The 72,089-nt window shown below is 34.2% G+C and overlaps 2 protein-coding genes and 1 pseudogene across 2 annotated transcripts in view; 2 read left to right on the plus strand and 1 right to left on the minus strand.

Moving 5' to 3' along the window:
* Positions 1-22,416: 22,416 nt before the first annotated feature.
* LOC130052784 (uncharacterized) lies at positions 22,417-24,850 on the plus strand. Its single transcript, XM_056158752.1, has 3 exons — positions 22,417-23,780; positions 24,159-24,374; positions 24,582-24,850. Exons 1-3 carry the CDS (start codon positions 23,777-23,779, stop codon positions 24,833-24,835), a joined length of 474 nt encoding a protein of 157 aa, XP_056014727.1. The 5' UTR covers positions 22,417-23,776; the 3' UTR covers positions 24,836-24,850.
* A 27,435-nt stretch (positions 24,851-52,285) lies between these two features.
* Positions 52,286-55,843, plus strand: LOC130053633 (THAP domain-containing protein 10-like; annotated as a pseudogene).
* A 13,800-nt stretch (positions 55,844-69,643) lies between these two features.
* LOC130052779 (interferon-induced protein 44-like) overlaps positions 69,644-72,089 on the minus strand; it is a 4,996-nt gene continuing 2,550 nt past the window's right edge. Inside the window, exons 4-5 of the mRNA XM_056158736.1 lie at positions 71,611-71,788; positions 69,644-70,529 (exon numbers count right to left, since the gene is read on the minus strand). Coding sequence (XP_056014711.1) covers positions 70,234-70,529; positions 71,611-71,788 — 474 coding nt within the window. The 3' untranslated portion in view covers positions 69,644-70,233. The remainder of the gene's footprint in view (positions 70,530-71,610; positions 71,789-72,089) is intronic.

Here is a 72,089-nt window from a genome sequence, read left to right on the forward strand (position 1 = left end):
AAGCATCAACTCTTGACCGCTCATAACCGTCCTGATCCTTTTATCTTGGTCGGGTAAATAGACTTTTCAGTTAGAATCATTGTGTAAGAACGCTATAACAATGGGAATGAAATACATCATATGGCATTCGACCCAGTGATAGGTTGTATTTGCAAAATATACCATTATAACGACCATATAATTTGCAAAAAGCTGACTTTTCAAGACATTTTAAAGTAGTAGTCTGCCTCGATTGAAAACATTTATCATACACACAGCTGTTGATGTTGGTGATATAGAAACTTAATCATCCCGTTTCTCTAAACTTTCTGTTGTTAGGTTGCTGTGATGTCTTTTATTTTGTGTTAACTAGGATATATTGAATCGACATATGAATGAAAATTGAGCATTGTTAATAAATAAAATGTCATCGATATATCTTTATGTTGCTTGGAAAACCATAGAAATAATTTTTTTATGCAGTATGCTTGTTTCGTGAAATCAATGATTATCCACTAGGTTGATCAACAACCTTAATCGTTATTGCTACATGCGAAGTTGATGTTACCCTTCTTCCTATTCAGTCCGCGGTTAGTGAAAGCTTCTTTCCAGATATTTTTCGTCTTCGATACAGTGACACCATTATAACAATTTATGATTGTCCTGAAAATGGAAGTACGGAGAAGAAGCTTAAAACAAATGAGTGACTGTAGTATATATTGTTAACTATGACGAAAATGTGAAGTAAATATTGATACATTTTGTATTTTAAAAGCTCGAATATCTGTTTAATTAGTAAAATGTGATAGGTAATCTTAGTGAATTATTTCAAGTTAACGAGGCTAAATTCATTGTGATTGGATAGGGATTATACTACATGAAGACATACTATAATATTACGTTTCTGTGTTAAATGTATTCTTTGGAAAGTTGTAACCTAAAAAATGTATAGATAACGAACAACGATTAATCTCACAAATCCTATAAAAAAATACAAAATTGCGAATAGCACAAACATGGATCCCTGGACCAACATGAGATGAAGTGCTTCTTCATTCGCAACGTTTCTAGTTAAGAGTAGGAATATTCAACATTTAGATATATCAGCATATGAATGTTCGTTGACAAATGCATATGGTTCATTAAAACAATATTCCTGTACAAGTTGGATATCTAGTGTGTTTCGGAAAACGTGTGAATATTTCTTTTGCAAATTTCTGGTTTTAATATTTCTAACCCAACACAAAAAACTATACTTTGATTCAATATAAAAAGAACTGTGATTCAATAACCTGTTGCAATACTTCAGTGGCTTCGTCGCTCGTTTCATAACCAGGTTCAAACCCGGTATCCTATCAAACCATATGCGTTTAACATATGTAGTCACTTTTCCTTTGCGAAGCGTTAGAAGCAAAGCTTTCCTTGTTCTTTCTGATATTACCTATCAAAGATGTACCGAATTCCAGCTTCCAGAATGAAAACATAGTTTCAAAAATGTCCGGATGACATAAATTTCAATAGTTCAAGCATAAAACTAAGTTTCTGTTTTGTTAGAATTTGTCAACCGTAAGAAACTTTTCATGCATCCGCTTTTAGGTATTACACCATACAACAAATTTCATGTTCCAAACTTAAAGCATAATGATAAAAGTCTTTAAAAAAACTATATTCGGAACAAAGTCCCATAAATCTCGTAAAATTAATCAATGTTGAGGAAATAAAAACGTGATCTATAAACATATAGTAGTAAATCAAATATTTAATTTGAGTGTCCTTAATCAAGGTACATGTATGGTAAAAAAGTCTGGAAAATAAATGGGGCAGACTGACGGACAGACAGAGGAAGAAACAAACGGACAGACAGAGGAAGAAACAGACGGACAACAACATAACTTCCTTAGCATTCACCGGAAGGAATTGATGAAATGGAACTTGGAAATATTCAAATGTAGTGATCAGTCATAAATACACACTGTTAAAATATGCACACAGGTACTTCTAAACGATTGTTCTTCAATGACGATATCTTGGTAGTCTGTGAAAATCAGGTCTTCAAACAATCTTTTGGAATTCCCAAGGGCAGAAATTGTGATATTTTACTAGCTAACCTGCATTCTCCTGCTATGACCTTAAAGACGATATTTATGTACAACGACGACGTTTCGTCTTTTAACAACGACCTTTTTATTCATACGTCGATTCGATCAATTCCACTTAACTCGAAATTAAAAGCAAAAACACCACATAGTCTTACATATCTGTTGCAAATGTACATAGAGATTAATAGCAAACAAGCAATTTGACTTTATGCCAAATAGGATTATCTCAGCTTCTCCATTTCCATGTAACAATATCCCATTACATGTATCACCTGTATGTGGCGTTTATGCCTCCCAACGGATTTGAAAAGCGAGGGTACATTGTGTGTATGATCAATGTCTAACCCGAGGCAAGATACTCACAAATAAAATGATGAAACATAACCTCCAACAGTCTTGTCTTAAGTCAGCATCTTGTAGGTTCTATGGTTAATAAAATGATTTTGTTTTGCAAATACCGCCACTCTTTTCGTTGAATGTAGTCTGACATGTTTGATAACATTTGCTAGGCACTCCCTTTGATGAATTTCTGACAGCATACTATCGTCCAACTAAAGGGCCTACGGTTATTGTGACTGTTTGACGGGATAATTTCAGCTTCTCCATCGTCAACTTTTCATATTTCTGTACCAATATTCCATTACCACCTGTATATGGTGTGTATATATGTCTCAACTGATTCGATACGCAAGTGCCTGTTCTGCGTATGATCAGCAATCGAAACAGGCTACTGACAAAAAGTTGATGGTGCAGGGTTTTTAACAATTTCGTTTAAAGTCAGCATTTCGCAAATTATATTATCGTTATAACGATCTAGTTTGCTGATAAAACTTATCCTTGTGTCAAATGCTGTCTGGCGTGTTTCATATCGATTGTTATGCCGTTCTTGGCACATTGGCTTTGACTACGTATCAAGATTTATTGCTAACGCTGGGTGTTACCGGTTGACAGGGGATGCTTACTGCTCCTAGGTACCTATGTACTCTGGTATATCCAGGTGTCGGTGTTTGTCAAACTTTATATTTCGTATCCTTGATAAGTGTTATGAGACTTATCACTGTTCGTTACCTTCACCTTTCATTGATCAATGATTCCTTACTTTCATCTTTTTCAATTTTTGTTACATTATAGCTAAATATTTTGCAAAATTGTACTTTCACAGTTGGAAATATAAAAAATCTTCTCAATTTTCTACGACGGAATCATCATCTACAAAAATGGTGTGTGTGTGTGTGTGTGTGTGTGTGTGTGTGTGTGTGTGTGTGTGTGTGTGTGTGTGTGTGTGTGTGTGTGTTGATTTTACCCATCTCCCGAGGACCATGATGTGAAAAAACACCAATAGTCCGAGGACGTAGATTTCTTGCGAGGACTTTTTTCGCGTCCTCGGAAGAAAATTGTCGGGATTATCATAAAATGTCCATACCAATCATTTGGTGAAATTTGGTAAAAGTCCTCTGATGGTAGGTTAAATGTCATTGTGTGTTAGACAGTCACACAGTTTTATCTGTCTGCCATTAACACACATGCATATTCCCGACTCGCCCGTATGCGCGCGCATTCATATGGCGGAAATGATGGAAAACCTTCGAGCCGATATGTAAGTATTCACAGCTTCATTTAACGTTGTTATTATTAATGAAAAGATAATGTAAAATGTTTGAAGTAAAATTTATACATTTAAACAAGCAGTTTAATGATAATTTTATCAATCAGCTCGTTAAACTAACAGGACAGCGAAAAGGAAAAGGCGTGGTACTTATGTACACTGTGGATGGAAATGATAAATACACATAATACATATTGATATCTACATATCTATAACCCTCCTTTGAACGATGATATGAACGACTGTAACGTTACTCCCACGTTTTTATTTACATTGACTTCATGATGTGATCAAACTTGTCTTACAGTGTAGAGTGTAATGTTGTTCTAAACACACAAAATAACCATGTAGGCTAATAAATGACATTTGGTGATAATATTTAATTTTTTACCATTCTAGAAAAAAAAAATAACGGTAGATTTATGGTAATGTCCGACTTTAAATAAATGAATATTATTTGATTTGAGAGGAAATTCGAACCAAAAATATTGTCACAAACACTTAATCTTTTTTTTTCATTTTAAATCATTGGATGTAATGGGGAAAATAAACCACACTTTTCCAAACGTATTTTTAAAATTCTAATCATTGACCTTATTAATTAATTTCAAGTGTAATAGTACATGCAGAATAAATAATGACAGAGACAAAAAAAAAATCCTATCATTCTTTTCATAATAGTAATTAAAATATGGATAGAACTTGGAACATTTACAGAGGAAATTTGTGTAATAAATTTTGGTGATCATATTAAATTTATATCAAGCAATACTATCCCCAATTCGAGTTTTTAATAATTGATCACTGTTCCTTATCTTCACCTTTCTAGTTCTGTTTATTAAATATACCTTGGCCATTAATTCATGAAAATTCAAAGGCCACTCACATGAAAAGTAATTCATTGACGTGAAAATCCTATTGGACTGAGTTTTGAATCAAAAACGAGAGAGAGAGAGAGAGAGAGAGAGAGAGAGAGAGAGAGAGAGGGGGGGGGGGTGATTCATACTAAATACAAAATAAACAATTCAAGGTGTTTTTTGTTTTTTGTTTTTTTTTTAAGTGATAAATTTCAGTAAAGGGTGTTTATGATAATGATACCATTAATTAGGCATATTATAGGCTTTATCAGTAAAAAATTTAATTCGACTGTTCTTAGATGTTTACATCAGCTTTCATCCGTGATGTCTAAAACCAGGTCCGATATATCATATCATATATTTCTTTCATTCTGTCTTCACATATGTTTATGAATTAGGTAATCGGATTGGTTTATAATTACCATTTCATATCATGTCTATATTTATGCTGTCGATTTGGACAACCGCGTTAGGAACGTATTATTCAAATCGTCTGTGACTGCACGTAGCGTTGATTAGCTTACTCTCGAATTGTAAACTGGTCTTCAGTTAGGAGAACCAGATGACGGAAGACCATGATGTCCACTAGCTTTGATCAGTTTGGAACTTGTAATAAAACGGTGGTAGGTGTACTTTATTGACCACTAGTATATTTATGTGTGTCATATTTAGTTTTAGCAGCATTAACTTGAAACTTTCATTAGATGTGCATTATTGATAACGGGGCTGCATATGATATACCTTCGACGACGACTGGGGAAAGCTAGCCGGGCCGTGAGTAGTAGTCTAGTATAGTGCAGTGCATGCAGGCCTAACAGGGTATTATAAACGTAATTGTTATTTTATGGCTATTGTAAGTTTGTCATTTTAAGCCCTAACAGTCTTAGTCACTAAGTAGGTTCAATATTGGCATGATATGATTTTTTTTTTTATGTTATTCATGAAATCATGTCATGTTTGACAGGTTGGGAACACATCCCCTATAGCGAGATATTCTTGCTAAAACGCGATTATCAGGGTTGTCACTAGAAATTCTTGAAGACGAGCTTGAGCAGCTTGCGTCCCACAAAAAGCTGATGAGTCCCATGAATATTTAATGAGTCTTTTTTGGTATATTAAGACAACTAAATGGAAGCAGTACAAAACATCAATTTTAAAGAATTATTTTTAAACATTTGTGACTTGGCCTCAGACATCTAATTGTCCACGCTAGCAGAATTATTTCCCCGAATCTCCTATCATCACAACAACCCTATTCTACAGGTTGGGAACACTTCCCCTACAGCGAGATATTCTCGCTAAAACGCGATTATCCCTCTCTAGCGAGATTAAATAAATCCCATAAAACCGAGAAAAATACCTGTGGAGTACATCTCTTCGTGTTTCACTTGAAAAGAAGAAAAAGTGGTAAAATGTGCGATACGTCTGCAAATATATTAATCAAAACAAAAACATGATGTGTATTGGATTTCAGACTGCTTCCCTCTTACGCAGCAACTTTGATATGCAATTTCTTGACTATAAGGGCTGTGTGGTGCACCAAAAATTTCGGTGCACCGCAATTCATACCATTCGATTTGATGCACCGATTACAAATTCTGGGTTTCGGTTCGGATCAGTTTAGATTTTACATACACCAAAACAACAAGAATGGCGTCCAAGTGATGTGCAAAACGTGGATTTTTATGCAACAGAGATTTAAATCACTACCGTGTTGATATTTAGCATTATCACTACTCGTATACCAAAAGAATATGGTCCGTAAGATCATTAAAGTTTATCTTTACATGACATATAGCATTTCTGTCAGTATAGGGGTAAAATCAACACCTTAGATAATGACACAGATGAAATGTTTTGACAGTTTATATGAGAGAGAAGTAAATCAATAAAGGAGATATTTTCAGACTCGATTGATAGAATTGATGAATTTTTACATATCAATGAAAACAATATCTTATACATTTTAGATTGGCTGTAGATTTGTTTAACAATCCAAAAATTATGCAGCACATTAATATAACAAATTCTAATTAATAGACTCATGACTGTCAATGTTTTCTTTTTTCTCTCAAAGTTATAAAATGCCGTTATAAATAGATATGATGTTTACAAATGATCACAATATAGTTATTAAATACAACTTAAATAAAATTAAATCAAGTATGCTACTCATTAAAATTAATTTTTGTGCTCTCATTAGATATATTTGACCTAATATGAACCGAATCGTAATGCTCTGCATCGAAACCGAACCAAATCGAACTAACACTGAATCATCCCAGCCCTATTGACTATATTGTCAATTTCATAAAAACAATTCGCATCATGTTGAGTTTGTGTCGCACTTATTCAGCATTGCACAGGATTTGCCATTGTTTTCAATAAAGACGCGAAAACACCTGTTTATTGTAATGTTTACTTTCTCGCTAGAGAGGGATAATCTCGTTTTAGTGAGAATATCTCGCTACAGGGGAAGTGTTCCCAACCTGTTCAATATTGAACAGCATTTTAATCAAATTATTATTGTGATCAGAAATAGATGCATACTAGTTTTGCTTCGCCCCTTGGGCCCCCACCAGGGCTTTGCCCTTGACCCACCGGGGGCCTCAAGGCAACCCCCAGCCGGACTGATGGGGTATATTTTCAACCAGTCCGCAGAAAAATTTACCAGTCCAACAGAGTGTTCCAGAAATAATTAAACATATTTCGTTAATGTTATTATAATGAAATTTAACTCAATATGCCTCTGAGTCAGACAATATTGTAACACTTAAATGTGGGATTTATATTTACAAATCAGATTCGTCTGATATCTACATATCAAAGCATGCCAATTGTGTGTATAAAATTTCATAAGTATAATTTCCAAAATGATGCTTTAAAAAATTAACCAGTCCCATCGGACTGACTAAAACAAATGTCAGTCAGTCCGCCAGACTTTTAACCAGTCACAGACTGACGGGCATATGTTAATTTTGAGCCCTGGATTGGACCTTTCGTGTCATGTTTTGTATATACACACAGCACATGCCATCCCCTTTTCGCCGTCATCGAGCCATAGTCTCCCCTTCTTTCCACTTCGGTAAAAACAGACACTTTCTTTTCGTTTGTAGTAACCCTTGCGTAGTTCAACTTCTTCTGGTTTGTTTAATTACATTTTGGAATTTGATACCTCAGGAATGTTTTGCAAAGTGGCAAAATCTCAACCAGAAATTAAACTTTGTTTATATTAAGACTCGGATCGGTCGGAAAGAAAAAATGTTGATCAGACAATTACGGTCACCACGGAAATTTGGGGTGCCCACAAACAAAGTATAGTCGCCAGTGCGAGTGGGTGAGCAGTAATTTGAAACCCTGTTCCATGATTTTTTCTTTTTCCAAGGAAAATTCACAAATGATAAAAACTTGTGAGAACAAAGGAAAAAAGTCCAACAGGCAACGGACACGAATGAGTGATGAACATGTTAGAGATTGTTTCAAGATCTAAATTATAAATAGAAAACATTCTTTTCAATTTTTCTATTGCAACAGGGGTGTTGATCATGATCAAAACATTCTCCTGGGGAATCCTAAGTTTATCAGAATGTAGGTTAAAAACATTTAAATAATGAAAATTAAAATCATAATAGAAATAAGGGAATAAAAAGATTTTTTGTTAATGATAACGTATGGTTTGCGTTTTTAAAATTAACAATACCATGAATTATTATGATTATAAACTGATGATGTGTGTTTGATTTGTTAAACTTGTTGGTAATGGATATTTTGATTTAATTGTTTGAGTTCAAACACAACTTAATTGTCAAGTGTGAAAATCAAGTTTAAAAAAGACTTGATCTCTCATATTTTCTAGTTAGTTTTTTATCCTGGTACTTAAAAATTGATTTGAATGTGATAAATGTTTCAACACTGTTAGAAAATAGTACATTTAGATCCAAGAAACATTTTTATGAACATTCCAGCATCATTACTATTTTCACAGTTTAGTCATGAAATAGACAGCATATCCAGGGAAAATATATGAAAATTATGATGATTATAATGACCAGAACAGTCTTGATTCAATTCTACTTTCATATATTAGATACATAATAATAATAATAATGATTGGTTTTATATAGCGCCTTTTCCAGCATGTATTAAGAAATTCATATTTCTATAGACCATTCAATAGATACAGGGATTTATTGATTGAAGTTCTTTTACTACCAGTAAAGGGTACCTTTCCCCCTTTGACAACAAATGAAAATTTCCCCTTCCGGGATCTAAGCAAAAATCCTTCGATTGTAAAAACTACACAAAATTGTATTAGAATTTTAACAAAAATCAGTAAAATTATATTCTACATCAATTTCTTTAATTATCAAAGTTTTACAATATAGATAATAATCAGTAATCAATCAATTCATATGACTTTTTTTAAAATAGATATTATAATCTGAGGTTGCCCCCATCCTACCCCTCCCCTGAAAGTTGATAATTGCATTGACCATCCATAATAACGTTGATATATAGACCAGGATATCAAATCGACACACTTCAGGGTTTGACACTTAGGCACGTCCGACCGAGTGAGTCTACTAAATCGATTTACTAGTCCGACTGGTCGTGTTGAAAAAATAAACAAGAAACTTTACTTTAAACCATAAGATATTTTATTCTTAACTAAAAAAGAACAACTGTAGACTTTGCGAGCAATTTTGAACTGCATGATGACACAATTTCTATTTTTAGTTCTAATAAATCAGTCGCAGTTAGAAGTGATGTTTTATGACATCTACTCAATGTTAATGTGTGCAAAGTTATGTTTTAGATGAATTTATTTTCATTTTGTTTAAAAAACCCAGTTTATTTGAATCAAATATAAGAAAGTATTTATCAAATTAATAAATTGCGTCGTAAACAGCCATTTTTCGGTGTTGACATGTGCGGGAATGTCTATATTCTAATACAACTTCTTGTTCTCAAGGAAAGATGTCCCAAGAGAAAAAAAGTAAAAGGTTGGGAAAAAACAAAGCAGGGCTTATGAAATAGAGATTTAAAAAACGGTTGAGGTCATTTTATCTTATATGGACTAGAGAATTTCCATACCGGGTAGAATTTAAAGAAACAGAAAATGTGTTTGAAAATGAAAACACTAAATTGAATGACGAGACTAAAGCTCTTTTTTGAGACAATTAAATACGTTTTAGTTCATGCAAACTTTAAATGAGTGTCATTTGAATTAAGTACATTTAAATATGGAAAAACTATCAGTTTCTGGAAAGTTGGTCGGGGCTGGTGGATGTAAGGTCATGTCTAGCAAAAATCATTTGAAGTAGCCCGACTGGTCTAGTGCTAAAAAAAGTAAATGTCAAACCCTGCACTGAGCGAGAAAGACTGTAAATAAGTGTACCAAGGATGTTTATTCATAATCTGATGTCAGAGTGATCGCCAAAATCTTAAAAGACCATATTGCCAAAATTCCTAGATCTATACTCTTTTTTTAGCTCACCTGAGCTGAAGGCTTGATCCAGTGAGCTTTTCTAATAAAAATTTGTTCGTTGTCTGTCGTCGGTGGCGTCGTAAACTTTTCACATTTTCATCTTCTTCTTAAGAACCACTGGGCCAATTTCAACCAAACTTGCCACAAAGCATCCTTGGGTGAAGGGCTTTCACGTTTGTGCAAATGAAGGGCCGTGCATGTCCATTTCAAAAGGGAGATATTCACAAAAATAGGGTGGGGTCATTTAAAAATCTTCTCAAGAGCCAAGGGGCCAGAAGAGCTGAAATTTTCATGAAAGCTTCCTGACATAGTGCAGATTTAAGTTTGTTCAAATCATGGCCCCCAGGGGTTGGATGGGACCACAATAGGGGACCAAAGTTTTACATACAAATATATAGGATAAATCTTTAAAGATCTTCTTCTCCAGAACCACTGAGCCAGAAAAGCTGAAATTTTCATGAAAGCTTCCTGACATAATGTAAATTCAAGTTTGTTCCAATCCCCTGGGGTTGGATGGGGCCACAATAGGGGATCAAAGTTTGACAGGCAAATATAAAGGAAAAATCTTTAAATATGAGCCAAGTGACTCAGGTGAGCAATGTGGCCCTTGGGCCTCTTTTTAATTCAGTTAAGGTGGGCAGATGTATGAAACGTATTCATGTTAGAAATGGACATGCATTGTCTACATCCTTCTCTTTGCTAGCCTGTTTTGATTTTTGAAAATGTGAAAATATGCTAGAACTGGTGACAGTTTGCACTTTAACGATTCAACTGTTAATTCATTTTCACACTTTTCAAGTCTCTGGTTGAATTATCATGATTATGAATTAATATTTATTAGCGGGAAGGGGATGAAAATCCAACTAATTTAGAAATATTAGTACACATGCATTTGGTTTCTCAGATAGCTAGCTTCTTGACATAGTTGAAATAATTATCTTTGTTGATATCATCAGAAACATATGCTTTTAAAATCAAAAGTGAAATATTAGAAAGCTTCCTGAGAGATAAAATGCAAAGTTTTTTGACTCAGTTTTGATTTTTTACTAATTTAACACCAATCTCTAGATAAACTGAAGTTGCACTCTGCTCTTTAAAAAAGGACTGCAATACATGGACCAATTTAAGGCATGTGTTTCTAACAGAGACTCAATATTTTTAGGTGAAATAAAACTTTTAAAAGATTTTTTTTAATCAATCTTGAAACATGCAAATTTTTCATTTTAAATCTTATTTCCTAGAGCTGTAATGATATGCTGAATGGATATACATGTACAATATTTATAGCTTTAACCTACCCCAGAATGAAGTGTCATCCTTGTTATAATTTGAACCTTAAAGTGACTGGTTCACAATTTTTGAAACAATTTTTATTTTAAGGTCACTTGAGTAAATTAAGGTGACCTATTGCAATACGCAATTTCCGAGTTGCCCAATAGTTCTTTCTCTTTGTGGACCTTTTACACACAGTGAAACGCAAAACATACTATGCTTATCGCTGCCTTCTTATATTGCCTTAAGGCCGATTATTAGACATCATGCAACCACCCAATCTGCAGGGAAACACAATATTATTAAGTTTATTGGTATTTAATAATAAATTAGCTCAAACAAAAATCGATAATCACCATTTTTCTTTGATTAAAATAACACTCGTACAGAGGATGAAATAAAAAATAATTTCATATTTAATCTAATGGCCTAGCTAATTCAAACAAATATTATTCTTGATATGGTCAGTTTAATGTATACCAACGGCTGATATAAACAAAATTTACACATTCATTACTTTTATTTGTATTGACATAGCTAGTCTATAATATATGTATACATCTTGTACCCATGCACCCAAGTGGATATCTTGGGAAGTTGCGTATTGGTTGTCTTCCATCTTATGCATCGTCCAATTGTTCTTGAATTTGGTATGGAGCATCTTTGGGACAAGGGGGACATAAATTATAAATTTCAGGACTCCTGCACCCCTGGGGCCTTAGGGGTGGGGCAAAATTGACCAATTTTCTAAAAATCTTCTATGGCACCGCACATGTGTAAAGAAAACTAAATGCATAGTGATGTAGAGCAGGAAGGCCTCAATCTACCAAAATTGTCAATTTCATGATCTGCGGGTTAGGAGCTCTGACACCAGGGCCCTTATTCACAAAATATCTTATGACTAAGATGGAAAAAAGAATTCTGTTTGATAATCAAATACCGATCACAAGGTCATAAGTATGTATTAAACTTTTATAAACCATGGATGTACTTTACATATTAATTAAGAAAGTCTACAAGAAATGAAAAATAAGGAAATTACAGTGTTTGTAAATTTTGATCTTAGTCGTAAGATGGATGTACTTTACATATTAATTAAGAAAGTCTACAAGAAATGAAAAATAAGGAAATTACAGTGTTTGTAAATTTTGATCTTAGTCGTAAGATATTTTGTGAATAGGTGCCCTGGGTTGGGCCAAACTTAGTATATATAGTGTTTATGTGTAAAACACTTAAATGACATCTTCTTTAGTGCTATTGATACTAAATTGAAACTAAATGGATATTTAGAAAGAGCAGGTATAGTCCTCTAGGGCTGAAACGATTCACCAAAGTATCGATACTGTTCAATATGAACGCTCAATTCAATGTTCAATTCATTGCCTCGATTTTTGGTTCGATATGTTTAATACAAACTGGTTCAGTGTCTGTGAAATACATAAGACTCGGCCTGTACTTGTTATTTTTTCTGTGCATGAGAGAAAAATAGTGCCAACTAAAGTTCAGAACGTTGTTTGCCTTGGGATTGCATGGTGAAAATAAATTAATGAACTTTATCAGTTTAAACTACAGGTATCTTACCATTTGGCATTTTGAAAACATTTTCCTTTTAAAATCAAGATTTTGATTCTTGATAATTAATTTATACTTCGATGTTATTTTTGGTTTCTTCTGTAAGTTGTATCATATTGAAAATAAAGAATTGTGGCATAAGTATAATTGCAATATGTATCGTATTGTGAAGGGGACGTATCATTTCAGCCCTATATAGTCCTCTGCCAAAATTGTAAATTCGATGATCCCAGGAGTCAGGGGTTCTGACCCCAGGGTTGGGCCAAACTTAGTATATATAGTATTTATGTGTTAATTTGCTGACACTGTATAAAATCTAAATGCATACTTAGGAATAGCAGAAAAGGATGTACAAATAATGCACAAGTACACAGCGGGGTTATTAGGTGTCCCGGGTAAAATAACAAGTAATAACAGCATATTCATATAAAAGTAAAATTCTTTCAAGCGTCGCATATTTTTAGTAAAAATCGTTTGTCAATACATAAACAAACAACCCGTATCGCATGGGGAAATCCTTTGCTTAACTATTACGTCGTCATACAAGTGACGTAGAGCTATTTTTATCTGCTAGACTTTTAGTTGTTTATCACCTCGGTACAGGTGAAAGATGCACTCAAATCATTTGCAGTTATTGGGCTTGATATGTTGACATTGATATGGTAAATTTAAAGAGTGATACGGATCAGTATACAATATCGTCTCAAATATAGCAATTTCCATAATTTCAACTCAAATGTCGGGCATTTTCCACATTCACATCCAAATTGTATCTAAACGAGGCAAAATATTGTACCTTCCATATCAAAATCCTTAATCTGCAACTATAGTTACCTTGATCGAAATAAAATACCATCATCTTTCACCTGTACCAAGTCGATATGTACATGCGTTGGTTTTCTTTTTTCCAAATGACTTCGATACACATCGGGGGCGATATCAAGGTCACAAAGTGATGTATAGATTACTTTACAGTCTTTCGTACACATACTATATATAAAAATATGAGACATATATTATCGAAGAAAAGGGGGGGGGGGATCATCAGACAAAGAGATTTAAACACATACAGCTTGAACACTAGATAACGGCAATAAATAGCGAGAAAATATGACATTTTCCCCGCGATACAATTATAGACCTGTACGTTGTGACGTACTTTTATATGGTGACGTCATATGTAGTATGCAGTGCACCGAGGTACATTTTGTGATGTTTGTTTTAACTTTACTTGGGACACCTTAACCCTGCTGCGTATACCAAATTGGGTGTGTTTTATCACATATGTATTGTTGTTTGTGTGAACCAAATAAGTTATGCATATTTTCAAAAGTATTGAAATTCCTTATGTTAGCACATACAACTTGATTGTGTGGAATAGACTTCGTGGGAGAGAGATTACTGTAACTTGTTTACGAATTGACTGGGAACCTGCTGAATAGCTGTCTTTTTCTATAAGGTGCAATGTGATTGGTGGATAGTTTTCATGAATACATGTATTTCAAACAAAAGGTCATGCGGACGTGACCCTCTATTCGGTTCTTCAAATTCTAAGGTAACAATCTACGTGAACGGATCAATATTAGGATATAATTTTAATCAGATTCAATGTGGCACAGTACTTGAAAGGGGGGGGGGGGGGCTCCGTGGCTGAGTGGTTAGAGCATTGCGCTCAAAATCACACAGCCTCTCACCTCTGTCGGCGCGGGTTCGAATCCCGCTCGCGCCGGTAAGTGAGAAAGTTTCCCAGTTTACTTTCGGAAGGTCGGTGGTCTCTTCCCAGGTACATTGCATCTGGGTTCTCTCTTCCACCAATAAAAACTGGGCGCCCCCATATAACTGAAAAATTATTGAGTGTGGCAGAAAACATCAAAACAAACAGTACTTGAAGGCATGCTAATTAAGTGTCTTGTTCTTTTCATTAAAGACATTTAATTGATAAAATTCCAGTCTGTAGTGCTTTTGATGTTGATGTCATCGATGCAGACAAATGTTCCCTCTGTCAGATTTTTATGCACATTTATAACCATTTCTGCTGCAGTTCTTGCTGAGGACATCGTGAAAAAACAGTAAACAAATTAAAATTTTGTTATAATTTGATAATTTTAGCTAGAACAGAGTTGGATCCCATTAGGATGAGTGCATGGGGTCTGCTCTGACTGCATATCGTGTACGTCTGCCTATCCTAGCACCATTTAGATTTTGTATCAACAGTTAAAATATGTTAGTGTTCATATCTCTGCGATGATTTGTTGGGGGGGGGGTTGTTTTTTTTTTCAAAACCATGATATTATTTTCCTATCAAACATATCCAATAGTATTATTCGTATGGCAACCCATTATGAATTTAGAAACAAAATACCTGGTACATGTATATAGATAATGTCATAAATGAGTCAACTTTTATGTTTTTTGCTCTATATATTTTATTGAAAAATACTGTATAGGGGGGAAATAAATCCCGGTGGAAATTTTCGCTATATTAGCAGTCTAGACAAATCCACGAATTTAAGAAACTGAATATTTCTATTTTCAGAATTATTTAATACACAATGTGTTTGAAAAGGAGGAGGGGGAGTATAGGGATTCGAATCCGCGAATTTATGAACCTGTGAATGTGTCTTAAATGAAAAAAATTGCGAAAACTACAACCCATGAAACTATTTCCCTATACAATACTGATTGTTTCTCAAAAAACATCTGGATATAATCGTCAACCAGCAATATCTTACTCTAGTTGTACATGCATGTATTCAATGGGCCCATGTGTATCAACCTTGATACCTGTTAGGCCAAGTAAAATTAATTACTAGATTATCATTCAAACTTCACAAAAAAATGGGGCGGGTGGGAGGATTTTATTTTTTATTTTTCGCCATGGTATTCTTGACCTCGAAAATGCCTTCTCTCATTGAGAAAAGGCTTTATAAATCATAATTACATGTTTATTTGGGTTTCTAAAAGGCAAAGTGAAACAAAGTACATTTACGATACCGGACCGGACATAAAAATATCCGGAAATCGTAATTTTGAAAAATAAAAAAAATCGGGGTGGGGCGATTTTCGAGGGGCGGGCGGGAATGATAATCTACTAATTAATTTTACTTGGCCTTATGTTATTTTAGCATATTGTAGCTAACTGTACTTCAGTGTATAATTGAAGGTTTCTTCATTGTCATGCTACATGTATGTCATCAGAAATGTTAGCATTATGTTATTCATTAAAACGTCATAGACGATCAGCATCGTAAATTATTGCATCATTATCGGAATAATTTGAATTAAAAAGGCCAATTATAATAGCGATATCTTTACAGATTTAATTCATAAATGTGATAAATGTCAACAAAACCAATAGTGAAAAGAACATTTTTTATTGTTATGGTGCCATAACACAGACGGCTGCATGTGCTAGCAAATTTTCAAAATGCGCTGTTACACAACCACCCATGATATGGCACCATGCATCGCTGTAAAAACGTTTTATCAGTATTCAAAACCTAATTGAGCTTTTAAAAATTATTAATGAATAATATTTTACAAACTATATCAGTTCATTTCATAAACAGTTTTGAATTCTACGACAAATATTGAAAAATGATCGTTATCCGTGAGAGAAGCCATATTTGTAACGTTTTCTCCTGGCAACATGGCTATTGCTTCTGAATCATAATTTTAGATAATACATGCCTTGAATTACAAATGTACCAACTTTGATGGTGTTTCCATTACTTGAAAAGTGATGGACATGCATACATGGGTATAGCTGTGAATCTTTTCATTGCACGTGTAAAAGAAATACAAAGGCACAGTAGAGACACTTTAAATGCCAAATTATTTATTTTGATAAGTTCAAATGATTTATTTTTTGTGATATTCATACTCTAAAGGAGTAATAATGTTTTAATGCTGTAAACATGGTAATCTAAGTTGTAATTTAATTATACCCCAAAAATTGGAATATTTTTGTGGCATTTAATTTTGGTGCATTTCTTTGCTAGAGTAGTTTGTATAGAGTACTTTGGTTACCAGTCACAGAATTGATAAAATGCTTACAACATATTGAAATTTTACTTTATTTTGATTCTCAAGACTTTGGTCATCTCTTTGTGTTTCAGATCAAAATTACAAGGATTTATCCATAAAAGCATCAATGATGGAAACCCTTAAATCCATTCTCTTATAGTGTAGATACTAAAGGACAAGGTATTCAGGTGTAAGTTCAGGTTAATTAAGATTATATAAATGTTTATACAGAATTTAGAGCAAATATATTATGTAACTGAATTACTTTTGACTGCATGCTCAGTGAATTGTCAGTAATGTTGAATGTTTAGGTCACTTGAGTAAACTTTGGTGACCTATATTGCAGTTGGTTGTCGTGCGTCGTCTGCCATGCATTAACAATTGAACATTTTTAACTTCTTGATAACTACCAATCCAATTCTTTTCAAACTTGACATGTACCAATAAATGTGGATACCATGGATAGTGATCTTTGATCTTGAATTTTGAATCTTACATGTACATTTGTTTTACCATAAAGTAACTAATCAAAGCTCATAAGATGGTGCTGTGTAAACCCTCCTTTGTTGGAAATCGTGGACGAGTCAACTCTGAGGTACTTGAGACCTTTGATTTTATGAAATGCTATGAAACTCGGTATATCAACAAATAGTAGTTAAGACAAGATATGGTTGTTTTCATTTGGGGACCGTACAAAAATCTTAATAACTTCCTCGTTTTTTTAACAAAATTATTTGAAATATTAAGTTTTAGGTATATATTATGAGGTTGTGCAATATGGCATATATACAAACATTCTGAAAAACATACATGCACATGTGTTGCAATTTGATTTCCTGAATTTTAGAGGGTTTTGGTGTGTTTTTTTTTTGGTTTTGTTTTTTCAACCAAATAAGACAAAATTTAGATTATGTCTTTAGTTATTGTAGTATTTACTTTCACATTATAGTTACCTTTGTAATGATATCTTAAATTGACATGATTGTTTATTTTACCCTAAAAAACTTTTCCAAAGCCAGTAAGTTAAAGGAGAGTCCCATAGACAGATGCTGAAAAGAGGACAGTTAAGTCAGAGTTGTGTCAATTCATCATATTCGGTGTAATGCTGGTTTCAACATTTTAATATTTACAACTGACCAGGTGTAAAGGTGCACATTTTCCATTTTTTTGAATGGGAAAAGGAGTGGGTTCGATTCCCTCAGTCAGTATATACAATAAATTTTGAAATCATAGCATATATACCGAAAATCTATTTTTGTATTACATGTAACTAAATTTTGGGTTCTTGAATGAAAGGGGAGGGAGTAAATTCTTAATTGTTTGTGAACAGTCAGGTCTTTCCACTTTTTGTTAGTTTTTGGTGACCTTTTACCTTAATCAATTATTGAATGTAAACAAACCTTATAAATAAAAGAAAAGAGAAAAATTTAGAGTTAATTTGGGTATGATTAGTCAATAAAGCTGTTGTATAGTTTCATTTGGCAATATGAATTAGGGTAAAATTACAAGTAAAGTATTAAAGGACGGATAATGCAAGCATTAGATATCATGGAATTCAAATAGTTTCTATGTTATTTATTTCTGTATTGATAATTAAGGTAGTTATAATCTGCGTTGATGAAGTGTCTTGTGTAGAATTCAAACTGGTGAATATGAAATGTGGTAGAGTTTGGATTTCTTTGCATGCAGTTCTATTTTCATTTTCAAAAATGGTAACTTTATACAGAATGCTGCAGATTTATTTGTTGACTTTGTTGAGTGTGTTTATGTATTGGGTGTCATTCATTGAGATGACTAGGATTTTAAAAGAGGATGTGCAAAATTTGACAGGCAGTGTGTTCAGGATGACAATTGTGTACAGTTTGCATAGATTGAACATCAGTAATTGGTTTGTCTGTCTTTCATGTACTCTGCTTAGGCAGCTGTTTGAAATCCTGGGTAAGCTTGACTGTGATAGATGCATAGAGAAAAAGAAAGAACTCTATAGGAGAACATGGAAGGATATCAAGAACTTGTTTCTCAATTCTATACAAAAATATCAATTAAAGGACTAAACGTTTAGGTTAGTGATGTTGGTAACCTAGACAATATGAAGGGAGATGTATGCATTTATGTTAATTTATATATATACATAACTTTTGATGTACACCAATAATTTCTCCAATACACAAAACTTCTTATGTGTACATTATGAATAAAATCTACCCTCATATTTTTGGCCCACATAGTTTCCTGCAAGAAGATGAAGAAATATCGGACATTTGTCATTATAATGTGCATTGTGTAAAAGATCAAGATACATAACAAATGTTTGTGATGGTATTGTTACTAAAAATAAAACCATATGTATATATGAATTGCAGATACATTAATATATGTCTAACTTAAAGAAATCTCAGAATGAACTTTTATGAAAATTCAACAAAATATCATCATTTTGTTTATACCATAATGAAAGGTGAAAATAACAAACAATACAAATTTTATGAATATTCAACTACATTTTTAAATGATTATATTCAAACAGAGATTGAAATTTGTCAAAATGAGGAAAATATATAAGACATATTGGTTTCAAATATTTTGGAGTACATGTACATGTACTAAGAAATAACATTGGACTGACATCATTGTTTATTAGCTCACCAAAGGCTTTTAATCTAAAATATTACTAACATTTAATAACATTTAATATTTGTCTTAGTTGTCAATTTCCTCCCAGATTTTATCTTTTTCTTAAGAATTAGATCTGTAAATGGTGAGGGAAAAGATATTGTCGAAATATTTTAGAAAAAATGTACACCATGATGATATATCAGGATTTAACTTTCGCTGGTTTCTTCATAATTGATATTTTTTTTATTTTAAGGAAAGAAAATGTAGATTTCAAATTTTTTAAAACGTAATATTAAAGCAAAATTAAAGATTTTGGCTTTTTCTTTTTAATTGCTAAAAAAAGAAATTTGACTTTCCCTTTGAATGTTTGATGAATCCTGTCATATATTTTTTATGCCCCCGAGATCGAAGTTTGGTGTTTGTCTTGCTGTATGGCTTAGTGCCTTATCCTGGTGAAAAATGCCAATTTCCTTGTTTTCTACTAACTCGACACATTGTACTCTTTCTCCTTGAAACATGTATTACATTCCAACGCCCAACTTTGAAATGATATACTGTGTTGTGGGAACAACATACGTAAGGATTATGTCATTTCAGTACATAAACATAATAAGCATGCGTTTTCCGACAGAATTTAATACATTCGCCATAGCGGCGTTCCTGGTATTTTCCATACTCAAGATTGATGCTATCCTTAGTGTTCATCCGTTTTGATGATTCTGTTAAAATCCATCTTGACTTCATCGAAGTCCTCTGAGAATATCCTTTGAACAATATATCCTTCTCTTCATCTATTAAAATCTTAAATACCCAACGTGCACATATCCTATGAAAAGGTGAAAATAGCAGACAATAATCAATCTCATCGCTCCTATAAAGACATACCAGAGGTAGGATACGGTGCCAAGGGGGAGGAAGCATTCTCTGTCGACCGTTTAAACCTGTCATCAGCCCCATATCTTCATCGGGTAAACGGAGTAATCCATGTTGTAAAAAGAACAATCTCAATCGGTATGAAACATGTCAGACACCATTTGACCCAATGACAGGTAGTGTTGGCAACGACCATAACATAATTGAAATGCTGATTTTTTTCTCTGTCTCTTTCAGAAAAAAAATGAACACCAGTGAGAGAGGTCATTTTGTAAGATTCTGCCAATTTCAGCTTCTAGTGAATCTCTGTTGGGATTAATCAGATTTCTGTACAAAAGTTTATGATATCCTTGTGCGCCGCCTGTTGAGGCTTACGTGGCGTATTGACATTTTGTCAAACATTCTCACTTCCTAACTGCCCCCAAATATCTCATAATTCATTCAAGTCTTACGTAATAATGACATGATTTCCTGAGTACATAAAAGAATATCCAGAGAAATTTAATAAAAAAGAATTGAGTGTCATAGTTTACACGAAAAATGTTTACCCGTTTAAATTATTTTAATTCTATCTTCTTCTTTTTTTACATTGCGCCGCTTCAAGCTTTTCTATACATAAATACCTGAAATATTCTTACTTAATGCCCATCGATGTTTAAAACTGTTTATTTTACATATTTGCGTTTGAAATCATTCGTCATGTGGTACCTACTGGGAAACACCTCTTGTTAACGAAATTTCGGTACAACCCTCGTACTACATACTACACACTCCATTGTCATTTATTTTGTTTCTTTCAGAGCTATTGTTGGTTTACGTTTCATTCGAGAATGTTTCACTCTTGTAGAAACATCGCTAGGTTTAAGTGAAATGCCAAACATTTTGACCCATGCATGACGCTCAAAGGCTTAGAAGTGATGGTCCGTTCTCGTCCTACTGTTTACTTTGACACGGGGTCTCCGTTTTTAAGGTCACGTTTGAAAAACCTCTATATTTTACGATTAGTTTTGGGTAATTGATGATATATCAGTTAAATATATTTACATTTCTGTCTATGATTTTCTGTTCGAATTTTGAGTCACCTTAAATACCTATGAACTTGGGCTGTGCTTGTTGCATTGTATATAACTACGAATCATTTTTTGCAAAGACTCTTATGGCGAGGTCGGGACAAATGATGCCAGTGAGGATATTTTTATAATGAAAGGTGAAGATAACGAACAGTGGTCAATGAAATGTGAAGATAAAAAATAGCAATCAATATCATAACTCCTATGAGCAATACAAAATATAGAGTTGTGCAAACATGGACCCCTGGATATACCAGCAGTGGGATCAGGTGCCTAGGAGGAGTAAGCATTCCCTGTCGACCGGTCACACCCGCTGTGATCCCTCTATCTTGATCAGGTAAACGGAGTTATCCGTAGTCAAGATCGGTGTACCAAGAGCAGTCTAACAATCGGTATGAAAAACGCAGACATAATTCGCCCCAATGGTAGGTTATAATTGGCAAACTAGATCGGTATAACGACCATAGAATTGGCGAAATGCTGACTTTATACGAGACAGTTGGAACACCTGCACCATCAATTTATTTGTTAGTAGGCTGCTTCAATTCAAAAACTGACCATACGCAGAACAAGCTCTTGCGTATCGAATCAGTTGAGAAATATAAACACCATATGTAGGTGATAATAGAATAGTGCTACGTCAATATGGAAAGTCGATGTTAGAGTAGTTGAAATCATCCCATTTGTCATAAAGTTGAGTTGTTTATTTTCAATTAATTTCTAAGTATGAAGCAGAAGTGGACGACCCTGTATTGTCTTTTATTTCGAGTTCACAGGGATATATTGAATCGACATATGAATGAAAATTATTATTGTTAATAGATAATACATCGTCGATATATCTAGATATCGAATTAATATCATGCAATTGTAAAACATTTGTCGTGAAATCTCCACAAGTCTCCCATGGAAATCATACGGAGGCCGCACAGCTTCCGTGCTCCTCCCAACGATTTTCTCAGTGTCCTCAAAAATCGTCTTTTGTGAAATATCTGAACGGGGATCACTGACAATATGTCTACAGGCTTATTAGTGTTTGAAACTTTGTATAAAATTAAACTAAATGCAATCGTAGAGTTTGTGATTATGTATGAAAATCTTAAAGCCGCTTAATGTCATCACACCGATGCCGCATGGAACGGTAGATACAGCCTTGTTAACGACTCCGTAGAAGTATTACAAACCAAAAGTAAAATCGGCTTTACTACTTATCTCAATACGTTCGACGTGACGCTGGAAGTGATTGGTTGTATTTTGTTTAATGTCCCCTCTCGAGAACTTTTCACTGATATGGAGACGTCCCCAATACCACTGAAGGGCTTCAAAGTTAAGCCTATGCTCGGCGCTTACAGCCATAAAACGATGAGAGTTCTTTAGCATGCTACACTTACTGTGACACGGGGCATCCATTTTTACGATAATCCCCGAGGTCCCGTGACATTCACACCTGATGCCGAGCGTTTGGTGATGGAACTGTTACCACCTGTTCTAACGACGGGATTTGAACCGTGAACTTCCACATGTGGGGCGAATGTTCAACCTCTAAAAACGAAACTCGGACAGGGACAATCAGGTTGCAAACGAGCATTATGTTCATAGAGCAATCAACATGATGTAATTTACAAATTAAATATTCATTTATAAGAAAATATGTTAGTGACTAAATTGTTTTAAAGATAAATACGTCCGATTTCTCTTTTTTAAAACCAAAGTGTCGCTTTTTTCTGGTAACATTACAGGCTAATACTACTAATCGATGATGTAAAACAATAAATCACATCTCATGCCAAGAATTTTGATGTGAATGCTAGAATGATATTTTTGTGTAAGGTATCTTACATTATATTTGATTTTTTTTTCAACCATGTAAAAATGCCACCAGCTTTATTGGGGAGTGTAGGGTTGTAAGGACCAGATAAGCCAGTCTGAATATGATATCAAACTTATACTTTCATGATGCCGGGCTTCTGCACTCTATCGCAAAGACCACTTAAGATCTATGGTTTTTCCCATAAAGCATGTCACCAATATAATTTTCGGTCTTTTAACAAGAAAAAGCAAAGGTGATTGGCATGCATTATCACAACTAGAAAGGCACCTGTATAAACTATATTTTTATCTAACTGCGATTAAGAGCCTTTGTGTGGTTTAACAATAGTTTTAATACCTGTGTGTAATAGTATATCTTTCCGCATTCCAAAAAATAAAACTTTGGAAATTGAATTATGAATTTTCACTCGCTTCGGTACTGTATTTACATGTTACACCAGCAACAGAAGTTCAGGTCTTTGAAATAGAAGTTCCAGAAATCGAAAAATATGGGTATGTATTTTAATGTTTTATCTTTCTTTAAATGTTACACTTCCGCAACTCAGACCATAGAGCATAAATATGGAAATATTAACTTTACTTTTTTCTATCATTTTCATACATATGCATGTTCTTGTAAAGCTGAAATGAAACTGTTTATGCATAAAGATGATCACAAATTCAGCATTTTATGAAATATTTAACTAATTTGTTTTCCCAAACAATCAGCACACCTCTACTACTGCTTTAGTCAATATGTACTATGCAAGGTGAAGATAACGAACATTGATCAATCTCATAACTATAAATTGCTTTGTTTAATATCTTCATGAATATAAACTACATATTCACCACTCAATGTTTTTGCTTTACATACGTGATTAATTTCAGATGATGTCAACATCATTTGCGCAACCAACGACTCTTTGTGCAAAGAAATTTTGAAAAACTTTTTGACATCAATCCAAAAAGATTACTTACTTAAAAATGTACAGAAAAAGAATGATAAAGAAACAGTTTTATCAAAATCTTCAATATTCGTATTCTTAAACTGTCCAGAAATCAATGAAGATATCAATGCTGCATTAAATGGCGTCAATCCAAAAGGTAAGGATTTACTTGCATACACATAAAACGATTTTCGTTTTCAATTTTCGTCATGCTAACAATTCAATCCGTTTACGAGGATTCAAGCTAAGGTCAACGTTTATTTGACTTCAAAATAGTGTACATTTAAGATTACATATATTAAAATATAACCAACATTTTAGAATTATATTAGAATGATTTTCCATTATATATTCAATTTTCTAGAATATTTCATTATGATGATTATTGTTTCGCATGGACGGCGATGTGAAAAGAGTTGTAACCCAAGTTTCACTGTCAGCAGTAAAGTTAGAATGTGGTGTTCTATTTGGGGCGCAGAAGACAACACGTGTCCCAATACAGAAGAGAATATGAATGCAAATATCATGTTGGATTGTTTCTTAAAAATAATTAACAGCCAATGTGCCAAAATGATGGATATTAATGGAAAAGAAGGCATTCCATGTACACGTAAGTAAACAAATTTATAGCAATTAACAAGTTGCTGCTCTTTAAAGGGACTGGTTCACGAGTTTTGAAAAAAACAATTTTTTTTTTTGATGTTAGATATCAAAAGTATAACTCATTTAATGTTGACAATCAAAATTTGACATTCTGAATGCAAGAATAAAAGCAATATTTCAGTCTTAAATATGTGTTATGTAAACAAGGACTTGATTCATTTCATATATACAATCAAACAAGTGAAATACTAATTTTGTAATATGAAGCATCGTGATTTTGCAGAATCGCAGATTTTAACGTTTACATGACACATTTTACCCAAAGAATGCTTGAAATGTGAAAATTATAATAAACTTAGATCAATATTCATATTTTTTGAAAATTTCGTAAACAATAACATACCGCCATCTTTGTTTACAAAAGAAATAATAAACTCTCTAAAATGAGTTTGTGTGATAATGTATAACCTTAATTTTTATGTGAAATCTTTTGAACATATTAGACAGTAGATTTTCATCATTAAAAGTGAAAAATGAAATTTTGGGGGGAAATCGTGAATCAGTCCCTTTAAGGGGACTGCAATATGTGGACCATAGACATGTGTTTGTAATAGAAGCTTACTGTACAAATTTGAAATTAAATTGTGCTTTTAAAGAAGGTTTATATTTGAATCTTGAAACAAGAATATATTTAGTTAAAAGTTTTGTTCCTAGATCTGTAATAGATATGAAATATTTGTAGCTTTGACTTTTACCCTCAAAATTACGGGTCTTTTTTAATTTGATTTAGAACGTCAACTTCAAGGGTGAGGGTTAGGGTTACAATTTACAGACACAAACTGGTCTAAATTATTGGGGGGGTTACGATGGTCGCATCTCCTTTGGGTGAATTTATTTTAAGTATTTTGCTTCATATTGGGTCTTCAATACCCCACTCTACTTGGACAGAAAAGGCAGAAAACTGGGTCACAACCCCTGTCTCTTTAAACAATTTCTGGATCCACCACTGAATGATATAAATCTAGCAGCAAAATATTGATGCTCACAAGCTTGAATGCATGTTCTTTTTCATTTCAAAAGCTCAGTGTAACGTCCCTAAATGATGTTCATTTTAAGATACGAGCAATAGCATATTAATTCCTTTTTTGCGAGTTGCTGAGGTACATATGTTGCCAGGTATTTATGTATAAACCAATAAGATATATTTCATAACAGCTATCGCGTTTTATATCATGCAAAATATTTTGTTTGATTATCTTGTTTATGAAACATTTCTGATTTCGATAAACATGTATTATGCATGAGCAAGGTGAATTCCATACCCATGTGTACGGTCATGTGTTACTCTGTTGGGTCGTTTTTCTCAATAAAGATCGTGGGATCAATTTCCTGTGCAATCGGAACATTTGTCGGCCTTTCCCTCAAGTCGAGAAGTTTTTCTCGACATGACTGAAAAGGTCGAGCAATGCTCCGATTGGCTTCTGTATGCTCAACCTGACTTTTCTCCATAGCATCCATTTTAACCTATTTGAACCTTAAATTCTTCTTATTATTTGATTTTAAAGATTATACAATCCATGTATACTGAAACTGATTCGACGAATGAAAATTTCGATAAAGTAGACAGTATGTAAAATAATCTCGGAAAGCAAGATATTTATCTTCGCATTAATTTACTTCCTTACACTATTTTATTCTTCATGTTTTAATCGCAGATTGTGTGCATGTGATTTGCTCTGAAATCGCAGAGAAAGTCTTTCAAACATTTTCCAAGTTCATGGAAACTAAAATTGGCGTATCCATAACTCGATCGAGCAGAAATTCGAAGGAAATACCACTCGTGGCCCTGTGTGTACAACACGATGACACTGAAAAGGAAATTCAGAAACTGCATAGTTTAACTGGTAAGAAAAATCTATTTTTAATGATAGAGGAAACTGAGTAAATAACATTTCAAAGTTTTACCAATGAACAAGTGAAAATAAAGAACAATGATCAATCTCATCAATGTGATACAGAAAACAGAAAAGGGGCAAATACGCATGCCTGGATATACCAGATATGTGATAAGACACATAGAATGAGTAATCATCAGTTATCCACCGGTCGCAACCGCCCTATATCGTGATCACGTAAATAGAATTATTCATAGTCAAAGGTAGAACGCAAATAACGGTTTAACAGTTGGTATGAAACACCTCAACCAGAATTCAACTCAGGGAAAGGTTGTTTATATAAATCATATCACTATAACGACAACAGAGTTTGTAATACGCTGACATTGCTAGAAAGTTTAAATCCCATTAACATGAACTTGCTTGTCAGTAGCCAATCTCGATTTAAACATTCATGATACACACAACATGTTTTCGCGTATCGAATTATTTGACAGACATACACACCACATGCACGAGATAATGGAATTTCGCTACACAAATCTGAAATAATTTAGTTTGTCATAGAGTTGCGTTGTGTTGTTAGTATGCCGTTGACATCTATCTTCAACAAAATATCCAAAAAATGACAGATTGTGTGATTTCCTTTATTTTGAGATCACTGGAGTATATAGATTCAACATGTAAATGAAAAGGAGTATTGTTAATAGATTTGAAGGCCGTAGCAATATTATGTTTGTTTGTTGTAATATGCTTGTTTCATTAAATCGATAAATTTTACTTAGGTAGTCCAGCAACCCTGATTATGATTACTGCATGCGAAGTTGATGTTCCTCTCACTCCCATTCAGCCTTTGCTTGATAAAACAATATTTCCAAATCTTGTCCATCTTCGATACAGCGACACAAGTGAAACAATTTATGATTGTCCTGAAAATAGAAGAACAGAAGCTATGCTAAAAAAAGAATGTGAGTGACCATAGCATATGTAATTTCATATGATTAATTATAGTACAAATTTAAAGAAAAGACTGATATATTTTTCTTGTTTCAAGTATGAATTTCTTTTTGTAAGTAAAATTTAGAAGGTTTCCTTAGTGGATTATTGCATTTTTATCAGATTTGAGAGGCAACAGCCATTATGATTAGTTAACAAGATTATGATACTTGCATCCATGAACACACACTATGATATTTACCTTTTGTGTTGAATGTCCTTTTGGAATTTGTAGCATTGTAACGCAAAATATGAAAAGTGTACATAATGAAACAGTGATCAATCTCCTAAATTCTATAAGAATACTAAATTGAGATTAAGAGAAACACGGATTTCTGTAATAACAGGTAAAACCAAGTGCTCATCTCGTTTGCAAATATTCTAGTTAAAAGTAGGAATATTCAATATTTAAGTATGTCAGCATATTAATGCCCGTTGAAAATGCATATGATTCTTCAAGACAATATTCATATACAAAATAGATATATCGGGTGGTTTTATTTTTAATCTAATTGATTTTAAAAATTGATTTGTCGTTCTGAATATCAGGAATTGTAGTGTATCTATGTACGTTTAGTATGAGCTAGAGTTTGTTGTATTTAGCACATTTAGTAGATTCTTCTCATGGGAATACATATATATCTAACTTTGATGAATTTTATGGACAACGGCACGTATATTTCTACGACGTTGAAAGTGTAGCAGTTGACCCGTTGCATTCAGAAAGTAGAATTCACAAAAGCTATGGAAATTATACTATTCATGTTCACCTAGAATGACAGTTTTAGGCTAAATAGGGTTCTTGGGTATCATGTAAATGCATCGATTATGTTAAACGTATCCACCACGACCACTTGTCATTCAGACAACATAATCGAGTGTGTACATTCCAAAATTGTGCGATCCGTTGCAAGTTCGTGACAAGCGTTCGCTGCATTATCCAAGTGCAGCTTTCCTGCGTTCTGGATTTCAACCGTGTGCTACTTGTCTAATCTGCACCAATAACATGTCTGTCAGTAGCGTGCGTCGATTATATCAACGACATGTCGTCTTTTAACAACAACTTTCTTCATTTATACGTCAAATCCCACTAACTCTAGATAAAAAGCTACCGAGCTTTCTTACATATTTGTTACTACTGCGCATAGACGTAAATGACAATCTATAGACTACATTATGTCAAATGAAACGCCTTCGGCTTCTCTATCGTGAACTTCCATTTTCATGTGTCAATATTCCAATATCACTTGCATATTCACGCAATTGATTCGATGCACAAGAACATGATGTACGTATGATCAGTTCTAAATCAAGGTAAGTTTGTAACAAATGAATTGATGCAACAGAGATTCCTTTAAAGTGGGTATTTTGAAGATTATATGATCGTTAGAATGATTTCGGTGCAAAGAACTAGATACGTTTGTTATCATAATTAGGCCCTGTAAAATACTTCAAATATGAAGAACAATTATCAATATAAATCATTGATATATATGAAGTTGATAATCCCTAGTATTTATGTATACAAACATATCGGCGGATCTAGGTCTCTTGTAATGTTGAATACTATTCAAAACTATGTGGAATCCGGAAAATGGACAATTTTCTTCACTTTTTCTACCTTTTAGGAGAAAATTCCATGTGGCCACTTGCATCGGCCACAAAAAGCAGTAAACTAGAGATAGGTTATATTCAAAAGAAGTAATTGTGCATGTTTCGTTCTGGCCCGTGGCTGTGGTAAATTTCTTTTTTTATTTTTATATCTAGTCAGGCGTCTGATTTTGACGATTATGCACAGGCGGATCGCCATGTACTAGCGCATAGCAACGAATTGCACATACAATGATATAAGAAAATTAATCACAACTTAAAGTACTTGTTATTGTTTTAGTGACCACAACGATATAATGTATTAATTACAATCTAAAAAAAATATCAGTTTATGAACAAATCCAGTTCGGGTCATTGAAATGCAAACAGCAACAGGACCGAATAAAATGCAGTATTAGGCCAGCTATGATGCACAGTTGTACACCAAATATTGTCTTAATTTCTAAAAATGTGTATAAAATCATACATATGCAATAACAATGCCAATATAAAGGTAAATTGGTTAATCCAACAGTTTAATACACATCATCTAAAAATAGTATTGAACCTTGTTTACATTGACAACGTACAGTACGGACCAAAAAGCTTTGTATAAATAGATTCCAAGCAAAACAGTTTTAAAACGTCATAGTGAAAAATGTGACGTCATTTTTGCATACTTTTAAAGAAAGACGTCATGATTACCAATCACAAGTAACTGTCATATTTGATAGAATGTTCAAGTCTTCTCTTGGGTTCATGAATTACTATTTTAGCAACGTTTAGGTCTTACAACTATTAAAAATATAATGTTTTAAATTCATTGATCATACTCCCAATATGGTTGGTAAAATGTGCTAATATCATAAATAAGCGGTGAGCTGAGAATCAATAATCCAAGTATTTCATTTTCAAAATATGAAATATGGCAGAGAGAAAGATTTTCATGAGCATGGGAAAGAAAGACAGATTCAGAGAGAAACCATCGAAATCGAAAGTGATAATTTCATTTTAGGATGCCAGGTTTTGGTCTTATATATATGGGACAAGATCAAACAAGCTCAATGTCTGATAAAAATCTTAATGCAGATATTTTGGGGGAAGGGGCGGGGGGTGTTGTTGTTAAAAACTCCTGCAAGTTTCAGTCTTCGAACATCGATTTTATCATAGGCTAATCCATGAATAATATTCCAGCACAGCGAACAATACTGAAGTGACCCATATGTTTAGAAATCACATTTATTACATTTTAATGAACATTTAAAGTGACATTTAAAAACTATATTTGTTAAAATAAACTTTAGAAAATGTATATGTATATTGTTATTCAGCTCTATTGTTTTATTGCATGATAATCGATTTGGGTGAACATTCATCATATTAAGTTTTAAGGGGGAGGGGGTCTTGATGAAAACTATGTGAATTAAATGGTTTTTTGGTTTTGTTTTTATCAAACATTAAACGTTTGATCTTGCCCTTAATGGATTTCTTTTCCAATTGTTGATGTGCCGATACCCATTATTGTTGAGAACCTAAATATTTCATCATTACCGATACTTATAAAACGTCCAACATTTCATAGATAGTGTGTGATTTTTTTTCCCAAATGAAAATTATTGTCGTAATGCTATCCATGATATTTACTAAATAATATGGAAATATGACTACCATAAATCATAGAAGTAGGTCTATAAGAAGGGTAGGTATGCGCAAATGCTTTCTTACAATCAAATGAAAATTTTCTATCATCGTAAAATGAAGTTAGATGAATGTAACAGTTTACTTCAAAGCTATGACATGAAAAACTTTAGCTTGCTTTGTGATTTGATGATCATCTTCAGTGAAACAATATCATTTTCATATTCTTATTCATTCATCTAATTCTGGGTCATGTCGGGCATCCTAAGCTAAAGAAATAGACAAATCTAAAGAGAAAAAGAAAAACGTCTCAGAGCGGTGAAGGAAGAAAAAGAAAAGAACATGCCGAGTTAAATACGTTATACATCTTATAATTACAATGTTTATAATTTTATATTTTAAAAATTGAACCCTGATGTTTATTAAAAATTGACCCGTTGTTGGGAAATAAACAAAAATCAAGAAAAAATCATTGTATATTAATTCGGCCTCCTATAATCAAAAATCAGTTTGCTAAATTGATGCCAAATACGACAGTCAAAAATGTTCTATGTTACCAGTCCCAACATCCTGCACGGAATTTTCTAATTTCTTTTCTATCCGCAAACGTAACCAAATCCGCGAGTCTTTCATATGTGTGTAAACAGCTTGAGTGCACTCCAAGAAGTAGCATCAGTTACCAACATCAAATAGTTCCTTAGTAAACTACAATTACCCAAAATTTCCTAATCGGGATGCAAAAATTGAGAGAAAAGAATAAAAGGAAATCAATCTAATTAAAATTAGATCTCCCATCCGCTCCCCGGTTTTCGATACGTCGCGTGCATCTAAAACCGGGGAGCGGATGGAAGATCTAATTCTAATCAGATTGAAAAGCAAATGAGAAAATCGCGCATGTAAGAAAAATTCTTGTAAATATGTGAAACTAAAATACACTAAGTTCATCTTGATTTTGATTGGACAATTACATGTACCAGTGTGATTCCTTAATATCCGCGGTATGACAAAGGGGAATTACACATTCTTTCAATTTTCTATTAAAAGAATTAAACTTGTTAAATATACAAACGACATTTAAGGGAAACAGACATTATTTTAATTGCAGTCACTTTCCTTATAACGTATTTTTGACATGGGTAAAAGAGTGTGACAAAATTTGTAAATAACGATCAAATATGGAAGACCCGTGCAACGTACACCAAGGGCAAAATATATTTTTAAAAGAATTCATGATATGAAAAATAAAAACAAAACTGTTGACTACCGGTACATGCATAGGTAATAGCTCACATTGATTCTCTTTGTGCCAAAATTCGTATATTTTCGGCAATAATTGGTAATGATAGGTTACAAAAACATGGTCTAGTCTAGTTCTTACTTCCACGGTTAAAACTAAACACACTTATCTTTTATTTTGTAGATTTCTTTCTATTCCGTTTAGGGTCGGATAGTTTGGAGTAGTTCTTTTTTGCCTTCCAAAACGTTGTTCATAAACATCGACGTCATGACGTTATGTGCGGTTTTTTGTTAGAAACAACGCTATATTTAACTAACGCTTACAAGAAAACGACAAGAGATATAGCGAAAAATTAATGTGCTCTCACAATGGCATATTGTGGACATTTTATGTGTTTAATTTGATCAAATTTGTAGACAGGGCCGATTTTGCTTCCTAACGTACCTAGCGCTTTCGTTGGCTTGATTGTTGTCTGACAAATTCCATATCATTTGCTCAGAAATGTCTTTGATGTACTTTCTTGTCTGCGGAATACACTTTTCAATGATAGGGCCCACGGTGATTATGACAAAAGATGCTTACTTCTGCTAGGCATGATTCTATCTCTAGGGATGTGTTTGTACTATTATAAAATTTTGTATTTTTTATGGGATTTGATAAATTGATCACTCTTTTTACAATTTCAATTTTCTTTTCATTTTTTTTTTTACATCATACCTAATTATATTACACACTTTTACATTCACAGTTCAGAAATATCGAAAGTATTCTGAGAGTTCTTCGAAGGGATCAATTTTAAGCAATCTTCAAGGTATGCTATCAATATTGTTGTTAGTTAGATTCGTTAAATAGTAGAAAAGCATGTATTTTTGTTTTAGAAAATTGAAGAATCGACTAAAGTTAACTTCAAAAATAATTATCTTATAGTATAAACTATTATTCGGTCAATACCTTCAATGACGACTGCGGGATCATTTGAAATACAATTGAGAAACTATTTACTACAAGGCCTCTTTCGTCTGAAAGAAGATTTCACTAATTATGCCCTCATGATGGAATCTCGGAAAATGGATAAATCATCTTCATTCTGTAGAAATTCTGGTTTTCCACTTCACCATTAAGTATTTCTAAACTTGTGAAAAGCGTTGTACGTAAACAGTACTATTATCCTACCATTATCACATGATACCCCAAGTCCGCTTTCGGATGCTGATATATGAGTGTTAGGATACAGCTGCGCGATAGTTTTGATCGTAACACGCTAGTACTACACTAATATGAGAATCACTTCTTTGTCATGTGACTACCCCAATACTGCACGGACTGCAATATCAGCAGTCATTATAACGACGTTAAATGAATATAGACACCTCGTTATAAGAGCTGCTTTGGGCCTCTTGATCGTAGCGGAAATTCGTGAAGCCCATCACATTGACGTAGTAATAACGAAGTTTGAGTGTAATCGTCGTAGTGTAAACTTGAAATGATCTAGGTTGATTCAATATTGTTCAACGTACCACTTGAAAATATTCTATTCATATTGATACGTAGCCATTGCTGGTGAAGGGCTGCAAATTTAAGCCTCTTTTGTCACTTGCGACTTTTGAGTAGAGCGACACGGCTCCTCGGTTTCAGAAGTCTCGTCCTTGATATGATCATACATTGAATGAAAGTCCATTGCTACATGCCGATACAAATGGGTATCCTTGAAATATCAAAGAAAACGTAGATTCAAATCTCTTTTCGATGCAGAGTGTGTTAGATATAACTACTTAAAATACATTAGTTGCTTAGTTCAGGTTTACTTTCCACTTTTATCGATACGAACTGTTTTTGATACATGTTAGTCAGCATATGATAAGCCAATCAACAAACTATAATTTTTCTTAAAATAAGGATATTTACACTTGATATATACCAGCCTATCCGCCACACATTGATTTACATGTAAACATGAAAGTAAAGATAAGTGATCGATCTTATAAATCTTATAATTAATACAAAGGTGAGAGAAGGAGCGATTCCTTGAAGCATCAGAAGTGTAGTCAGATGCTAAGGAGAAGTAAACATTCTCTGTTTACTTTATCACACTAAACATGCAAGGCGAAGATAACGAGCAGCGAACAATCTCATAGTTCCTATAAGCAATACAAAATAGATAGTTGGGCAAACACGGAATCCAGGACACACCAGAGGTGGAGTCAGGTACCTAGGAGGAGTAAGCATCCCCTGTTGACCGGTCACCCCCGCCGTGAGCCCTATATCCTGATAAGATAAACCGAGTTATCCGTAGTTAAAATCAGTGTGTCAAGAACGGCCTAACAATCCGTATGAAACACGTCAGACAGCATTTGAATCAATGATAGGTTGTATTGACGAACTCGATCGTTATAACGACCATAGATTTTGCAAAATGCTGACATCAATCGAGACTGTTGAAACCCCCTGAACTTGTTTGACGGTAGCTTGGCTCGATTTAAAACTGACCATGTATCTCATATAGATTAACAACGTAATTCCTAAACAAAATCATTATATAAAGAACGGTCTAACAATTGGTATGAAACACGTCAGATAGGAATTGACCCATTTACAGATTGGATTTGCAAATCGTATCATTATCACGACCATATAATTTAGAAACTGATGACTTTAATCGAGGAAAATCCTGTATTGGTAACGTATTTGCCATTAGTAGTCTTAATTTTGAAAATGATCACATGATTGAAATGATATTGCATACCGAATTAGTTGAGAGGTACACACCATATGCAGGTAATAATAGGATATTGCTGAATAAATACGGAAAGTATATAATGGAGATACTGAAGGCATCCCATGCATCATAAAGGTGAGTTAGTTTGCCGTTAACGTTAATATCAAAATAAAACGGACAATTCAGTGGTGTTTTATTTCAAAAATGAAAAAAAAAAACGTTCAATGTGTAGTTACATGCTTTACTATACATGTATATGAGAACCTAAAACGGTCATAGAAAATGTGAAAATATTTATCTTGCAGACCTTTTTTTCATTGCATTACGCATAGGTTGCAAATACATTCGCTTAATTTGTAAAAAATAATTCAATACCACGTACGGTCTTCACGTAACGGTGAACGGTTTGCACGGAACGTTTCGCACCAAATGTTGACCACTGTGTAGGCGTGGCTTGCACGCTTTGTGAACGGTCTGCATGAAACGGTAGGCATGACCTGCATGCTTTGATATTTTCCGGCATTATCTACTTCTTTTGGGGGCTAGTTTAAAAAGAAATATTTTCAATAAAATGGTAACATTCTAGATATGTAAAAAAAAAGTTTGAGTTGAAATGACATTGATCCATTTTAAAACTATTGCTCATATACAATACGGGAAATTCCAAAAGAAAACGATGCGAAATATATATCCTCATGTACGAAAGCCCAGAAGGCTCATTCGAGATTCGAAATTCAAAATACGAGATTCGAAATTCAAAGTACGAGATTCAAATTTCGAAATTCAAAATCCAAATTAACCAATCAAAATGTAGGTCACAATAGATTAAAGGTTAGAGGGTACAAGCATATACATGTAAACCTAAAACATGACAGAAAGCCTATTCTTCTAATATGTTTACCAAACAACGAAACATTTCTTCTAAAACTATAAATGCTTTGATGTATGCTTAGCATGCAGACAGGCCTGTAGAAAGCGGGAAAGGAGGCAGACAGAAAACTTGTTCCAGTTCCCACATATTAATTATGCATTGTATGTGATAACCAGGTCAAAAATGACGAATACACATCATGATATTCTAGTACTTTAAAGTGAAATCTTATATGACGCCTATTAACCGCTGATACCCCTCCAACAACTGATTCTATTTTGATTTTTCTCACCTATCTATATATAAACAATGGAGGAAATTCGAATCATGAATATATATTTATATATTTATCGCGGATCTATGTTGTATTTTTTTTAATTTTTTTTTTTACATTTTTAGGCTCCAGGAAGCTTAACTACGTGTGTAATAACAGCAGAATACTAATCTATCAACGTTTTAAAAATTATCTTATGTACAGATTCATATTATATCAGCCTACGTACCACAGGAACTGCTAATTTTGTCGGTAATATAATAATAGTAGGGTTCTTTACTATATCCTATATATAGGGAGTGATATAGTATAGAACCCTACTATTACGGACAAAATTACCGGTTCCTGAGATTATACATACTTGAACATAGAACATACATGTACAAATATGAATCAATGGGACAAGGTATTGTTTTTAAAACGTGGATAAATTAGAGTTCTGTGGTAATGACTAATGACGCACGTAGTTAAGCTTCCTGTTCAAACATAAAAAATATAAAAAGAGACAACATAGATGGGAGAGAAATAATTATCAATGGATCGAATTTCCTCTATTATTTACACCCAGGCGCATATAAAAAATGAACGGGTGAGGAAGATATTTGTACAGACATCTGAAGTGTATGGACACTACAACCACCCCCCCCCCCCCATTCTGATTTTTTCTGCAGAGATAAATTATCCGAAATGTGTGGATTCCTTGTCGATCCCATCCCTATTTCGATTTATATACAATCGTGTCACGCTTTTTGTAAGCTTTAAAGATTTGCCTTCTACCGGTATAATAGAATACAATTTGTTATACCAATAGAAGGCTAGGCCAATCTCTAAAGCTTACAAAAAGCGTGAAACGATTAAATAAATCAAAATTTATATTAAGCTTAACTACGTGCTTATCATTGTTATATCACTTTATATTTATATTATATAAATTGGGATCTGATGGACAAGGAATCCACACATTTCAGAGAAATTATTGCCGCAAAACAAAATCAGAAAAACGGGGATGGGTGTTGGTAGTAGTGTCGATACTTCAGGTGCCTGTGGATATTTGGTCAAACACTAAAATGGGTGGTGTGTTCCCAGTTAGTCACCCCCCACCCCTGTTTGAAATTGAAGGCCGGCTACGGGTCTGGTTAAACACTCGATAATCAATACCCGTAATTAAATGATAGTTTTTCCTTCATACATGTAGTTCACAGGTGCTTCAGTTCAGCCCCCCCCCCCCCCCGAATAAGCTACCCCAAAAGTCCAAAATAAATCAAAATCAGCTCTTTTTATAAATTCATACCCTCACTGGGTATTAAGGGTATTCAATAAAAAGCCTTATTTTGAGTTATTTCGGCCTTTTGGGGTAGACAAGATATTGTGACATGCATCAGATAAATTTTGAACAAAAATATTTAAATCAACTCAAGTAGACTATTCGGGTGATGGGGGGGGGGGGGGGCTGAACCCATGCACCTGTGTCATTGTTAACTCAAACATGTACAGTTATCTTCATGTGGAAAAAAAATGGTACACAGGTAAACCTATAGATTAATCTAAAATCAGAATCCATTGCTACTGGATGTCATCAGTTAATTTTATTCATATAACCTTCGATTCCATTGCAATTAAAGTGTAATATTTGAGGTGTACTCGACCTGGTTCCAACTCCCAACCTCCCACCCCACCCCCACCCCTACCCCCCTCCCCGCTTTCTATGAACCTGACTTTCTACAGGCCTGTTTGCATATAATGACATGCTTTATAATGTCCAAATATTGCCCATAATATGAATCAGTGGTATAAAATAATCTTTAAAACGTGGATAGATTATTTTTCTGTCGTAATGGCACATGTAGTTAAGCTTCATGGACCCTAAAAAATGTAAAAGTAGATCGGAGAGAAATATTTATTCATGGTTCGAATTTCCTCTATTGTTTATATATAATAAATACGTTCTTGACCCAAACACCCACAGCCTACTGGCCTGTCTGCATTCTAAGTATGCATCATAACATTTGTAGTTTTAAAAGAAATGTTTTGTTGTTTGATAAACATATTAGAAGAATAAGCTTTCTGTCACATGTTAAGTTTATATGCATGTACTCTCTACCCTTTAATTTAATGTGACCTACATTTTGATTGGTTAATTTGGATTTTGAATTTCGAAATTTGAATCTCGTATTCTGAATTTCGAATCTCGTATTTTGAATTTCGAATGAGCCTTCTGGGTATTCGTACTCATGGGATGTTGATTATTTAACTTATTGATTCAATGCTTTATAAAATTTATTGAAATGATAGCGTGTTTTTCGCTATTTTTCTACATTCAATCCAAGTGTCGGTAAAACACATTAGCAATTTGTATATTTCAGGCCTAGCTTTTCTCAAAGACAGATGTTGAATAAACTTGTACATTTTATGGTCGTGTATGACAACAGAGAATGATTAAAACGACTTCTCGTCAGTCAAGACTGAAACATATTCTCGTGTGTGGGGGGGTTACAGCTACATGTAGACATCGTATTAGCCAGTCAATAAGATCATGTGATATTGGATAAGAAGGAAAAATACAATGCAAAAAGAAAAACTCAAAATATGATTAAAATAGATTGAGAAAGAAACCAAATATATCAATGATTAAAAAAAAGTAATTACTAACTACAGTAATGATCAACATATTCTTCAACTATGTATGCGTGTATGCAAGCGAATTTAACATCTAATTTTAATTAGATTGTCGTATTTCCCTCAGTTTTAAACCTAACGAAACCTGCATTCATTTTTGAGAGACAAAAAATTATAATCACTGCATGAAAAATATGGTTTCCATGGTGCGGGAACTGTGCGGAAACTACAAGTTTACAAGGGTTTGCGGAGTGCGAAACCTAGGCCATCCCCAATTCCAGGTGGTTAACGCAGCGGAAACTTGCGGAAACCTAAATTTCTGCACTGTTTCCGCACTACTGAAACTGGTCGCCACCCTAGGTTTACGCAAGGTTTCGCACAGATAACACACTGCTGAAACTACTTCACAATACAGGTTTACGCAGTGCGGAAAACTCCACAAATTTATGAACATGAATAGCCCACTCTTCTCTAAAATATGACATAATTGAATCAAGACTATGTACACACAGTCACACTTTAATATGAGTGATATATATTGTGCTCCTGAAATTTACAAATCATTCAGCAAGGGTTTATGCAAACCAATTCTCTATTCATTGAATGAAATGTTTAAAATCTGAGATATTGCGCATCTGGTGCATCAAAATTGGTACCGTATACGTTTTACATATTACCAACCACAAATAAAAACAAAACACAAAAATTTTATATACAATGCAATGCTTTTGTTAAAGATTAAAATACTTATATAAAGATTATTGAATAATAACATTAACAATCTTAAGCTTGGTTGAACAATATAGGACATGCACAAAAATACTACTGTAAACAAGAAATGATTCAGAGATATGTATGCCTCCATCGTGCAAAATTGAAAAGGGTTACAAACATGTATCATTTTATTGATAAAAGTGATGCACATGTAGTGCCAAAAAAATTCAAACATATTGACCATCCAATATCTTTCCATATCCAGAGTGGATTAACCCTTGACCATGTGGCCTCAAAATCAACAGGGATCATTTACTCCTTTGGATGTACCAGTATAGTAAATTTGATGTCTGCCATGCAAATAAGTCTCAAAATACAAAGGATATAATATATTACTATGTCCCGTTTAACCATTGACAATGTCTACCAAAATCAATAGGCATTCACTCCTTACGATGTACCAGTGTACTAAGTTTAATGACTGTCAAGCAAAGGGTTCTTGAGATATTCAGTTATGTCCAGAGTCCAGGGTTCGAAATTAACATATGCCCGTCAGTCTGTGACTGGTTAAAAGTATGCCGGACTGACTGGGACTGGTTAATCATCTAAAGCATCATTTTGGAAAATATACTTATGAAATTTTATACACACATTCAGCTGGACTGGAGACGTAAAAAGTTAGCTTCAAGCCCTGAAAGTGTATTGACCTTTGAGCATGTGACTTGAAAATCACTAAGGGTCATCTACTTCTTAAGATGTAACAATGTGCCAAGTTTGATGTCTATCAAGCAAAGGGTTCTCAAGATATTGAGCGGAGAGTATCTTCCTATGTCGAGTTTGACCTTTGACCATGTGACCTCAAAATCCCTTGAAGTCATCTACTTCTTAGGATGTACCAAGTTTGAAGTTTGTCAAGCAAAGGGTTCTCGAAATATTGAGTGGACAGTACCTTCTTATATCCAGTTTGACATTTGACCATGTGACCTTGAAATCACTACAGGTCATCTACGTCTTGAAATGTACCAGTGTACCAAGTTTGATATCTGTCAAGCAAAGGGTTATCGAGATATTAAGTGGACAGTATCTTTCAATGTCCAGTTTGACCTTTGACCATGTGACATCAAAATCACTAACGGTCATCAACTTCTGAAGATGTACAAGTGTACCAAGTCTGATGTCTGTCAAACAAAGGATCCTGAAGATAGTGAGTGGTCAGTACCTTCCTATGTCCAGTTTGACATTTGACCATGTGACCTGAAAATCACTGGGGGTCATCTACATCTTAGGATGTACCGGTGTACTAAGTTTTATGTCTCTCAAGCAAAGGATTCTCAAGGTAATGAGAAGATAGTATATTCCTATGTCCAGTTTGACACTTGATCTCTGACCATGCTACATCAAAATCAATAGGGGTCATTTACTCCTTAAAATGTACTAGAGCACCAAGTTTGATGCACAACGGACCGAGATGAAATTCAAACTTGATTTGTAACTTGTTATGGCAAAGCTATGTAAAAGTGCTTAAAACTGATTTGACAGACAGACGGACGGAGTATAAACCTAAAGTCCCCTTCCATTTTGTCGTTAGGGGACTAAACACAATATCTAAGAGATCGTGCCATAGTGCTTTGTAAAGGAGAGGTGACTTTGACTTAAGAATGCTCAATTTCTTTGAAAAATGCAAACATTAGAAAATATATGTATGGCCTTGACCTTTGACCCTAAATTCAAGGTCGAAAGAGTAAGAACCAGAATTAAGAAACCTAAACTGAGTACATGTCATAGTATAAAATATATTCAAATCAAAACATAAAATTAATTAAAAGGGTTGGTAACTGGAGTTGACAAGAATTCAAAGTTATATATCAGGTCAAAACACATCTACTGTATTTGATAAGAGCTCAAACAAAACAATTGCAGACATTCAAGTGCAATAACCAGGTTTAGGGGTCTTCAGATATCTTCGATTGATCTCTCACTTATTCTTTTTTTCAATGTGAATTCATGAATAAAGGTTTTGTGTCTCTGTATCTTTCGATTTTAGCAAGAATAGCAATAACATTTTTTTAAAGCAAGTCAAGCGAGTGTTTAGCAAAGGTTTGATGTTCCTAGAATTTATAGTTAGAGAAAAGTAATAAAAGCAGGGATTAGAGTCACAGTTCAAGTATGTAGGTTGATATATGATTACTTCTCAAAAAGCATTGTGTTATGAAGTAAAACGTGTTTCGAAAATGCCTAAGGAGTGATAACATTTTGATGGTAAGACAAAAATAATAAACAGAACAATATCAATATGACTTTCAACAGAAAAGTGGAAATCTCTAAATACATGGACGTCAATGTTCATTACAATTGTTCCAAATTCTTGTCATAGTGACTATTCTTCAACTGTTCAGTAATGAATCCTCAGATAAGACTGGTATCCTAGCTTCTTTCTTCTGTGATACGTTTAACATGTTTAATCAAAGTGGTCTTCTGACACCAAAACTTGAGTCACTATGGTCCTTGTCCAGATGCGTCTTGTTGCTTCCTAGACTACCACTTTACTGAATCAAGACTGACTTGTGACAGGAGGAGTGTTCTTCCACTGTTACACTGTAAGTTGTTTTCGTTCTCAGGGGCTCTTTTCCATATCATATGGGGAGTCAGTTATTGAATGCATATTCTGCTCATCTAGTTCTGAAAACAGTAAACAAAAATAAATCCTATGTAACATATGGTATATCAAGACTGAGTAGACACACCGTTACTTTGCTCAATTCTGTCTTCACCTTGCCAGTAACTGATTTAAACACACACACACACATCCTGAGACCAAAATTAAACAAAAGGCCCATGGGCCACATCGCTCACCTGAGTCTCCTTGGCTCGTATTTAAAGATTTGTCCTATTCGCATGTAAAACTTTGATCCCTATCGTGGCCTCAACCTACTCCCAGGGGCCATTATTTTTACAAAATTGAATCTGCACTATGTCAGGAAGCTTTTGTACAAATGTAAACTTCTTTAGCCTAATGGTTCTTAAGGAGAAACTTTTAAAATATTGTTTGTATTTATTAGTTATGTAAAACTTTGATCCCCTATTGTGGCCCCATCCTAACCCAGGGGTCATGAGTTTCACAAACTTGAATCTGCACTATGCCAGGAAGCTTTCATGTAAATCTCAGCTTTTCAGGCCCAGTGGTTCTTGAAAAGAATTTTTTTCGAGATTTTCCCTATATATTTGTATGTAAAACTTTGTTCCCGTATAGTCGCCTTATATTACTCCTGAGGGTCATGATTTTAACAAACCTGAATCTACACTATGTCAGACGGTTTCGTGTAAATTTCCACTTTCCTATCCCAGTAATTGTTAGAAGATTTCTAAAGATTTTCCCTATATATTTGTATCTAAAATTCAATCCCCTACTGTCACTTCATTTTACTCCGGCAGCTATGATTTTAACAAACTTAAATCTGCACTAAGTCAGGAAGCTTTCGTATAAATTTCAGCTTTTCTGGTCCAATGGTTCTTGAGAAGAAGATTTTTAAATGACCCCACCCTATTTTTTCATTTTTCTGATTATCTCCCCTTTGAAGGAGACATGGTCCTTCATTTGAACAAACTTGAAAGCCCTTCGCCCAAGGATGCATTTGGCTAAGTTTGGTTCCAATTGGTCCAGTGGTTCTGGAGAAGAAGTTGAAAATGTAAAAAGTTTACAGATGGACAGATGATGGACAACAGGCGATCAGAAAAGCTCTCCTGAGCTTTCAGCTCAGGGGAGCTAAAAAAAAAAGAAATACTAGTATAGGATTTGACATAATATATGTATATATACACACAAGCACATGAAGATATGCAAATTCGTTACTTATAATTATATTATAATTCTATTATGTTGTACATGTATAACTAAAATAACCTATCCCCTTTAACAAATCCTGGATCCGCCACTGCGTGCATTTACATGTACAAGATCATTTCGGGAAACTTGCGGAAACTATATAATCGTTTACGCACTGCGGAAACCATATCTGGAAACCTCAACGTCAGTTTTCCGCAAGGGTTCCATATGGTTTCAGTTTTGCGGAAACTAGCGTTTTCATCCAGTGAAAGTCCTCACTTGTCATATTTCAATTGGCAGCCCCGCCAATTTTCACACCTTCTGTATTCTGAATATTACTTTCAAAGATCCAGTTTAGTTGATATATATTGTGGTAAAAAAGCGTCTTGGAATTCGCGTAGAATATACACGTTATATATAGGTCGGTCTTTGCATATTCTAACAGTTTCGATAAACAATTTTCCTAAAACTATTTTTACTTAAAAAGAGAAACTTGATCATACAAAAGTAACAAGTATTCCTATTTCCAAAAAAACTACCAATCAATCATATCTCTGCACTTGCTGGAAGCTATAAAGAGTGTTAAAATTGTGGTTTTATGATAACTGTTTTTCGAATATTTGCAGATTCTCAGTGTTGAAAGTCCGTGTCTTAGAGACATTTTAGAATAATTGCTCGAATTCCAAACAGTGTTCACCTGTCCTACATCGCATATCGAAATGATTTCAACCCTTCGTACGTTCTGTAAGTTTTCCAGGGCGTGATTTGAAAGATTTCCACATTTCTATGGCGTGGCTTGGTAGAATCTGGAACGATTCTTGCACAAAACGGCTTGCAGGAAATGCCGAACGGTCTGTACGGAGCGGTGAACGGTTTGCACGGAACGCTTAACGGTTTGCACGGAACGAAACGAAACGCTTTGGTCTAGCCTTATCCAAAAAAACATGCATGCATGTATCTTAAAAGTAAAGGAAGCATGACTTGTTTGCTTTCAGTTTTCATATCTTTACATGAAATACATTGTACATGTAGGTAATCAAAATAAATTCTACATATAAGTATGTATATGTTACCAATGCTTACAATATTTCTTATAGGTGCAATTACAAAACCCTTCACATCTTCTAAGAAGGAATCTAAACGCTCAAAAAGTATTCACTTTCCAGGTATGATGTTTATGATACAAAAGTAATGATTTCATATATCAAAATTTGTTGATGATTGAATTCACTGTATGCTTTTGAATGAAATACTGGTTGGTTATGTTTCAAAATAAGATGTATGTTAGAAATATATTTGAAAAGAATCGCCATTTTCTACAAAACTACATTGATGGAATAAGGAAGTACCTGTCATATGTTGAAAATGATATTGTATGCGTAATTGTATAGGGTACTTACTCTGATTCTCAAAACAGTGTTTCTAATCAGTGTAAAAAAATCCATAATGAAGGAAATTCTGGGCACAACCTTAATGCAACAAACTGAATAGTAATGTTTAAAAATACGTTTTGATAGCAATTCAAACTCATTTACACTTACAGTAATTCCACTCTCCTTTGATGTCACCAGATTTTGCAAAATCAATGATTTATTTAGATTTATACATGATAGGAACATCAATTTTGTTGGGGTCTTTTTCGATAGTTATTGTAGAAAATCTTGTTAAAAATGAACTGCTTGAAATGTTTAAGTCTTTCAAAATATTGAATCCAAAGGCAATAACTCTGTTTTTATTGATTTCTTTATCAGGTCTATTACGCGATATATTTCCTCTATTGTTACAGACATTTTGTATATTTTGTAAAGAAACAGTTTCATAAAATTGTTATGAATGTTATTATATCGTCATAACCAGTTTGTTTTGTTTTGGGGGTTTTTGTTGTTGAAATTTGGCTAGCACTGTTTAAAGAAAATTGCAATTTTCTGACGTTGATATATGATTCTGTATGTGCGTGTCTGACATCTTAAAAAGTGTTACGACTTGTATATTTATTTAATAATTTGTTAGTTTTAACTCTAATGAACAAAAATAAATTGAATTGTTGAATTGAAGGCCATAGCAATAATTTTTGTCTTTCATGTAGAAGTTTTTGAATTAATTCTGCTTCATATGAAAAACAAAATGGATCAGGTAACAAAGGAGCACAAGTCGTACCCGTGGGAATTCCAACAAATATAGCGTTTGTTAATGATATAATATTTATTTTTATAGTAGATTCAAATTAGTAATTCAAATAAAAGTTCTATGTTTTGTCCATAACTGAATGTAGGTATGCATTATTGATACTGTAATGGAATCTAAAAAGTAACAATGATGACTTTTTAAATGTTAAAACAGGTCCACAGATGAAAACGTCAGAACATTCATTTCCACTCACATCCAAAGATTTTGTGATACTTTGTAATCGTAGAGTTGATGTATGCAAGAATATTTTCATGAATTTCGAAACATTATATTCTTTTCCAAATGAGTTTCAATGGGTGACCAATGCCCAGGATGCCAAGAATGCTAAAAAAACGTGTTTTGGTTTGTTTGGAAATCTCCCGTTTGACAGATGATGTAGCAGATGCTATAAGAATGGTCGATATTTCAGGTATGTCTTAGTTTTTGTGTTGTGCATTACTGGGTTTGTCTTTAATTGCATTTTATCAATGTGTCCATATTATTTCTCGTATGAAAGATTATAGTTAAGTTTAAAATTTGTCTTTATTTAAGATGCTGAAACATTTTTCCTTGTTATTATACATACGGTTGAACAAGGCATAGAAGTGGATACTTTTTTCTCGTCGCAGGATTCTAGGATAGTAGATGTTGCCCACATTCCATATAGCGAGAGATGTGGATGCTATGACTGCCCAGAAAGCAAGCTCGCAATTTCTAAATTTCATTCATGGTTCAAGTCTTAAAAGTGAATGTTATGTACTAATAACAATACACTATCGTACACTGTTACACTTTGAAACAATATTGACAATTATGAGATTAATGTAATGTAAGCATTTCTGTAAAACTAAAATATGATCATTATAGAATATATGCAGCCATTGGAATTTTTAATATTTCGCTAATGAAACATTCCAAAATGTGTTTGATGTTGTTGGGGTGTTTTACAGACATGAAATGCACTGTACAGGGGGATAATACAAATAGTATTAGCAAGTTAATGCCTGAAAGATAACACTTAATAATTTGCCTCTTTCTATCTATAGTTTTCACCGTATCATAAAAGATGTGCATCTAAAACGTTTTAAGTATTTGCATTTTTAGATTGAAATATTTTTACATTTAACAGTGCCCCTATGTAAAACAATAAAATCATGCTGTGTGTCTTTCTGCTCGGCTGCTTGAAATTGTATTTATTGACAGTAAAATATCAACTTTCCTAAATGCATGTATCGCTGCATTCCTAATATATTATGTACTTCTGTCTTCTGATGAGAATATTGATTTGTTGTATGTACTTTTCATTATCAGAATGTATTTATTTTTGATTATTTGGAATTACTTTTTGATGAAATTGATAGAAGAATAAATAGTTGGTATTGATATTCTGTACTCAAAAGTTATAGTTTAATTAACGTAATGAACAGGGAAAAGGGCTATCACTTTAAATCCATGCCCATAATTGATTGATGCAGATATTTTAAATGCGATCCCGATAAGACAGTTGTTGTTTTTCTCTATTTAAACATAGCCATCAAAATTGGATTCTAACTCATCAAATTATCTTGACAATAGTGTTATTGGTTAATGATAACCTTTAATTTATGTATATACAATTTATACCCAGCTCTTGTAGAACTGCGGTGGCATAAGGGATAACGTGCTCAGTTAGCGTGCACACAGTCCTGAATTCAAACTCGCGAATGAGCATTTATAGATAAACGCATCTAGGACTAAATGTCAGAGAATTCCGAAGTTACCTGGACGTATACGGACAACTGTAAAACGTAACTCAACATTTGATCCGCTTGTTCATGGAAGGCGGGAATATAAAGCAGTTGATATAAACAGTACCTTGTGACATCGTGTGTTTTTTTTCAATCACCATAGTCATCTGAAGTTCTAACAAATAGGCAAATGTCACAGTCTGCAAATACTTTATTACAGGGATCAAGATGGCGGTTCCCAGGATGGGACGAAGAAAATTTCCATGATAGCACAATAAATGTCCTTGCTTGATTTGACTTATCCTGTCTTATACACGTGTCACCGTTAGAGCTCGCTCTTTGAGAGGCCCTTTAGGCCGCTCGCTAAGGTTGCTGTAATTAGGAAGTTTGAATTTATGCTTGCAAGATAAAAATCCAAACAATTTCGATATTGAGAAAATATGAAAGGTTTTACGTTTATATTTATACAAATTCATCTGATTCAAAATATAATTATGTAATCAGACATTTTATTAAGGGCAGTATCTCTCATACGCAAGGACTATGTCATAAACCACCGTTAAATACTCGAGTATATGTATGTAAACAAAGCATTGCATTGCTTATTTGACTTTTTTCTTATACACTTGCTTCCAGTAGAGCTCGCTGTGTTCGATGATCGGTAACGGTAACTTAGTAGTTATGGCGCTTATTTCGCAAACTAGAGAACGATTCTTTATCACGTCTTCAACTATTCCTTTCCTGAAGCGTCCTGCACTAGAAGTCAAAGATACCGATCTTTAACTTTATAAGACTTTAAATACTGAGCCCCACTGAGTCAAACTGGACATTAGCATAACCCTGATTGTTATGATCTTGACCACCATGCATACATAGAAAGATGTTAATATACCTAAAGCTTATGACGTGTCTAGAAGATTCAAAATTATACAATGGGACTTAAACAACATAAAAAACAAAACGTATCATGCACTCCATACAGCATTTGCGTAACACTTGATTATTTGATCTAGTGCACGAATTAGAAAGATTAGGGGTAATTTTATTCGCACTTGATGCGTGAATGAAAACGTGAAGATAACAGAGATCGATCTTATAAATCCTTCAGAGAATACGAAATTAAGCGTAGGTCAAATACGGACCACTGGACATTCCAAAGGTAGCGTCAGGGTTGGATTGCTCTTCCGCAAACTTCTTAAAACAGCATTTAAAAATATGATTATCTTTGTGCAGACGTGTATTCCTAGAAATAATCTCCTGAAAAATAATTCCCCTTACCAGGTCTTTCAGCAATAACTCCGTTTATCTGATCAAGATAAAGGGCTCACGGCGGGTGTGACCGGTCGACAGGGTATACTTACTCTTACTAGGCACCTGATCTCACCTCTGGTATACCCAGGTGTCCATGTTTGCCCAAACCTCTAATTTGTATTGCTTCTAGGAGTTATGAGATTGATCACTATTTGTTATCGTCGCCTTTCATTAATTCGGATGATTTTGGTATGGAAAGTTTCATATGTAGTGCTTTGGTTGAATTTCACCACCAACAAACAGATAGACGAAAAATATTTCAGATTTATGGTAAATCATGCGAGAAAATAAAATACTATATCATATACTACCGTGGTCTTAATTGTACATTTTAAAATTCTTCGGTGAACATTTATTTAGCAAAGGGTTAGGTAAAACACGTAACGTCCTTTTATTGATAAGAGAAAGACGGTTCAATGTTGTTTTTACAAGTACAACAATATTACGGATCAATGTTATAATGCAATAAAGTAGATGGTTTGAAAATTTAGCAGATGTTAATGTATATGTATGCAATTATTTTCCACTGATGTGAATGCATGTGAATATTCATGATCTTATTTCACTGAAGAACCAATGTGATGTCCGGTAGCATCATATATTTCCTGCGTATTCTTTCAACGATCTGCAGAATGGCGTGTGATTGCTGTCGGAAGTGTTGGCAAGCAATCTACTTTTTTGTATGTGCCTGTTGTCGATGTAGATGTCATTTCGAAGGTATATCACCTTATATATCGATTAATTATTTTAATGAATGAGGCCTAATGATATTCATAATTCTTTATTAAATTACATTGCGTCAAATATTAAATGTAGTCCATGTAAAAGATTATCATCATTATCAGGACAGCATAATTCTTGAATAATGACATATACCTTTCATCTTAAAACACCTATATGCATTGCTAATCATTTCAAATACTATTCCGTCAACAAGGGATACTTTCCTCACCTATGCATCTGCCCCACCTCTGGTATATCCATTTGTCTGTGTGTTCCCGCCTCTCTATTTTGTATTGCTTGTAGGAGTTCGGTCACTGTTCGTTATATTCGTCTTTCTTTATGTAGTTTTATTCAATTTGTGGAATAAAAGCATGCATATTCGTGTATCTGTAGGCAATACAGAAAATGACCATCTTTTCGCGAATTCGACCAGTGGTAAGTCAGATTCTTTTTTTTCAAATGAAGAATAAGTAAATTGTAAATGCAACATTCTTGAAATTGTTTAAGGTACGTGGGTTTTTTTCATAATCTACGAAGACGATAATACATCATTTTCGAATTTTTTAATTTGACGAAAATCAGTTATGTCATTTTTGTTAAAAGTATGAAAAAATATCATAGTTTTACGGACTAGATAATTCTCTTCCATGATTATAGGAAATTGCTAAAACGTATACTTAAATCTTATTTTCCAAAATTACATACATAAATGTAATTCATGCGAGAAAACTTGACATGAATAAGAAATTATAAAATCTTGACATGAATAAGAAATTATGGCACGCAATTTGTTTACATACAATATTTCATTTTGGCATCTCGGAGTTTATAATGCATTATATAAATAAATATTGTTGGAATGTGCAGCTATACCTGTTTTCTATTTTCGTACATTCTATTGTAATATGATTTCAGCAATAGCTGCCTATCAACTAGAACTGTGTCGAAGGATTTTGGACTCATTCTCGTATATGTACCTGGGTTCTGCCAGACAGAACCTACATTCGGACGCATCGAATATTGTTAGTGGCAAAACAGTTGTCATTTGTGCAAAACTTTCTAGACTTCAAGATGATATACACGCTACTCTTAAACGTCTGGATATCATAGGTAATTGATAGGAGTTTTCTTTTTGTTTATATCATAGAGAGAGAGGGAGAGAGAGAGAGAGAGAGAGAGAGAGAGAGAGAGAGAGAGAGAAAGAGATCGTATACTGTCAGGATTCTGCATCTACGCATTATAAAATAACGTTTTATATGTTGCTGTAAACATCATGAAACCCCTATTCATATATGCTATTAATTTCTACTCATAGGGAAACCGAAGATTATGTTAGTAGTGATTCATTTATGTGAGCCAGATGTCATTCCAGAAAATTTGCTTACTGACCTCCGAGATGATAGAGTGACGTCATTTACCAACGTCATCTACAGTGAATCGACGAATGCGTGTTATGAATGTCCTACCAACAGACAGGCAGCCGCAGACATTAAAAGATTTATCAACTGATTTCTGATATGATATATTGTTATTGAACAATGCAAGATTTAATGAACACTCTCATAAAACATTAAAGTAATCCAAACAGATTAAGTTTAGTTTAAACATTATATTTAGAATTCAGCTAGAATGTGGTATTCTAGTCGATATGGAAATACTTCTATCTGCATGATACCGGTCCTAAACCAGCCACCGTAGAAGTCACACCCCATTGCCTGATACAGATGTGATTTGTAATACATGTATACAACATCAAAATATTATTTGACAAAGGGCGACCTCGGTTCTTATCCGAGTACGAACTCGGATTATTCAAACGATGGATGTGATTAGTTGGAGTATTATACATGGGAGTAAGACAGAACATTGGAACATTTACTTTACTAACTATAGTATGAAGTGAAATCGCCCATATACATGCATATTTCGAAATGACGGTTAGTTTTCGACATCTACATTCACAATAAATTGAATCTTGAAACACTAGTTTTTTTTAAGCCAAGCATTGGGCCATCCTTGTGTTTTGGGTCGATTGCTTTGTAACCCTGAGACTCAGACTTTGTACCGCGTCAAAAGTAAAGATATATAAGCTTAGGTAGTGACTTTTTTCACCTAGAGCCAGGTATTGAAAGTGAAGTGTTTTTTTAGGATATCCTTAACAATTGATAGCATATCCTATGATTGGGATTGGTACAATAAAGAACCTTCATTGGTACAGGTGACCATTCACAGGTCAAAGCTTGTAATGGCTTTGAAAGTTTCTCGAAATGGACGTAAAACAACATGCAAACAAAAACACGCCTCCGAGGCAGGTTAGCAGTCAATCGACAATAATTCACCTTGATAAACAATAACTATATATAATCTCTACAGGTTAGAACATGTGTATCTATCCCAAATCATAACATATAAATATGCATACCATACGAAACATGCAGCATTGATTGAGGAACACTAAGAAGGGGTTTATCTTTGTGAAAGGTGAAGATAACGAGCAGTGATCAATTTCATAACTCCTATAAGGAATACAAATTAGAGAGTTGGGCAAACACGGGTCCCTGGATATACCAAAGGAGTAAGACTCCCCTGTTGACCGGTCACATCCGCCGTGAGGCGTAGTCAAAATCAATATGCCAAGATCGGTCTAATATCGGTATTAAACAAATCGGACAGCAGTTTACCGAATGATAGGCTGTAATGGCAAACTAGATCATTATAAAGACCACAGAATTTGTGAAACGATATTGTGGAAATATCTGTAACATCAGCTTATTTGCCACTAGCCAGTAAAACATCAATGAGGCCGTTAAGAAGTTATGCCGTATGCACTAATATGAAAGGTAAAGATAACAAACAGTGATCACTCGCATAATTCCAATAAAGAATACAAAATAGAGAGTTAAAGTGTCCCGGAAGTCAAATATACATTTTGGTTTATCTTATGTATTTTTAAAAAATAAATACCGATCGTAAAATTCTTTCAGTAATTTTTTTAATCAATATACGATATAATTGGCAAAAACAACCTTTTTCGTAAATGCACACCTTTACGAAACCGAAAACCAGACTGAAAATGTGATACCGGATCTGACACCACAATCCATCATTGGCGTGGGGGTTTTTTTCACAGCAAGACGAGAGTGCAAGAGAAGAAAATATTCGTAGAAAATGGCAAGTAAGAGTAAGGGACGCATGTGTGTAGTTGCAGGATGCAACAACAGGTCCTCGGACACCGTTTCCATCCATGTTTTCCCGAAGGACAAACGACAGAGAGCAGCATGGACTCGATTTGTGAGGCTGATCCGTGCAGACTGGACAAGACCGTCCCAATATACTGTTGTGTGCATTTCACTGACGGATGTTTCGAGGGTCAGTTTGCACTAATGAGGGAATTTGGAATTCCTGCGAAAAAACTCCTCTGTCTTGGTGCGATTCCATCGCTTTATCCTAAGAGGAAAGTGGACGACTTCAACCTTGCCTTCCTCTCTTTGCCCGAGCCTAAACCCAAGCGCCAGCCTGCTGCCAAGCTGGAGGAAAATAGGGTAGGTGTGTGTAACTTTATTATGAAGATTCCATCGGTAAGATAGTTGATAATTTTTATTGTAGTATGTGACGTTCATTTAGCTTTATTCACTTTATAAGTTACAATACACGTGCCATATGATGGGTCTCTTACATGCCCCCATCTGATCAGGACCCTAGATTAGATTGCTGTTTAAACATATTCTGTCATATAGATCCACTGACCTCTCTTAGTAATGTGATCAAGAACTTTACATAATTTAAATATACGTAGACTTCTATTACTCTTTTAGTGGGCAACATTATTTTTCCAACACGATTAAATGTTAACATTGCAAAGATACCAATTCTGATTAATCAAGTGAAGGCTGAGTGGTGTAGAGTGGGTGGTATGTAACCCCTGATATAACCCCTACATGTACATCCTTTGGATTTATACATTAATGGAAAGTAGATTATTTCCAAAAATGACATATGATGGAAACCCCTCTTCACTGATTTAATTTACACAAATAATGGACAGATCCAGGAATTTTGGAAAGGGAGGGGAGTTCTACCGATATTAAATTTTAGTACTTAAAGGGAATTCCACCATCTATATGTATGGGTGTTTTTTAGCAAACTTTTCTGATGAAAGAGGAGGGTTCCGACCTTTAGGATACCCCCCTTTTGGATCCCCCCACTGCAAATTATTTCAATATTTATTGGTAATATTTAATTTCACCAATCAGATTATAGTGTTGTCTTAATACATCTGTTTTGTCGGCAGTCGTTCACTAGTTCTGATATGTTATTGTGGTATATATATATCAGAATATGCATTTTACATCGGGATCAAAGTTTGTTATATTGTACATGTTCTATGAATTGCATTAAAACAAAGCTGCCATTGATGATTGGTTTGAATAGTCTATTTTGTCACGAGAAATATGTGCAAATATCATGCATTAAACTGGGAAAGAGAAGTTTGAGTGTTTGTATATTTCTTTAAATTTGTAGATATTATCAGAATTGATACTCGAGAACGTAAGTACTAGCAAGGCAGTATCAGAGGATAGGATGGAAGTACCTGAGATTGAAAAGATGGAAATAGATAATCCAGAACCAGGTGAAACAGTCAGTATAATGAATGATACAAATGACTAACACTTTTTCTATGAATTGTTGTATAGTAGCTGACACAGGCAATTACATCTCTTGGGGTCAACTTTACTATTAAAGAGTAAAGGTATAGAACTCTAAATAGAGGGTTCCCAAGTAATTTACTTGGGGACATTTTATTTCACCAATTACTCACATAACCATTTATCAAGATGTGACAATTCACCCACTATTATTTACTGGTGGGTTTTATTTCAACGATTCTTCCATTTTTTTTTTTTGACATAGGAGGGTAATAACCCAGAACAAGCAATTATGTACAGTGTATATTGTAGTAAGCATTGTTAAAGCTACACACACAGACAACTTTGCACCCATATAGGGTATATTGGGCTGGCAGAAATAATTTGAATGTGCATTGGACTAAGAATTTTATTAATTTATTGGCCTCTAAATTAAAATCATGTCTTGTTTTATACTGTTGCTGAACATTAGAATTTAGCTTAGATATTCAGATCAGGAAGTGTTGTTCTATATTTCATAGCCCTTGGGAGTAGTGATACTTTTTCACTAGTACTCAGGTGATCGATAAGGCCTGTGGGCCTCTTCTTTGTTTAAAAAAAAAACTCCTTCTCACACAGACACACACTTACATGCATATAATTTGCAGATTGACATAATTTAAGGTACATTGGACACATAATTATTAAAATTTGTTTCCTTCTAAAAAAAAAAATCATACGCAGCAAATTCTCATTACATGCAAGTATTACTTATCTTGTTGTAGTTCATATGAAAAGTTAAGTACGATGCCTTATGTGTACGTTAAGAATGATTAAGTATCAAAAGAAACAATGTCTCTAATTTTTGTTTTATCAGGCTGCAGAGACTGGAAAAAGAGTGCCTTCAACAGCAACAGGGTGTCAGACAAAAAGTAATGGGAAACTGAGTGTGAAAATCCAAGTCGCTGCTAAACAGAAAGAGAAAGGTAAGGCCTTAGTGTTATGTAACTTTCGTTATAACTGTAGTACATTACATCATGTTAGACTCATCGTGATGTAAATCAAACAAACCACTTAATGTATAAATCCAGAAACCTATTTTGGTTGTATCAGCTCTCATTTAATAGATTGATTTGATGAATAAAGTGTTATTATCAAGATAACATTTTTTTGAATTTTCAAACTAAGATGAGGCATCAATAAATTCAATCTCATAGTTATGAGACACATTGATCTGTTTATTTTTATATATTGCCTGGTCTAGTTTAGATTTGTAGCCATACATTGGCCTAACATATTAAAATGATATTCATATAATAGTGACTATGGACAGTTCATTCATGTAATATTTCTTGTCTATTATTTGAAGGACTACAGGTGGATTTTCAACCCAGGGTGAGAAGTATTGGGATCCAGTTTAATGACAGACATTATGTGAGGGAACATCTTGTGATCACCCCCGACCCTATCCAGATGTACGAGTCCTCCAACAGCGAGGAGTCAGAGGACCAGACAGACACATATTCGACATCCGTTTATGAGCTGTCCAGTACTAGCTCAAATGACTCTCATCTAACAGATACACAGTAAGTAACTAGTGCATATGTTCATATGATCTGATCATTTCTTTAATCGCCTTGATTTTTTTGTTTGAAATGAAAAAAAAATCATTATATAGGCGTTTTGTTTTTCCAGTCATGAAGAGTACAATCCATTGGAGGAGAAGAAATTTATTTTCTCTGCATCAAAGCTGTTGGAATTATTCAACACCTGCAAGAGATGCAACAGATTCGCCACAGCTTCCATTCAACAACGAGTTGGTACGATGGTAAAGATGGTAAAGATCGCTGCAGAGTGTGAGTTTTGTTCATTTAAATGGCAGTGGTGCAGTCAGCCCTACCTTGGATCCATTCCTGCTGGTAACATTGCTTTGTCTTCAAGCATTCTCTTTTCGGGTGCCCTAGCTACAAAGGTTCTATGTGTCCTACAGTGCATGGATGTTGCTACCATCAGCAGTAGAACCTTTACAAACCATCAGTCAACTCTCCTTTTTCCTGCAACCACTCGTGTTTGGGACAAGAATCAACAGGATTACGTATAACAAGCAGAAAAGAGAAATCGACCCCTTGTTATAGGATGCAATGGTCGTGCCGACTCCCCTGGTCACTGTGCCAAGTTTGGATCGTACAATATCATTGAGCTTGAGGAAGGTGTCGTTATTGATATCAAGCTAGAGCAGGTAAATTAACTGTTGTATCAAGTTTTGGCTCAAAATTATTATTACATGTTAAATTGAAATCGCTAGAAAAGACAGGAATTAAGTTAGATTAAATTTTACATTAAACATTGATAATCCAAAAATGTTTATCATCATATCATTCAACTTGCTAACACTCAATTTGACCCAACTTCTTTCAAAATAAGAACTTGACATATCTACCGCATATGGAAGAATTATCAGTTTGTTGCTAGATAAGTATGTAAAAATGGTATACTTGTATGTTGTAAATAAGATTTAGTATACCGGGGTATATCAATTATTCTTTTAGAGCAATGAGGTACAAAACAGTAATGCCATGGAGAAATAAGGTTAGAAACGGCTTGTGGATAAAGAGCAAGAATCTGCTGATTGGAACCATTATAATTGATCACCATGTTCAAATCCAAAAGAGAATAAGGAAAGAACTGACAGAGACTAAACATTACTATGATGTATGGCATGTTGCAAAAGGTATGCTATACACATATCTGATCATTACAAATAAGTAATCATACACGCAGCAACTAAAGTATATTGCTAAGATTTGAAGTATTTATGTTGAGAAAATGTGTAATTATTTTATCCTTTTTTATTGGGAAGGCTAGATGATTGCTGATCTACATTTTAATGAGAATTTCTCAAGACCGCATGCCATAACGAAGGAGCGGGGTCAACAATTTAAAATCAGCTTTCATAAGTTTAAGCACCGCGAATGCAGTGTTCGTAGAAAGCCTGTTGGTCCTACATTTAGTAAGAATGTACTTCTAAAGATAATCCAGTATCATAATTCATATCACAATTAATTGGCATGGCATTTTTACCATTTTTGCATTTGTCACTTTTCTTTCAATCAAGTTTAAAACAACAATAACAAAGTTAATCAGCATTATTATTATTTATCAAAATACAATACATATAGTAAAGAGCAATTTATTTATAAGGATATAAAACATACATAACATTTTAAATAGTGTTCATTTTTTTCAGACTATGCATCAGTCCTGATGAAGGAGACTTATTTGGCCATTCAAGAGTCATTAGAACCATTACCATGCTCATTGCCAGCTCAACCACCTCCACTGTGCAGTGAATTTTTCCATCTTGACAAAGAAGAAGCGGTTCTATGTTTTAGATCGAGATTCAGTCGGAAGGAGACATCCGTGTGAATCTGAACAAAACGTGACGCTAGCTCTTTGGATATTCTAGAAAAGCAGATAAAAGATATGTTGGCCATACAGATGTGCTCTTTTTTAATCTTGTTTTAAAATGTTTAATCATTGTGAAAAATCTTTATCTTCGGGTTTTATTTACATCTGAATAAAAGTCATATCTAGCAGTAGGTTGTGAAAATAAATTATTTTTATACAAATAAAAGATTACTGTGAACAACCATGATATAGAATCAGACCGTTAGGTAACAATCTGTTTGGAACAGTGTATTTTTGCAAATAACTTATAGAATGAAATATTAGCATGCAAGGTGAAGATAACGAACAGTGATCAATCTCATAACTCCTACAAGCAATACAAAATAGATAGTTGGGCAAACACGGACCCCTGGACACACTAGAGGTGGGATCAGGTGCCTAGGAGGAGTAAGCATCCCCTGTTGACCGGTCACACCCGCCGTGAGCCCCATATCCTGATCAGGTAAACGGAGTTATCCGCAGTCAAAATCAGTGTGCCAAGAACGTCTTAACAATCGGTATGAAACACGTGAGACAGCATTTGACCCAATGCGAGGTTGTATTGACGAACTAGATCGTTATAACGACCATAGAATTTGCGAAATGCTGACTTCAATCGAGACTGTTGAAATCCCTGTATGCAAGGTGAAGATAACGAACAGTGATCAATCTCATAATTCCTATAAGCAATAGTATATGTAGTATTAGCTTAGTATATATAATAGTCGTAAGGGTTAAAAAATGATAAGACTTGTTTTTTAAATGGGAAACATTTTATTTGCAATATTGTTTGTGTAGCTGATGCTTTCTAGAAAATTGATATTTAGTAGTATTCTGTTTTGCCAGTATTTACTTTAGTTAAAATTATGATATTTTATACTACCATTATCTTCATAAATGTCTTATTTTTCGGCCATTTCTGTTAGAATGTTGTGCTTGAATTATGTTTGTATACATCATGTATGAATCGTACATTTGTTTTAAAAAAAAGTTACTTTATCAAAATTATACCATTACTTAGGTGCATTGAACCCTCGGTCCTCTTAAGAGGGAAAGGAATTCCCTCACAGCACATGAGGGTAGAGGGACTTGCACCTTGTGCCCTAGGTATCCTTAGCACCATCAAACAAATTGCTTGTGTGTTATGTATCTGTTATGCCTGTAATTCCGGGAAATGTTTGAAATTATTCACTAATGATAAACTAGTAATGGATCCCAATGGTTATGTGCATTTTGTATTGATTAGATTAATAAAAAATTGACTTGCTCTTCAATTGTTGCACCCACTTCTCCATACTGGGATCAGTATTGGTAGTGTGCCGTTTCAGGCTCATACACATCTAAATACACTGATGAAAATCCACGCAACTATGTTAAGGCTTCCCGGAGTTTGAAATGCGTTCAAAACATATATTGGATTGCGAGGTCGGTTTTTAGTTTTAGCTTGTAATTTATATACTAAGTACAGACAATTTATATAGAAGGTTCTCTCGGCTATACATTAGCATATCTGTTATGATATCACATGACTTCGTTAATCACGTGACGGTCATTTATAATTGTTTGAAGTGTTTCACATAAATCGCTTCAGCGCAGCTCATTTAACAATTATTTTTACCTTTTTGTTTGACAGGGGATGCTTACTCCTCCTAGGCACCTGATCCCACCTCTGGTGTGTCCAGCGGTCCGTGTTTGCCCAACTATCTATTTTGTATTGCTTGAGGAGTTATGATCACTGTTCGTTATCTTCACCTTGAATAATTGAACTCACGGAATCCTTGTGTACCCAAAATGTGCTTGGGAAAAATGGTAGTATTACTTGCGTACAAAATACACGTATTTCATGAAGAGTTCAACTTACTGACACACTTACCTACACATTTGAGGGTAATCTGTATTCAAACAAAGCCATCATACATTTAACCAAGCAAGATTCGCGTTGAGAACAAACTTCTCCTACGATTTCCGTAATAAATCTCAAATGAATCCTTATAAATTACCTGCGCTAGACTCTTTTATAAACGCATCATAAATTCTACCTCTTATCACTGGTATAAAACAGAGTACATTTCAAAAGTATATTTTTCGAAAGCAGAGTAAAGACGCTGAATTTCAATCAAGGGTAATTAAACAAACTATTTTAAAATATTCGGACATATAAGATATTAAAATACAATTCAAACACGTGAATTTTGCAATAGCGTTCTGACATCTTATAGCCAGTTTCAAATAAGGTCTAAAGTTTTTGGCACTCTCCCCGTCATAACAGCTCAAGTTTGCAGTAACTTGACATCATTTTCTATTATGACATCATATATTGGTAGTTCAGAGAAGAAAAGGCATAACGTTCTATAAGGGAATCCTTAAGCTACCCGCGCAGTGTGTTAAGTAATGCAGACCAATTCCTTGTTGAATGACTCCCTCTCCTCATCAACCCTTGCTAATTCGGTGCAGCATGCACTTTCCTTGACAGCTGACATATGGGAAAAAATCCACATTTGACACCTAAAATGATTTGTAAACCATGTAAATGAAATAAGAGAGAACTCGATCATGAGGAAAAGTACAAATATAACAGTGTAAAGTCACATCAGAGGATAGAAAAATCAATGTTATTTTTAAGTTCATGAATTTCAGCTCGTTCTCAAGGAAATAATGAGCGAAAATACACCACAGGAATAAATAATTTCGTCTGTAATAATAGTAGGTCTATTGATAATTGAGGGTATATACCATACCACTCGCTAATTAATAAGGGATGGTATGGCATAGACCACTGATATTATTACAGACACTATATACAATACCACCTCCTAATTATTAGGGGTGGTATGGTACAGACCCCTAATATTATTACATACACTATATATGTATAGTGTATGTTGTATGGTACAGACCAGTCAGACCACTAACATTGTAATTACATATTCCTGTGAATACGACGCGGACAAGCGTAACATGATGATTAGACATCTGTAATTTATCATTAATGTAATTACGAATGATGTACAAATAAAAATAATTGATCAATTTCGTATTTCCTAAAATTTATTTCATAAAAAACCCAGTCTAATGGCGTCTTACCATTCCGTACTTCCGAGGCGATGTTCAAGCTGTTCACGTTCAGCATTCTCCCCATTTAACTCGTCAAGATAGTCAGAATCCGTTGCAACTGGCTCATATTGGTAAGGGACGATGTCTGTACGTCCCCGTTACGATAATCCTCAAAGGAAGACGCTTCAAATGATATGTGGAGGTCGATTTCGTCCACAGAAACGGAAGTATCGTTCTCATTTGCCATACTTGCCTGTTTGAGATTGATGGGTTGTGACGTCACACGTCATTATGGCTAAATATAGTAAAACCGGAAGTTCGGTTGATTGATTTCGGGCAGGTGCAAAAATAGCTAACTTTGACGGTGAATATCTTGGTATTGAATACACGCACGATCATATTTTTTTCCTTATATTTTTTAATGAATTTCTGAACCAATTTCTGCACCCATGACTTCCGGGGCACTTTAAGCAAAGACGGACCTCTGGATATACGATATGTGGGATCAAGTATCTATGAGGAGTAAACATCCCCTGTTGATATACAATAAGTATGAATATAACAAGATATCCGCAGGCCTTAGCGGTCACTTGAGTACTAGTGAAAATTCCTGTTCTGAATATTGAAGCAAAATTCTAATGTTTAGCAACAGTATAAAACAAGAGGTGTTCTTGAAATTTCAATGCCCTCAAAAGTACATACACTGAAGAAAGGTTTTACATAATATAATATGTGTATCAACATTGAAAGATACGATTAATCTGGATCCATCCTACAGTCAAAATCATGGGTTGTGAAATTCCCCATTTTTGTAAACCATTTTCTGATATTTCTAAGTATGCATTTATATTTGATACATTATCAGTAAACTTAATTTTGACTTCCCCCTGAAACCAAACCCTTACCCTTAGGATCATGGAGTTCACAATTTTGGTAAAGGACTACCTACTCCGAATATATATCCATTTAGTTTCAATTTAGTATCAATAACACTCAAAAAGATGTTATTGAAATGCTTTACACATAACCACTATCTACTACGTTTTGACGCACCCTACTACAAAACTCCTACCCCGGAATCATAAACTATACAAGTTGGTAGAGGCCTTCATGTTCTGCTAATTTTCCTCTAACTCAACTGTAACTACATTCTGAAAATAGTCACTTACTGACTGTACACTACCCTCAAAACTTGCTTAAGTTCCATGCTTCTGCTAAGATCCATTGAGAACCTTCTCTAGCATAGCCTTGTTCTTGTGAGAGTTCTTAAAATACCTCTGCAAATAATTCAAAACTGCCTGAAACTGCCTGAAACTTTACTAAGTAAGTGACAACAGCTGTCACCCGCAAATGAATGTAGTAGCTCCTGTGCTAAATAATATGTTGCTAAGATACCTCAATGCAATTCCCTAATCCTGGTAACACTCTACCCTAACATCTGACCATCACAGAAAACCCAACAGGCAACATATCCAAGTCTGATTCTTTATCCTTAAGCATACCGAACAACTCTGAAGTTATTGTCTCTGTATTTGCAACTGACAACCGCCTAATCTTTATAAAATCTGCAGATGGGTCTAACACTCTAACATAAACTGTGAGATTATGGTGAACTAACACATCTGTGGACTCATCTAACACACCGTTGAACAAGGAACTATCCCTAAACCTAGCTAACAGCCTATAAATATTTATATTGGACAGCCACTGCTGAAACTCCTGAATACTACTATAATTCATTGTCACAATTTGTGATAATGGCATGGAAATAATCCCTCGCTGCAAACCGTTCTTTGAATAAAGATCAAGAGTATGTGCAAATAAGTTTATTATCGTGCTCACTAATATAGCAAGTAACATCTACACTCATACACATGCACGCACAGAACAACACTCATACACACAAAAACAAAATAAAATATAACAAAACAAAAAAAAAATATGAGTTTACAGACGATTACACGTGTACCCGACTAAAGCTAAATGTTACGTTATGTTGCCTTATGTAAGAAAACCAGCAGACTTGTCTCTCGAATTCGAAATATGTTACACAGGATGGCGAAACAAAATACGTTGACTAAAGAGTTACCACACTTTACACAACAACCGTTGGCTGTCTTCAGACACGTGGTGACACTTTTTCCATCACTCGCTCAACGTTTCGGTAGACGTGAACGTATTTCCTGTATTTCTATAGGTCGTTCTCCAACGCTGTTCAAATATCTCAGAACGTCATGTTAAACATGTTGCGAGCACCTGCTCGAGCCATACAATAACACACACAGCTGGTCACCTATAATTACACAGTAACAGTCGGGGGTTTTACATATACATTATATACTGAAAACTTGCATATGTCGGGTATATTGTGTAATACAAATAAACTGGTTACATAAATTTAAATAGAGTAACAAAATTTCCTAACGTAAACAAAAATAAACAGTTCACACTCACCGCTGTCGAAATGCTCAAAATTGTGTTCTCCCTTTCCACACAGGAACATCATTCGAACACCCGTACTAAATGTACATACAACGCAGGCCCAGTAAACCACACAGGTAAAACTCTCGACCACACAGGTCTATCATTTTCTCACATTGGACGGACACACCTTCCCACTTCCACGGCCTGGTCAGAACTAACACGTAAGCATTTACAAACCGGTCTGACAGCCGTGACCAACAATCCGTAACGACTATATGATGAGAACAAACTATGGAACGCCATAACAAGCATAATAAAACAAACTCAAATTGTGACATTCATGTAAAACGTATGGTCGTCATCACGGACATCTTTAAGTTAACCTTAGATTACCAATTAAAACGTCGGGTTCCATTTTCTGAAGAGAGAATGACCATTGATTATTTATATTTTGAAAGAAAACAATATTGATATACTGGACCTAATTATTACATGTACTTGTCATATGCATAAAGTGTTTAGTCGGGGAACCATGGAATCAGGAAGGTCATTAGATGCAGCAAAATAGGTGTTCCGTGGGGCAGGGATAATTGCCTATTTCCTCTTGGAGAGGATAATTTGTCTAACAGTGTCCGTATTTTCAGCCCATTTTGATTTTGGTAGGACTGTAGAGCGACTCTTTCCACTTAAATCATTCTGTATGAAAGATCGTTTGTGCGAAGTAAAAATAAATCTTCTTTAATATGTAAATTATATTAGCATTGAAAGATAAGAAGTATTTCTACCCTTCCCATGTCTACGTTATCTCATTTCATAATGCAAGTCTTCTCAGTGAAAACATTTCTTACATTTACTGAAATACGGATGTATATTTAATTGCTGTTATAAAATTTAGAAATTCATTTCAAAATTAAGGAGTATCTCCCTCACGCATAGATCTTATCCTTAGACGAATTTGACTCCACTTTTTTGGCACACTGTTTTTACCTAGAATAGCTCTAAAACTTTATTGTTATTTCAGATTTCAAATATCTCGATTGAGCATCGCTGAAGAGACATTGATTGTCAAAATGCGAATCTGGTGCATCAAAATTGGTACCGTATACTGTAAATGTATTACATTTGGCTGTGTATTCTATTTAGCGCCTTTGGCGGAACGCAGCTTCCGCTAAATCAAGTACAGCGCTAAATCAAATCTACGCTAACTTGTTGAAAAAACAATTTCCGCAAAATATCGTACACGCCAAATATAATACGTTTACAGTAAGTTTTACATATAGTACAAAACACCATGCCTAGTTGGAATCGTATTATTGAATTGTCAATTGATATTGAAGTAATGTCTGAATTAGATGTTGGAGGAGTTGGGGTTGAATGAACACCTGAATTGGAAGGAAAACCAAACATCGTCATGTTTTAGATAATAGATTGTTAAGAGTCGAAATGCGCATCTGGTTCATTAAAATTGCTACCGTATAAGTTTTACATTATGACCCCTGGATCGAGCCCTCTGCTGGTGGACTGTCAGTCTCCGAGGGTCTCTACAGCCCAGTAGCTAAGTACTTCGTTACTAGCTTGAAAATACGGATGTATATTTCATTGCTGTTATAAAATTTAGAAATTCATTTCAAAATTAAGGATTTTTTACATGTGATTTTTAATATTAGCACAAATAAATCGGCCGCTGATGATTCGACAGTTTCGTCAATGACGATTTCTGTTCAAAAGTGGCGAAAAAGTCTTGCAATAAATCACATGTAAAAATATGTTTTGTGTTTTAATTTTTCACACGTTTGTTTGTTGTTCAGTGAAACTCTGTTATTTTAGTCAGCACTCGTTTGATCGGGCATTTCCCGTCGCTTCAGTGCACAAAGATCCCAGGTAGATCAGATTAGACAATAGTGTCAGGTAATTTCAACTCACAAAATATCGATAAATGTGTAAAGGGTGCTAAGACCAATTGTTTGACAATCCCTCATTACAGCATTATCGTCTCCTTATTAGTATCGGGTGGTAATCTCATGCATGCCTAATTAGATTTGCGGGATTATTGTATATACATCATGTAAAGTGTTGTCTCCAAGTTCGTTAAAGACCCATCTCATGACCGTACGGTTGGTGAAAATGTAGGCGGAGCCTAATCTAAACAGATGTTATTTACCTAGAGTGGCCAGGGTCTACCAAGGTGTTAATTGGTTTATCTCATGGCACTCAAAGAAATACACAGAGACAGAACATGGTAGAAACCTACCTGTTTCAGCTTTTTTTTAAATATAGTTTTGATATACACAGGACCTGTCTCGGGGACCTCTGCAGAGTTTCCATGGTCATAGTGTATAAATAATCGTAATATTCCTAAGGGTAGCTGACACACAGTCTCCACTCACCCGCCCTCTCTTTATCTATCTTACTCTCAGTCATTGACTCAATGAATACTTTTTGTTATAATTATAGAGGTATCATAAATTGATGACAGATTTACAGAATTTACAGAAGTTACAAATTTTTGAAATTATTGTGCAAATCATTGTTTGATTTCTGATTGCTAGTTGTATAAATTGCTTTGGTAGAAGAATCCCGTATCAATAATCTATAAAAAGATTCCTTAAGATATTCTAATATAAATGTTGATTACTGTAATCCTTATTCATTATCATGAGTGGTTATGCTAGAAAGTGAGCATGAGGAAGTAAGAATTCGTTTTTGTTTTGTGGGTTGGGTTTTGTTTTTGTTTCTCTCTTTTTTTTTTCTTTTTTTTTTTTTTTTTTTTGGTTTTTACGGTAGAATAATTCCTTGCTAATTAAATGCACAAACATTCTGCATCAATGATGTTTAAAGATATATGAATATAAGTATTGATCTCTGTTGTCAATACGTTTCAGTTATAAGTGTATATTCATTAATAAATAAAACAATCATGAATTTATTATTTTATACTAAGTTTTTACAAGTATTCCCGGAATGACAGTGTATAAAGTATAGTTTATATTGTTTTGTTCAAAATCCGCGACTTGCAAATCAGAGTTGCAGCCATACGTAGGATAACCCGTACAGAAAATACTACCGCCATCATCACACGACGTAGATCAGCGGTATGTATCGATATTGCATTTCTGATTCTATCTATGAACTATATGATACATTAATATAATTATATCTTAAGCATGTTTGGTTTTTGCAATCCATTGAAACTTAAAATCAAATAATATTTCTGTTTGCTTCACTTCCATACCATCAAATTGCTTCAGATTCTTCAATGTAAATTGCCTTCTGAGTATGGACGGATTTAGGATTCCAATTTGGAGGGACGTGGGATAAAATACGAGAGACAAATCTGTTGGTCGATTTAAGGTCCCAAGTTTGCCCTGATGGGGGTCGGGGGGGGAGGTGGCGAAGCCCCCTAAACAACCCATGTATCTGGTGTGAATGCTGCAAACTAATTTGGCAATGCATGTTTCCGCTTTTCAACTGAATCCAATCATTGCTACTGGTTCCCTTTGTCTAGCATCTTTTTTTATAGACAGACTGAAGTGACGTCCGTATTTTTATATGTTTCCTCTGCACTACTTCGGTATACATGTTGCAGCACTTGTAAGTTTAATGTCTTTTAGGGTGTACCTGTTGATTTCAAAATGATTTATTCTAAGTTATACTGCAATGTTAACCAAACACATTCAATATTTGAACCTAAAATATGGATATTTCATCAATTTATATCTTTAACTTACATACATATTAGCACATGTACTAATGCTACACTAATTAGTATTCACATCAAATTGTTTCTTGATTTTATTTATTTGGAACTGATTTAAAACATATAAAATATCAGCGGCCGATTTGATGCTTCGCATCACAATTATCGTGTTGAAGAAATAGTATCGGTACCGGACAACTTGTCAAACGACGACAAACTAGCAGCCCCGCTGCTCCATTGAAATATGGAAGCTACATGAAAGCGTTTAGGCAATGATCCTGTACAATATTTTTTAGAAGGGTGTCATATAAGTTCTCGTTTGTTGTCGGTTTATCACACACCGACATTTACAAAATGTCCTCTATGGTTGTAACTTCCCTCATGCATGATGAAGAAATCATTCTTGCCTGTAAGAAGGAAATTATAAAACAAACAAGAAATATGTATACTATAGTACCTTCACTTTTTTCAAAAGGTAGAAAATGGAAACTATTTCAATTACAGTAACGGCTTGGCACAATCATCTGTTTCTTATTGAAACATTAAATAGTGTATCAAATAGGTTAATAAAAATGTAAACATAATTTTCATTCCTGTTTTGTTGGTTCAACTAGTTTCTTTGAGTGTCAATAAATTGTCGTATCTGTGATATATCCGTTTCTTGACTTATCTATGATTTTTCGTATCGATGAGTTATAGTATGTATGATTTTTTTTATAAGTTGCCATATACCCAAATATTTTTAATTCACGCTTTTGCCAGTACTAATACTCCCCGGAATAGTAGTGTGTACAATATAGAAGAAACGTAAGGGTTCCAGATATCGATTGATAAATGAATCGATAAAAACAAAAGTTATTTTGGTTTGAATATGTCGTCTAATAATATGATAACTCGCTTTGTGAAAGGGATAATGCAAAAGGTTCTTTAAATTACGAGTTTGTTCGAGAGTCTTATATATCATACCATAAATCTTTTTTTTTCCGTGGTCATCAAAAGGATATCGTACTAAATCCACTATGAGTTTAGCAACTTGAAGTAGAGATTTAATGAAACCAATGACAGTGACCCACAAGCCATTGCCAAGGTGCTGCTGCCTTGATATGCTGTCGAAATCCACAGGAAACCCAGAGCAAGAATGTCTAGATGAAGTAATAATGTCGAAAATAGTTGGTGCAATAATGTTAGTATTTGTTGTAGATGTGGTTTGTGAAGATGTAAGGTTAAAGGTGTGGCTTCTGTTGCATGAAGAGTTTATATAAAGTTTGCTCTGTTCTGTTTGTATAGTCGACAATGTCTTAAGTGATAAGGGATAGTTTCTGGAACCTGGTAATATATGCAATTGTTGATTGTTTGCCTGTTTTAAAGACATAAATTATCCATAGACAATATATTGGTTCCACTCAACTTCAAGCGTATTTTTTTTGTATAGTAGTGAATGTTGAAGTGATATTTGAGTGTTTCTGTACATGGTCTAGATTTGATTGTGGATATGAGTTTAGTGTTGGGATTAAAATGCTGCTTGTACAGTTGTATATGTTGATTTTAGCCTGTTTACAAAGGGTTTGTACAAGTGTGATGAAAGAGATATAGGTCGGTAGGAGTCAGGAACATGACGGTCCTTGTTTGGCGTAGGCATTTGTATGAAATTGGCATTGCTCCACAATGTTGGGAATTGGGTTTATAACAAATAGTTGGTTGCAGAAACTGTGTATGATAGGTGAAGATAACAAACCGTGATTAATCTCGCAACACCTAAAAGCAATATAAAATAGAATTGGAGAAGTACGGATAATATTTGTAAAATAATTTGTAAAATTTGGAGGGATATATATCCTTCCATTTACAGTTTCGTCATGGGTCTGCATGGTGCGAACCTTCTTGCTGTCTTGATGGCCTAAAATACTGTCATATTTTAAATAAAATCACAGAGTAGAATCGGGTTAGCATTGTTATACTGACACGCACTGGATTTCAAGGATAATTCTTAATCTAATTTGCTATGTGCTTATCAATATCGGCTGACTTCATTGTTTATAGAATATTCGCTTCAAAAACTGAAGACAAACACATCACAATTACATTATTGTTATCAACGAGCTTAGACACAACACTATTAGCAACTCTTGAATACATTTGCTGTATACGCAATAATCCGGCAATTTTAATCAGATTATCACCTGGCACTAATGTGGAGACGATAGTGCGGTAATAAATAAGGCTTTAATAATGTGTCAAACAATTTGTCCCAGTACCCACCTAATATACACTTTGCACAATTATCAATCTACAGCAAGCCCAAACTACCCGGTGCTATCATCTAATCTGATCTACCTGAGATTAGCGTGCATTGAAGCGACTCTAAATGTTCGGCTGCATAAGCGCTGACTGAAATAACAGTCTGCCTGAATAACAAACCTGGGAAAAATTAAAACGCAAGACATATTGTTACATGCAATTTATTGCTAAAAATATTGTCTCGCCTCTTTTGAAAAATAAATCGCGAATGGCGAAAATTTCGAATCTAGCGTTGATGCTGATAATATAATATGTTTGAATTCACGTTACTAATGTTTCTTTTGTACATGTATCGGTGATTATTGATTTGAATCTGTTAATTTGTTTCACCTATATACATTGGTATTTGCTGCTCATTGTGGGTAGAAATATTTTACCCTGAAGTGATTTCAAACAACCAGATTGATGAGTTCAACAAACGCTTTGAGAGAAAGCATGATACCTCCATAAATGTGTTAAAAGCTTGAATTCCTCTATCAAAAAAGAGAGAGCAAATCAAGAAAGCAATTTTGGAAGATTAAACCTTAATGGTAATGGATTGAAGGACATGAAATTCCCTGTCATTGAACACGATGTCATGTGGTTTAATGCAAAAACTCTGGGCTAATAAAAGATTTAGATACATATGCATGATCGTTTGAAGTAGCTGCATCACATATTAGTAAGTATTCTAACCTGGAAATCTCAATGTATTGTTTATGTACACGTAATTGTCCAAATTTTTCACGTTACGGTCGAAATGGACAAACCAAAGCATATTATACCAGAAATATACAGAAATATGCCTTAATATGACATGATCCCACCTTTAGCCCTGTCCGTGTTTATCCGATTTATCGCTTTATCTTACATCAACCCTGTGTTGATATATTCCGCGTTATACATGCACTTCTAATACTAACATTGGTTAGTATTATGATCTTAAAAGGGAGACATTTTACAATACAGCCTTATGTAGGACTGTATTTCTTTGTCTTTTAATATTCATGAATAAATTTGATCCTTTATAAGGTAATGGATATCAGATTTACCATGATATTGTTATGTGTATATCCTATTGATCGTGTATTTTATACTGCTCGATATCCAATCCAAACACAAATTATGTGATTTTTTAGTCGTAGTTCGTTTAGCACAGAAACAGTGATATAGTGTTTTTTATTGCGCATGTAATACAATTCTTTGTTTTGAAGAGATACCGGGTATTCACAAAAATTTGAAAGCGTTCATTATTTTCTTATTCTCATTTAATTCTCATTTAATGTCTTGGTTAGTAATAGGATTTAGTTGTATGGAGGCACATTTAAATCTTCAAATTAATAGCAGGTTAGTTTGATTAAATATTTGATAAATCCAGTAAAGTCGCCATTTGATATTATACTCGCATATCAGTTTTCTGTAACATGTCCGCACAAACATCAATTGAAGTGAAAAGATAAAACATTAAGAGATCATAATTCAAATATTACAAATCATTTTTGCTACATTTACAGTGTGTGTAATTGAAAAAGGAAATTATAGATGACAATCCCCAAAAGTAGAGTCATTCATCCACTTGTCAGGTGATTACATCAGTCGTAGAAACCCGATGGAGCGTTTCTATCACTTGCATTGTAAACAAAATCATTAGCATAGTCCATAATGGTTTTTAAATTAGTCAGTGCCAGTATATCTTTGTTTGTGTTTGGTACACGCTCGTTGTGGTAGTTGGACATAGGTAAGATGTTCATTTCTAGTATATTCGTAAAGTTGGCCACGGCGTCTAATTTCTTTTTAATTTCAACACTTTGAAATAATTCTGATATATCATCACCCAGAGAAGCTCGAAGTCGGTCCACTTTGTTCATCAGAACAACTTGTGGAACATCTGTAGAAATAAACATCCAAAAATACATTGCATTTATTTTTGTTTACGTCAGTTTCAAAACCATTTGATTTTGGTAGTCTAAAACTTTCTTGAACTAAAGTTATACGTTCCACATATCAAAATGAAAACAAATTCCTTCAGATGAAAACTTCAAATTGGAGGTCAAAGTAGATATTACAACAACAAATAGGACACATGTCCTAAGTTACTTTGCATTGGTATGAAACATAGAAGAGTTAGTCAACATTTTAGAATCCTCCAAGTTACTAGAGATATTTTCCATGGAATCAAAGACATCTCCAAATTGATTATAAGAACATTTTATTTATTTGGATATATCTCCATTTCATTCTTATTAAATATGACAGTATTTCTAATTCATTTCTAGATAGTTCAGAATCAATGATTGCTTTGATAAAGTAGAGATAACATCAGTTTACTGAATACGTAAACTGTGATCTTAAATGAAATTAACATGCATTTAATTCTAAATTGTGGATATCTCTTTGAATATTAGAGAGATTTTTAAATCGTTAAGGATATATACCACTGTTTACTATCATTTTACATCGGACTTGCGATTGATGGTCCCCGATTAAAGAAAACCATGAAGTAATTTATCTAATTCAGTAGGGATCATTCTAGTTCATTTGAACGTATTCATCTAGACAAATACATAGTATGAACTCAGTTTTATGGTTGAAAAATGCAACTAAATGATGGATATAAGTAATAGAGATATAGAAATATACTCCACTTGAAATGTTTATTTCCCGTTTATTAAATTGTTAAACACCTGTCTGTAAATATTTAATTGGATATATCACCAGTGAATGAGGGCGTAATAATCATACGAAGATGTCTTAATAAAAAATTGATAGGAGGTTCCAGACTAGATTTTTGACAATTTTACCTAGAACTGCTGATGTCTCCATATGAGTGAAAAATTCTTGAGCGGGATATTAAACAATATACAACCAACCTAGAGCCGATTTCATATAGATATGCGTGTAATAATTTTGTATGGGCATAAAACAATCAAACAAAATCATGATCTAATTAATCAAGGTTTATTGCTTACGCCGTTCTCCAAGTTTGGATTTGATGTCTATGAATATCTTTTCCGCAGCTTCACCTGCTAGCGCTAATCCTGGATTCTCTGCGTTCACTACATACACAACACAGTGTATCATATCTTTCAGTTCTGGCTTTTCCCGGTAGTAAGGATCACTGTGGCTTATTGGGCTCGCTGGATTGAACTATGTATACCAAATGACATTAAATTTTTTAGTACATCATTCATTTAATCATGAATTGCATCATAATTGAAGTGCTTTTTGTGACTTCAGTTGTAACCACCGTTCCTTTTCAGAACAAGATTCGTTTGAGAATTAAGGTTGATGATCATTTGTACCGTGTTGAATGCGTGCTCTTGTTGCTATACTTGTTTTTCTCACCATCATCAGCTGGACCACATGGCATTTTCTCTCAGACGGTGTTATTTGTATGATTTACAAACTCATAAGCAACCGGAAACAAAACATGGGACAAACGTAAAAT

This window comes from Ostrea edulis, chromosome 3 (assembly GCF_947568905.1).
Source record: "Ostrea edulis chromosome 3, xbOstEdul1.1, whole genome shotgun sequence".
Classification (NCBI taxonomy): domain Eukaryota; kingdom Metazoa; phylum Mollusca; class Bivalvia; order Ostreida; family Ostreidae; genus Ostrea; species Ostrea edulis.

Coding starts and splice junctions, on each gene's coding strand:
- LOC130052784 (XM_056158752.1), top strand. Junction 24,375..24,581: donor AAATGGCGTCAATCCAAAAG/GTAAGGATTTAC, acceptor TCAATTTTCTAG/AATATTTCATTATGATGATT.